The 69,132-nt window shown below is 62.5% G+C and overlaps 1 protein-coding gene across 1 annotated transcript; it reads right to left on the bottom strand.

The window, feature by feature from the left end:
• Positions 1-33,180: 33,180 nt before the first annotated feature.
• On the bottom strand, positions 33,181-58,098 carry RTN4R (reticulon 4 receptor). The gene is made up of 2 exons (XM_008536590.2): positions 57,812-58,098; positions 33,181-34,849 (listed from the first exon to the last, which is right to left on the bottom strand). The coding sequence occupies exons 1-2, from the start codon at positions 57,831-57,833 to the stop codon at positions 33,450-33,452; spliced, it is 1,422 nt and encodes a 473-aa protein (XP_008534812.2). The 5' UTR covers positions 57,834-58,098; the 3' UTR covers positions 33,181-33,449.
• Positions 58,099-69,132: the final 11,034 nt, after the last annotated feature.

The following is a 69,132-nucleotide window of genomic DNA, read 5'->3' as shown; positions in this document are numbered from 1 at the left end:
CGGAGTCAGGCTACAAAGTCCCACGAGTCTCCGATGTGGTTGGATGCTGGCACAGATACCAGCACTGGCCATATTAAGAGAGGTCAGGCCCAGAGGGAGGGAGGGGACAGGTCTGCTGGGTGAGGAGGGGCCTGAAGCTGCGGCAGAAGCAGGTACCAGGTGTTTGGTACCCAAAGCTCCACATGGGCCCCAGAGGCTGCCTGGGCCACGGGCAGAGGAAGAGGAGGAGGAGGGCTGTGCCTTTGGGTGGCCCATGTCAGGAGGCAGCCTCGGGAGGCGGAGCTTGAGGCAGAGTCACCTGGTCTGGGCGGCTGTGACACAGGACTGGGACAGTCCATAGGGGTACCAGCCACAGGGGTGCAGGCAGGCCAAGTCAGGAACAGCACCCTGGGACGGAGCCAGTGGGCAGGGCAGGGCGGCCATCTGGGGCTGGGGACCTGTGGGAGGCCCTGAGGCCCGGGCCTGTGTCTGGATGTCCCTCGTGGGCCCCGCCTCTCCCCTGCAGCAGCCTGAGGTTGTGGCCGGAATGCAGCCCGTTCGCTCCTGGGCGGCCAGGCGGTCGGGGAGGTGGCCGTGCCTCTCCCATTAACTTGTCGAGTTAATTATCAGCCTCAACGGGCGCGTGACCTGTGGCCTGCGCTGGACGCCTGTCAACTTATTACTGCTAATTGCAGGGACTGGGTGGCCCCTCTGGGCCTCGGTCTCCTGGGTCTCAGCCCCAGCCCTATGGAGGCAGCGGGAGTCGGGAGGGGAATGCAGATAGGGGCTGCAGGGGCTGGAGCCAGGCTGGGCCTTCTGTTGGGCCTCCAGCATGTGTTTTTGTTGGCTGGCCTGGAATCACCAGGATTCACAGAGCCTCTGCCTTGCCGCATGCCCGAGGGTTTGAGAGTGGAGCCGGACAGAGGGCCCAGGGGGTGGGCGTGGCCCTGAGAGTGCTTGCTGGCCTCACCTCTGTTCTGCCCCTCCCTCTGTTCTGCCCCTCGTCTGGCTGCCTTGTGACTGCCCCGCTTGGCCCACACTCCCCGTCCTGCAGGGGCCCCCAGGGCCTGTGGAGGCGGAAGGTCATGGACTCACTCAGTCACAGATTCTCCTGGCTATGCAGCGGGGCAGGGGCCTGACCTGCACCCTCCACGACGTCACCGTCCATTGTTTTCACCCGGACAAGTGCCTCGCTGCCCCCAGCCTCCGGAGCTCAGCACGGTGGCAGATGGCTCTGTTCTTCAAAGATGTGGCAAGGGCCGCTTCTTCCAGCAGGGGTGACCATGGTCACCTCCATGGTCATCTTGGGTGTAGCCAAGGCCATGCAGACCAGGTGCTGTGTGCCCCAGGTGTCCTAGCCCCTCGCTTGCCTCTGCAGGTCCTGCACCTGTGCCCCTGGACTACCTGGCCCCACAGAACCCGTGCTGTGCTCTCCCATGAGCAGGCGGCCTCCACCGTTCACCGTGCAGAGCCCGGGAACTTGCCACCGGCACAGATTTAAACACAGCTCCTGAAGCCTGATGGGGCCGGTGGAGGTGGGCCGGGTGCTGGGAGTCATACCAGGCGCGGTTGGGACTGGTGGGCGGACCTCTCCACGTCCCCAGAACCGAGGCACATGGAGCCGGCTTCATCTCTGATGAATTATGGGTTTAATAGCAGAGGAGCCCAGCAGGCTGCCTGGGATGCTCCGTGCTGGCTGGGGGCTAGGGGCTGGGTTGGGGCTGCCATCACTGGCGGCCGCCTGCTCCCTGTCAGCGGGTGGAAGCAAGCCGAGAGGAGATTTATTTCCCCCGACTTCACGAGGTGCTGTCAGAGACAAGGCTGAGAGGCAGCAGCTAAATAATTGATGGCCCTCGCTTGCTCGGGACCAGCCGAAGCAGCCGGGGCTGGGGTTCGAGGGGAGGGGCGGCCAAGTGCTGGCCGCCAACAGCTGGGAAAACAGCCAGAGGACTGGAGGACCCCGACTTGGGGCTCCAGGGGTGACAGATGCCTTAGGGTGAGTGTCCCCAATAGCAGAGCTTGGAGGACCCCAGGGCCGGCCCACCCCCACTCCCCACGGCCCAACACCCTCACAGTTCCTCAGCCCTGTCCAGCACCTTCCCCCAAACTGTGGGAGAGGAGTGGAGTGGGGTGTGGGGGTGGGCTGTGGCACCCCTCGGCACCCCCTTTCCTGGCATCCTCAGTCTCACTCCAGGGAGCACCCCCAGCTGCCGGGCCATCTGTCCTGGTCCCCCTTGTGCCCTCTTCCCTCCATCTCTTCCTGCCCCTCCATCTCCAGCAGCCCAGGGACACAGGGAGGCCAGGGGCAGGGGGAAGTGCCCCTGAGGAGACAGCCTGCTGGGCACTGGGAGGCTGAGCTTGGCTGCCAGGACCTGGGGGCAGCAGAGACACCGGCCAGGGCAAATAGACCTCCAAATTGGAGTGCAGACCACCACGAGGCCTGGCAGCCCCTCCCTGAGCCGGTCTCCTTATTGATGTGAGGGTCTGTCAGTGAACACACGCTTGGCACCCCAAGATGGCACTCCTCCAGGCAGGGGTGCTCAAAGCCCACCCTCCCTCCTTCTTACCCACTCTGCTCTCCCATGGCAGGCCAGGCTGTTTACCACAGAGGGATTTTATTTGTGTTTATTTGAAATAAAATTTTGCCATCCTCTCTCCTGGCTGCCCCAGGGTTGGGAGGGTCACACAGGTGGATTATTTCCTGTGGCACCCAGGGCAGGGGGCAGGAGTGGGGGTGGGGGGTAAAGTGGCCTCTCCCAAGAGCAGCCACATGGCTCCAGGGCCCACCCGCCAGGCGACAGGGTCAGGCCCTGCCTCGGTCCCCTCCAGGCCTAGGCTGTGTTCAGGGCCCCAGACCTGGGACCCTGGCCTCCGAGGCTTTCCCAGTTATTGGAATGGAAGTGGCAATAAAACACACATCACGCTTCCCACGTGCCCGGGCTTGGGCCCTCTGAGAGGGACACAGGCGTGCGACTGAGTCACAGGCACATGAAGCGACTTGAGCAGCTGACTCCTGGGCCACCACACTCTTCCCATCCGCAGTCCGGCCCCGCCCAGTGGCCTCGGGGCCTGGCGGCCCTGACCTGCCCTGGGTCTGCTCCCTGTGGTGCAAGCGCACACCAGGAAGGTGTTCAGCTGGCAGGGGAAGGCTGAGCTGAACCAGCGTCCCCTCCAGTGTGTTTTCGGTCAACACGTGTTTCGGGCGGTTTTCCTGTCCGTAATCTGCTGAGCCCTTGCTCAAATAGCAGCAGCTTTGCCGCTTTCTAAACACGACTAATCCAATTCGGGCTCTGGGGATTAGAGGCGCCCGGCCCTCGGGGACGCGGCTGGGGTGGAGCAGGCCTTGGCAAGGGTCCCCACCTCGGAAGCTTCCCTGTGGCGGCCCAGCCCCACCCTGTGCCAGTGGCTTGCGTCCTCCCTGCCCTCGCCCTGGATCCCCGTGGCATCTGGTTGCCCCACCGCCGGGAGACACCCAGCTGCCCCCTCTCCCGGAGGACTGCCGGGACCCCGGGTGGGGCGGGGCCTGCTGGGTACCAGGGCAGACCGCGCAGCCTGAGACCCCAGTGGCCACCGCCTCGCTGGCACTTCTGGGCTCTTACTGTGCCGGCTGCAGCCACTTCCCTGCCGGACGACCAGCAGCTCCTGGAGGCCCTGGCTCAGCGGCCTCTGGGGGGCCTTTCACTGGGCTTTTCCCACCCGCGGCAGAAACCACAAAGCTCACTGGAACACACACAGCTCCCAGTTGACAGATTCGATTCACCTCCGCAAATATTGACCGCCGTCTCATCCACTCGCCTCCAGCACACTGGCTTCTCTGAGGGGCCGAGTGCACAGCCACATCGACATGTTTCATCCGGGCCCCACCATGTCGCTGGGTCACCATGAGGGAGCTGAGGCTGGGCTGGGCCCCCAGCTGGTAGCCCCCAGCTGGGGTCTGTCCGCTAAACCCAGGTCAGCAGCCACAGCCACGGTGTATGCCTAGAAGGTGGATGGGGGCTCAGGCCAGTGGAGGGTCTGCCATGCCTGGTGGGCCGGGGCCACGCTGCAGAGGGGCCGAGGGCTCTGCCAGGGCCCCAGGGGAGCTTGGGGAGTCCGGTCTGCCCAGAGTCCAGGTCCGTGTGGGGCACCTGATCAGGGCCTGGTGACTGGACAGGGTCCGGGACAAAGCAGCTCATTGTGAGGCTCCCTTTCCCCTAGCAGGACAGGTGCAGTGCCCCGGGAACACGGCATGCCACATCTGGAGGCAGCTCCTCTCTGGTCTGGAGCCTCCCCTCCCTTTGTCCGGCCACTTGACTCTGCTTCTCAGATGTTTTGCCCAAGAGCCCTGGACCCTCTCTGTGGTTTCAACAGGGTGGAGTAGGGAGGGGTGAGAAGTGCAGGGTCCAGGGGTACTGTGCCTCTGCCGGGGCGTGTGTGAACCCCTTGAGCCTTTGGGGGCTTAGGGCCCACCCAGGCCAGGACCTCTGCAGGGTGCAATCTGAATTGGGTCTGCAGGGGCCTCAGAGTCTGCTTCCTGGTCTGCCATGGGACCTCCTGCCAACAGGAGGGACTGCCATGTCCTGCCTCAGTGGCCTCTGACTCAGTGCTCTGGAGGCCCCCCTGAGCGGCGGGCCCAAAACCCCTGAACAGAGGAAGGTGCAGCCACTTGTTCCTCAGGCTCCTGTCCTCCAGGCCCACCTGGCGATGCCTCCTACCTTCCCAACTGAGGCTGTGGCTAATCACTCACGCCTTAGAGAGAGAGAGTGGCTGGAGTGGGCCTGAGAGGCAGGGCCTGGACTTTGAGGTGTCCTTGCAGTGAGCCTGGACTGTACACGTGTAGGTGGAGCCGCGGTCCCAGGACAGCCTCTGTCACCTCAGCACTCCTGACCTGGCAGCTAATCTCTGCTGGGCACAGTGGCTTGATGGTGACCCTGGGCACCAGGAAGTTTATCAGAAATGGAACTAATGGACTAAAGTGGAACCAGGAGAGTTGATTTTTCTTCCTGGGGACTTAAATGCTGCTCTCAATCAGGCAGTCAACTCCTGGCCTGGGGCAGCACTGGGGACAGACATGGGTGTAAGAGGATGGCCCTGGGAACAAGACAAGGTCATGTTCCGGCCTAGCCTCTGGGGGAAACTTCTGTGAAGTCCCTTCTCCTCTGACCAGGTGGGGACCCGCCCTCCCCCACGGGCTGTGTGACACCAGGCCAGTTCCATCGTCCCCTCTGGGCCCCAGTGGCCTTGGTGTAACTCCAGGGGCAGCCAGTGACTCATCATTCATTCACTCATTCACACATTTGACAAGCCCTGTGGCAAAGGGAAGGCAATGAGCCTCCACAGGGTGCGCGGTGGCCTCTGTGACCGTCCTGACTGGGTGTGCAGATCCTCAGCATGTGAGGGACCCCAAGAAGAGACCTCCCTCGTCCACCGCTGGAGTCCCCCTGTGCCCTCCGCTCTGCATCCCTGCCCAAGCCTGCCCATCCCTCTTCTGCTGCTGGGCAGGCGAGGATCGAGGCGAGCAGGGCCATCACTCCCTGGTTCCAGCTACTTGAGCCTGAGAATGTGGCTGGGGACCCCACGGGCACTTCAGGCGGCCCTGGGCCTCGTGACGACCAGGGTTGGGACTCAGGACGGGCTCCTGAGCGGCCGGGATGTGTCTCTGCTGCGCTCTCCCCTCCACCCATGTGGCAGTGACAGGAGGTGTTGGCAGGCACTGGCTGAGGAAGGACAGGTGAGCCAGCGCTGGACCTGGTCTCGGGGCCACGGGCCCATGCCAGCCTGACCCTGCGGGGCTGTGAGGGGCCGAGGGGCCCAGAGTGACAGGCGAGTCTCCAGAGCAGCCTGGAGGGGCCGCCTTTCTCAGAGCCTGGGAGGGAGGCGGTCCAGCGCCCTGCGGCCCGGGGGCTGCTGGGTGGTGTCAACATGATTGGCCTTGGGGACTCTGAGGGTTGAATTCTTCATGGGATGTCCCCCAACACACATCGCCCCTCTCTGAAAAGAAGGCACAAACAAAGCCCTGGTGGTGGCGACTGCCCAGCCCAGGCAACAACTGGGATGTTCGGGTCCAGACCAGTATCCTCTGGGAAGGTCTGTGTTGCCCCCTCTCCTGGGGGTCTGGCCACAGATCCTGACGTTTGTCAGGTGTCTGCCCGAGCCTCCGTTTCCCCCTGCATTTGGCAAGCTGCCCAGCAGGGCTGGCATGGGGCTGTGATGAAGCAGCAAGGCCCCCACCCCCTGATGAAAGACCCTGATGCAGACCTGGCCCAGGATGAGGCAGGACCCCTGTGTACCACCTACCTGGTAGTCTTCAGCAGCCCCTCCCAGCTGTCAGCAGGGGCAGCCCAATCAGACTATGGCCCCTGACCTTTCCTAGTGGCCCCATGGACCCTGGAAGAAGTGCTGAGCCAGAAGAGCAGAGGGCAGGCTGAGGGCCGGACTCCCTGGGCGGCGGGGTGGGGACTGGGCACCAGGGTGGAGCAGCCCACTGCCCATCTAGGCCAGTGCCCAAGATGGGTGGGAGACTGGTTGCCCACGATGCCAGCCAGGTGCCAGCTGAGGCCCTGCCAGGCCGGCCATATCTTCACACCCGAGATCCCAGCAGCTCTGGTCTCTGAGCTCTGGGTGTCTGAGCCTTGGTGGGTGATGGGGCCAGGACGAGAAGGTCAGCCCCAGACCCAGCCCTGACCACGCTGCCCACTGGTGTGGTGGCCTCTGCCTGGGCCCTCCCCAGGCCAGTCCCTCCTCACAGGCACATAGGCTTGGGTGTCCTGTGACAATCAGAAAGTTTGAACAGGCGGGGACCCTCAGGCTGCCTCCTACTATGGTGGGGACCACAGCCGGCTGACATGCCATCCAGGCTTCTTCCCTCTCTCCCTGCAGCCCCGCACACCTCCGTCCACTGTGGTGAGCACCGCAGCCCCCCGTTCACTCCCTCAGCCAACTTTTGGGGGCCTGGGCTCTTCCAGGTGATGAGGGTGACTTGCTGTGACAGCTGGAAACTCCACCGTCCCCCAACCCTCGAGAGCTGCTCTGGGAGCACAGGCGTGGGTGGTCCTGGGGTGTGGTTCTGGGACCCCAGATCCTGCCTCTGGAAAGCTGGTGGTGGAAGGTCCTGCCGTGTCCTGGCTGTGAGAGTGCGCCTCGGCTGGGGCGGGCAGTCCCCGAGCGGCCGCGTTGGAACACTGCCCCACCAGTTGGGAGGGCCAGGGCCATGCTGGGCAGGGCTTGAAGCTTTAGGTGGGCTGCTGTGGGAGGCCCCGGACACTGAGCAGACTTGGCGCAAACTTGGTCAATAGGCCCGTTTGCTCAGGACCAAGTGCTCAGGGACTGCTCAGGTACAGACAGGGGCAGGGCAGGCGCCATGTGGTCGGGGGCTCAGGCCTGGGCAGCGGCTGCCCTCAGGTGGCCTGCGGTCAGTGTCTGATGAGTGTAGGGTATGCGAGCTGGCCCCTGGCCCAGGGCCAACCAACTCCAGCTGCCGCTCCTGCTCTGTGCTCTGTGGGACCAGGCTGGCCTTGGCCTTGCTGGATGCTCATCTCTGCTTGGTGTCTCTCCCCCGTGCAGCTTCCCTCACTCCCCACAGATCCTCCTGAGTGTCCCCCTCCATGCACAGTTTCTTTGGGGTACCCTGAACTGAGACAGCCAACCATCAGCACGTCCTCCAGCCTCCCTCCACTCCTCTGCCCTGCCCCCGCTCTCCCCTATCCTGCCTGCCCTGCAGGCTGGGCTGCCACTGGGCTCCTGCCTGGTGCATGGAGGGGCTGGGCTGCCCCTGGCTGAGGAGGAGACCCTCCTGGCTGGGCCTTAGCCCGTGGTCAGGTGTGGCCTGGGCCTCGGGTGAGCCGGCCTGCCAAGCCCATCCCTCCGTGACGGCATGCTGCCCCAAGACGTTCACAGCTGCCGTCACCCTCAAAGTCATGTCAGGCCAGCAGCCAAGGGTGCAGAGGGCCACATGGACTGTGGCTGCAGCTCTCACATTGCTGCTACGAGGGCATGGCCCACAGCCCACTCTCACTCCCCACCTCTGACCAGCCTCTCTCCAAACTCAGACCCTGAGCCCCTGGGCAGGGCCCTCCTGGCCCCCTAGACCTGCCAGTGAGGGCGCAAGGGTGGGCGGCTCCCTCTCCCCCTGGCTGGGTAGTCCCAGTGCCACCTTGTGACCTGAAGTGTGGCCCAGGCAGTGGGGTCTTCATGCAGCAACAACCCCGTGCTGTCCACCTGACAAGGGCCCTCTGTCTGGTTCCCAGTGCCTGAGCCCCCAGGGTCAACATTGACCCCTGCCCTGTCTTGGCCCAGGACCCCAACCCAGTGTCTCCTCCTGGCCTTTGCTGTCAGAGGCCAGTGAGGCCACTCCTCACGAGGTCACCTCTGGACCACGTGTCTCCTAGTCTTTGGTAATCTCAGGGATAAGTTTCATGTGGAGAGGCCCTTTGCCTCCATCTTGTTAGCCTTATTTCTGTCCCCCTAGTCCCACAGTGCAGAGCCCATGTCCTTGTCTGCCCCATGCCCACCATGTGCCTGCCCGGGGCCCCAGTTCCAGGGAGGCCTCCAGGATGCCCAGCCCTGTGGCGCCCGGTCTCCACAGCCACCAAGCAGGTGGGCAGCGGAGCTGATACGCTGGCCAGTGGCCAGCCCTCTGGAGTCACTCCCCACTTGCCTGCTCAGGTCAGCCCAGGGCCTCTCTGGGTGAGGAAGGCAGACCTGTTGTCATGGGTGCAGAGAGAAGGTCTGGAGCAGCCAGCGGGCCCACGGCTGCTCCCTCACACGAGCGAGGGGGCATTTGGCAGCAGCCGCAGGTGAAACACCCACCTCAGAATGTCAGCAATGGATCTGTGCAAAGGGCCTGAGTGAGAACCAAAAGACAAACTGTGCTCGTGTATGTGTGAATTAGTGTGAGAATGTGAGCGTGCAAGGGTGTGAGTGTGTCACTGCACACGTTTGGGTGTATGAGAATGTGAGCAAGTATGCAAGTGTGATATGCACGCATGTGAGTGAGCTTGCGGGTGTGCAAGTGTGTTTTGAGTGTGCGAGTGCCTGTGCACTGAGTGTGAGTGTGCACGTTTGTGACAAGTGTGCATGTGAGTCAGCCTGTGTTAAGAAATGTGTGTGAGCGAGTGTGCAAACACGTGTGAGTGCGTGGTGGTCCTGGTTTCACATCTGCATGGTTGGCTTCCTGGGAGTCAATTTTGACAGCTGGGTGCGCCTGAAGCAGTGGCCGAATGCCTGGTTTCTGGAACTGGGTGACAAGCCTTGGAGGCCAGGGCCCTCACAGAGCAGCCTGGGCCAGACGCGATTGACAGGGCGGTCGGCACCCACCTGGGAGCTGGGCACAGGCTCTGGGGCTGGAGGACACGCCCCGGCCCTCCTCTTGGCCTCAAGGTAACCAGCAACCCCTCAGGGAAAGTGCCCACTGGTTGGGCCTGCCCTGGGCACCCGGATTGCAACTGCAGAGGAGGCTGCCAGACTCCCCGGCCCCCAACAGGCAGCTGGAGGCTCTGGGCTCCACACTGGGTTGCCTTGGGGACCCGGCCCAGGGCCTGACCCTTTGGGGCAGCATCCACCTTCGGCGGGAGCACATGGGCGCTGTGCAGGCTTCCTGTGGATCTGCGGTGAGAGCACCGGCTGGGCGGGGGCGGGTCGCGTGCACACGCGGCTCCTCGTGCTGGCGGGCGTGTGCCGGCAGCGCTGGCTTAGTTAGCGCCGGGGCTTCAGCCCGAGGTACTGAGCCTGCGGCTGAGCAGTGCGGGGGTCAGAGGGGCTGGGAAGGAGAGGCCTGGCCAGGGAAGTGAGGTGACTCTGACTCCGACTCCGGGGCTGTGCTGTGGGTGGGGTCATCAGGGTGCCCCGTGCAGCCTGGGGGCCGCGAAGGTCCTGTGTGTGCTTCTGAAGCCCCGACTAGGACCCCCAGGCGCAGCTTGGGGCCTGGGCTTGCGGCACAGACACACCATCCTTGACCCCATACTCCCCCTGGCAGCAGAACTGTCGACACCCGGCCGCCTGCGCCTCTGGGCCTGGGGAGCTGCTCTCCCTGATTTGGATGGCCCCCGGACCGCGCATGCACGCCCACCTTCCTCACAGCTATTCCAGCAGCTCTGGGTGGTGCTGAAAGCCGGTGTGGTTGGCTCCGTTGGCGTTTTTGGAAAACGGCCTCTCAAGGCAGGGAGGGCCTTGCCGGTATTCCCAGCGGGGTTGCCTGGCTGGGGGTCTGCGCCTCGCCCCTGAACCCCCAGGCTCTTGGCTTCCCCCGCGCAGCCCTTCCTGCCTGGCGGCCCCGCCACCACCCGCCGCCTTGGGGCGCGAGATTTCACAGCGGCGTTCTCCTCACCAGCTTGTGTCTCACGTAAGGGATGTTTCCATTTTTACAGCAGAAAGCAGCAGATTCCAAGCGCCTCAGCCACAGCGGGAGCGCAGCGGCCCCCGGGGAGCTGCCGCCACGTCAGGTGCTTTGTGGGAAGCAGGCTGCTCTGCCAGCCACGGCCCTAATTGCTGTCACTCAGGGAGCCGGCTGTAGCCTGAGGCCTGAGGCTGGCGGAGTGATGGGGATGAACAGGCGGGCAGGAGCCACGGGGAAGGTCTCTTGGGCAGGCACTCGGCCCCGCCTCCGCTCTGCCAGCAGCACCACGCCCAGCAAGCCGCGGGGGTGCTGCGGCGGGGCTGTGCCTGAAGGACACATGTGTCAGGCCGGGTGTCCAATGGTCCCAGGCCCAGTGGACGTGATCCCAGGTGGGTTCGAATCCTGGCATGGCTCCTGCCAGCCCCGTGGCCCTGGCTTGGATCCTCACCATAGCGTCCTGTCCCACGGCTGCTGCAGGGACTGGTCGAGGTGGCTCGCAGTGGTTCTGCTGCCACAGCTGTTGCCTGACTCTATTCTGTTGCCAAATGGTACCTGCGGAATGGCAGCGTCCCCAGGGCTGGGAGGGACATGGTGTCCCCATCACCTGTCAGCGTAGCATGGGGCTGGTCTCCCAGGGTGCGTGAAATGTGGAAGCAGCTCAAGGACTGTTAGGAAGATTTCCTCAGAAAGAAATTGCTGCTGCTCAGGGCACAGCAGGCCCCATGAGCTTGACATCCAAAGGTCTCAGAAGCCAGTGTGAGCTCCACTCGCTCCTGAGGCTTCGAAGGGAAAGGACAGAAAGGGGCAAACAGCACATTCGGTGGTTTATAGACACGGGATGAGGACACTCAGGGACCAGGGGACAGACTCAGCTCTGCCATCATCAAAGTTGTGCCCCTGGAAGGAAGAGGGTGCTGTTTGGCTCATCACGTTGGTGGCTGGGGGGCATCACTGATCCCGCAGTCCTGGGGAAATGGGGAGCGGGAGCCAATGGCAAGGCCTGCAGTGGGTCCTGGCCCTGCGTAGGCAGGGTGGGTGCTGGCCTGTGCCTGCCCCGCGGGGATGCATCCACAGGCTCCAGACAAGGAAGACAGGGTAAACTGAGGCAAATAGGGCCCGGGGTGTGCGTGGGTTATGGGTCAGCATGAGGAGGAGTCTGACCTGGGTCCGGCGGCTGCCGTCTACCTGCCGGGCGTGAAGGGCTCAGGACCACTCGGCTTCGCTGGTCTCAGTGGCCCTGGCCCTGGGGTGTGACCAGCAGGCTACCGAGGTGGTGCTCAGTCCACAGAATCACAGTTAGCCGTGCCTTTGACTTGGAAGGCAAGAGGAGTGTTGAAGTGCTCACGGCAGTGCCCCTGAGCTCCCACACGTGATGAGGCAGGTGCCGAGGAGTCCACGCACAGAACCAGGGCCTGAGGGGCGGCGTTGGCCCCACATTCCCCCAGAGTCCCCAGTGGCCATGGAACCATCTGGGGGTAGCTGGCTGCGATCCTGCCTCCCCCTCAGAGCAGCCTGCTACTTGGGGCCACATCGCCCTCCCAGCTTCAGTTTCCTCCTGGCACCTGCTCCTCTGGGGCCCAGCCCTGGCGGGCAGCCATGCCCCCCCATGTCCACACTGCAGCCTCGGTGGGCGGCTCCAGTCCCCAGAACCCGGCTCTGTCCTAGGTGCAGCCTGCAGGCCTTGGCTGAGGCCATCACCTCCACCTAGGATGCCTCCCCAGCCCCCTCTACATAAGGACCCCATCTCACCTCTGACCCATGCCCGCCGAGAGGACACGCCCCTTTCACAGACAGCATTGGAGCCTCGTTATCTCTGGACAAACAAGGGACTGAGTGAGGGTCAAGGGGCTGGCAGCTGGCCCAGCCACATTGTGACCTGGGTTCTTCATTCACAAGCAGACAGCAAGAGGAGAGAAAGGAGGTGGAGCCAGATGAGATGAGCTCTCCCACACAGGGTGACTGTCTGGGGGTGTCACAGAAGAGGGCAGGGAGGGAAGCTGGGCAGTCTGGCCTGGGTCCCTGCCAGGGCCACATGCAGGCAATTTCTGGATATCCTGTTGTGGACCCACAACAACCACCCTGGTCTTCCTGGGGAGGGTGCCTGCCAGGGGTCACGGACCTCACCGGTGTCTCTGGCCCTCTGGGGGCTCTGAGAGTCGGGGGTGCCTCTCAGATCCCGTAGCAACAACTGTCTCCTTGCTCAGGGCCCACAACCCCGAGCCTGTTTCCCCTCATTAAAGGGTGTTGGGGAGAGGACCACACCCTGCCACCCTCTCCAGGCTTCTAGCCTCTGCCCATCTTTGTGTCACCGTCCCCTGCAGGCGAGTGGCTCATCTTGGGGTCCGGGACCTGCTTCACTATTGGGCAGGGCTGCTGTTCTCCAAGGTGGGGGCCTCCGGGGAGCGGCCTCCCTCAGCCGCAGGAGGGGCCTGTCCTTCCCCTGTGACAGAATTCATAATCGAGCTGCTTCAGAGGGTCTGGCTGCCTTTGCCAGGCTCTGATCCCTTGAGCTTGGACTTGGGGGTGTGGGATGGGGGCCCTGCCTGGCCTTCGTTCTCCTGCAGCCCTGGCATGGGTGCCTTGCCACTGTGGGGGCTACCTTGGCCTCTGTCCATTTAGGAATCTGTTCCCGTGATGCTCTGAGTATGTAAGGATACAAGGACACAGAGACAGAGCCCCTCCAGGAGCTGGTCCTCGGGGCTGCCACCATGGTTCTGATGTCTAGATACACACACACAAGCATGTACTAGTGTGCAGGCGCATGCACACACACGCGTGCATGCTCACACACACATAGGTGGGCTGGTAGAAGGAAAGCCAGATGGGAAACACTGGCCAGCGGGGTCCAGAGAAGTCAGGCCTAGTGGTGGGCTGGGGCTTGGGACCTCCCTGCACCAGAGGTGAAGTATCTGCGGAGGCAGGGAGCCCACGGGCCAGGATTTGGAATCTGAGTTGGATTCAAATCCCATCTCAGTTTCCCAGGGTGTTAGATAAACACTTCCACCTGGCACATCGAGGCACCCACCACCTGGGGTGCAGGAGGCACACGAGGCCTGTGGGGCGTTGGGTCCGGTGCCATGGACCACACCCTTCCACCACAGCAGTGCTGGATTGCTCCTGTGCCCAGCAATGGCGAGTCTGAGGCCCCTGGGTGCTGGTGGCTGCAGTGTGCCCTGGACCACAGACTCAAGGCTGCTCCGAGAGTCGGTGCCCGAGGCCCCTCAGGTGCTGCTCTGTCACGCCAGGCCCCTCTGGTTGTCTGCTCAGCCACCCTGTGGGTAACGAGGCTGGTCAGCGGGGCTTTGCCTGTGCCCACTGGGCCTGTGGACGTGCCCCACCTCCTGGAAAGCCATCCAGCAGCCTGTGGAGCCTGGGCGCCCCCCCGCCGCCCTCCCTGCACTGTGCTGGCTGTGGTCAGGAGCCTCTTCCACTGCCCCTGAGACCATGCACGGGCACTGACCCACAGGACTACGGCTGAGAGGTTCCCGGGGACGGGGTGGGGTGCCCTCTGCGAGGAGCAGTGGCTCGACTCTCGTTGTCCCCGGGCCTGTCCTGCCTACTCACACCCCTGACCCTCAGCTTGCACCCACTCTGCCGGCCGTCCCAGCTCTGGTTTGTGCAGGCCTGCCCCTACCCCCAGGCCCTGGGGGTCCCCCGCTTCATTCTCAGCCTGTGCAGGGTCCCCACTGCCAAACACGAGCTCCCTCCCACCAGCCTGGGGTGGAGGTCAGAGGGCAGACATGCGCCCTGCTCCTGCCCGCTTGCATGAAGACAGGCACACCCTTCACTACTCTCACCCTGCACTGCTCTGTGCCCACCTCACAGCCCCCGCCCTCAGCCCCTCCTGGCCTCATGTCCCCCAGAGGGCCCCCGGGCTGTGCATGCCCGAAATTCCAGTCAGCCCCTCGGCCTCTTTGACAACGACTTTCTGGTTGACACCTGCCAGCTCTCGCTCATCCCGCCTGTCCCATCGTGGAGATGGATTCTCTTGCCTGTCAGCCCAGGATGGGGAGGACCCCAGGGAAATCGAGGCTGCGCAGTATTCAGAACATTCCCTCAGTAGGTGACCCTGCATAGTGAACTGACAATGAAACAGAGACCTCTTTTTGTATTTTTAAAATTTAATCATATATAGACTTATAATTTGGTTTTATTTTTTGGTAGGGCTTTTTTTCTTTATTGTGGTAAAACACACATGACATAAAACTTACCATCTTAACCATTTCTAAGTGTACAGCTCAGTGGCATTGAGTACATTCACATTGTTGTGCAACCATCACCACCATCCACTTCCAGAACTTTCCATCTTCCCAAACTGAATCTCTGTCCTCGTTAAACAAGAACTCCCCATCCCCCTCCCCAACTCCTGGCAGCCACCATCCTGCTTCCTGCCTATGAATCTGACGACTCGGGGCCCCTCACGTATCTGGAATCCTGCAGGACTTGTCCTTTTGTGACTGGCCTGGTGCACCCTCTGTTGTACACCTCTTTGCTCCCGGCCTTTCGGCTTTCTGTGCTCAGCGGCAGTGGGTGGTCCTGTAGATCAGCATCCTGCTCTTGACTCTGAGGGCTCGAGTCTCACTCGTCAAAAGCACGCTTTCATCTCTGGGTCTCCAATTATCAGGGCTTTGTGATGAAGCGATGCTTGCTGCTTCCTGACGCGCAGGCGCTGGAAGACGCATCTTAGACGCGTCAGGACCGAGCCGGAACCCCGGGTTCTGCCCCTCACCCCGTGCCCTGCATCACTACAACATCAGCACTGACTCCGCGACCATGCTCTCTCAGGGGCCTGAGGCGCCAGGCTCTGACACAAACCCCGCAGGCCGCGGGCAGTTCTGGGACAGTGTGGGTGGGGACTCCGTGGCTCCCAGGTGGCCTCAGGACTGCAGGGATGAGCTGGTCCCAGGACATGGGAACCCTGGATGCAGAGTACTCGGGAGGCCCTTCCCTCCACAGTTAGCCTTCCCGACTGGCTGGTCCCAGGCAGGACCTGTGGCCCTGGCAGTGCCAGGCTGGTGCCTCTAGACCCCCTCCAGGGAGAAAGGGGCACTACCTCCTGCTTCTGTGTGAAAAATTCCAGGAAAGCATCTTGATGGCCTGGCTCAGGTCACATGACTCACTCTGCCCAATCACCGTTGATAAGGCCAGGAGGAGGAGCTGTGATTGGCCTAGCCTGGACCATGAGCCCACCCTTGATGCCTGGGGCAGCGTCTGCCTCTGGCAGAAAGGGGTTCAGTCACCCCCATGTTGTCTCCCGCAGAGCCCTTATCCCCGCTTTGCAGAGGAGTTGGACATCAGGAAGGGAGTGGCTAGCCCGGCCCTGTGGCCAACATACAGCCTCATGGGGACTTAAGCTGGACTTTGTGAGTCCTGGTGGAGAAACTGAGGCCCAGGGCAGGGGCACGCTGCCTCTGCAGGGCAGAGCCCCCGTCAGGGTCACACAGTGAGCTGGTGGTGTGACTGGGTGCCTCAGCCCACACCGTACCAGCTCTTCCAAGAAGCCTTCCTGGCTTGGCCTAGCCCAACCCGATGTGGTCCCCAACAGATGTCACACTCCGATGGGGAGACAGGGCTCCCCTTATGCACCTGTCCCCAGCGTCCGGGATAGGACAGGTGCTTGACGCACTTAATGGATTCAGTTGGCTTCCCTGGGTGAGCTCTGAGCCCTGTGCCCAGGAGGTTTGTGGAATTAACGGTTGTGGGTCCTGGCTCCACTCTCCCCTGTCTGTCATTCTCCCCTTGGCCCTCACCCCACCATGTGCCGGCCCTTCTGTGTCCCCTAGGTCTCTTGGCACAATGAGCCCGCTCTGCCTTCCTCCCCAAGTCTCTGGGCCACATAAGCGCGGCGCCCAGACCTGCTTCTGCTGCTGCGGCCTGCTCATGTGTGGGACGGACCGCCCTTGCCTATCTCTGTCAGGGACCAGGCTGGGTGGCCGAACCACCGCACAGAGCTGGGGCCGCGGGACAGGGCCACCGGGCGGGGCCACGTGCTGCGGTTCCCGCCAACAGCCCAGAGCAGCCTCCTTACGGCCCCCGCAGTGTCTGTTTTATAAATTAGAAACACTTGTAAGTGTTTCTAGAGCCCTGGCACGATCCTGGGGCGAGGTTGATGATTCGTGGGCCATGTGGAAATGGCAAGCCTTATAAATGGGAGCCCGCCAGGAGGCCCGTTATGGAGATTCACGCCGATCCTTAAATATTGGTGATTAATTTTTTGAAAACATCTATAAAAATAAGAGATTTATGCCTAAAACAATACCATATACCATGACAGGAAGGGATTAGAGTCAATTTATTCATGTATTAGTCAAAAATTCAATTTCATATATTGTACAGGAAAATTAAAACCCTTTCTGCATTTTATTACAAATTATGCATTCTCCATATATGGAGATAAATAATTGATAGTGTTACAAATACTTAATCTAGAAAATATTTATTGGGAACAGACAACTCATTTTTCATGTTTTGTTGAGGACAATATTGCACACTTTAAAAAATTAATGATGATTTTTTGCAAGGAAAAAACATCTAGGGGCCAGCCCAGAGGCATAGCGGTTAAGTTCGTACGGTCTGCTTCTGTGGCCCGGGCTTCGCCGGTTCAAATCCTGGGTGCAAACCCATGCACCACTTGTCAAGCCATGCTGTGGCAGGCATCCCACATATAAAACAGAGGAAGATGGGCACGGATGTTAGCTCAGGACCAGTCTTCCTCACCAAAAAGAGAAGGATTGGCGGCAGATGTTAGCTCAGGGCTAATCTTCCTCAAAAAAAAAAAGAAGTCTACATCCCAATTCTTTTGTTTAGCATCACATCCTAGCCAAGGAAATGCAGCTGGGTGGCAGGACCAGGACGCAGGGCCGGGATGTCCACTCCCTGAACCTCGCTGTGGACTGGCAGAGGGTTTCCAGCGTCCTGTCATTTGGCCAGCCCTGAGCCTCAAGCCTAGGAAGATGCATTTGGAGAGTGTTAACATATTGTTTTCCTTCTGCTGCCCACACTCTCCTTGGCTTGTAATTTAAAAATAAGTGTTTCTGACATAATCTCTGAGAAAGCACCAAGTAGTGGCATTTGAGGATGGACTCACAGAGCCAAGAAATCAACATTCGCCAATTTTCAGCCCAGAGAATCACAGAGCTGAATTCTGCAGGCTCCCAGCTCAGGTCCTAGGCTTGGCGCATGAAGGAAGGCAGGCCTTGTGGGTGGCGTGAAGCAGGCGCTGGCCCTGGGGCAAGTGGCCTCGCATCCCATGGCCTGCTCGGCCTGCTCGGCCTGCTCTTCCAGGACTGTGACCCCCAGGGCCTCCCCATCAAGTGCTGTCCCTGTGAGGGGAGCTCCCAGCCTCCACCTGGATATTTGCCTGGGGCCCATCTTGCCCCGGGCTCCACCCCATCCCATCTCAGAGCTGGCACCACCCATCCATCACCCCATCCCAGGCCTGGTAGGGGATGAGAGGAACCAGGTGGGGTGCTGGGGCACTGAGGACCCTTGCTCATGACCTCTGCCCTCTGCCCCCGCCGCGCACTTGGGGGCTTGGCGGGTGTGGGGTGGTGGCCGATGGCGGTGCCCCTGTAGGTCCTTGACGCCCCTGTGCTTGTCCACCCCAGGGAGCACTAGGGATTGAATAAACAGCTGCCATGTTTATTAAAAAAGAAATTTGGTGCCTAACAGAAGTGTTGGTTCTATACATAGAAAAAAAGGTTTGAAATAAAAACCAAAACAGTTTCAAAGCACCATGACATTAATTATCCATCTCTTGCTGATGGAAACATGGCTTTGCAAGGCAACATGGTCTCCCCACACACAATGGGGCTCTCGGGGCTCCCGATGAGCCTGGCCCGAGAGTGGGGTGCAGGGCGCCTGGGGCAACGGGCCTCTGTATGGCAGGTCCCACGGGCCAGGGCATGTGGCTCTGAGCCTCAGCGTCCCCTTGTGTAAAACGGGGTGGCCATGGTATGCCCTCATAGTAATTTATTGAACACCTACTGTGTGCCAGGCACAGGCTGCTCTAGGACTCGGGACCCTGTGGGAGACAGAGGCGATGGCCTGGCCTGGAGGAATGGACAGTGGGTGCTGGTCACCAGAGAGACAGTGGAGGCCAGTCCACATGCATCCCTGGGGAGCAAGGTGGTGTCTGACCTGGAGGAGGGAGAAGGGAGAGGAGGGGTGGGCTGGTGGCAGAGCATGAAGGAGGGAGATGGGGATGAAGGCCAGGAGCTTTACCCTGACAAGATAATTCAGCCCTGGGGACATCTGGGTAGACACGTTAGTGAGCCAGCCTGGCTGGGCCAAGGGGCAGTGGCTCCCCACGGAGGGACCAACCTCACTGTGGCCCGTAGCCCAAGGCTCTTCTCTGTCCTGCAGAGCCACTCACTGCCCACCCTGGCAAGGCCCGGGGACCGTGGCTACGTGCCTATCCTGCTGGCCTACCGCAGTCAAGTCCCCTCTCTCGGGCTCACTTTCATGGGCTTCAAGTCTGCAGGGGTTGGCTGGCCTGCCAGCCCAGACATTTGCTGGGAGGGCGCTTTCCATCCACGCTGCCTCTGGGCAGCCTCAGACCCGGCTGTCGCCCCATTTCTGTGTCCAGTGGCGGTCCCCTGTATCAGTCAGGATGGGCGAGCTGTGCTGACCTAACAAACAGAGCAAGGCTTAAAGCAACAGAAGAGGATTTCCTGCTCACAGTAAATGCTGCTGTGGGCTGGTGGGGGGCCCAGTTCTAAGTCATTTGTTGACCCAGGCTGATGGGCAGCCACCATCTGGGATGTCACTGGATTCTGGGCCGAGGGAGAGGGGGAACTTGCAGGCCTCGCACCCCACTCCTGCCCATGGCCCTTTGGCTACAACCAGCCACACAGCTACCACGCCAGAAGGGCCGGCCTCCTGGGTGGGAAGGGGCCGATGGGAAACGCTTGGGGAGGAACGCCAAGAGCTTCCGCCCCCAGCCTCCAGCCCCCCACAGGCCCCACTGTGCCCCCAGCCCGCCGTGTGCAGTGGGGGAATGGCCCCCCGAGTCCCCATGTCCTGCAGGGGCCAGAGGGCACCGAGGGAACCTCACACAAAGCTAGGTTCAAGGCCCTAAATGCAACCCGGGGCCCAATGGGAGCCTGGAGCCCCTGGCCCTGCTGTCCTCGGGCAATCCCCAGTGAGGCCCGAGGCACTGCTCTTTTTCATGCCTCCCTTTGTGAAACAGCGCGAAGGAAACCTTGTTTCAAATGAGGTCGGGAGGTCAGCAGGGGAGCCCTCACAGGCTTCTCCTCTTCTGTGGTTACAGACCCCGCCAGGGAGGGTCCTCAGCCACCGCCCGGCGGATGAAGGAAGGTTTCCTCCTGCCCAGCAACTCAGCGACGACGAGAAATGCCACCAACCAGAACCTTGCTTTCCACCAACGGATTTTCATTCAAAACAGCCGCGCCCGACTCCCCCCTTTTCTCCGTAAAGTAGCTCCTTTCCCTTGCATGCTGGACTTGCCTGGGGCCTTCGCTTACTTGTCCCCAATGGCAATTCCTGAAAAAAGCTCATTTACTGGTAAAATAGCTGGCTGTTCTATTTGTTTAGGTCAACACATTCACTCATTCATTCATTCATTTGCTCATTCATTCATTCACAAACAGCCCGACCCCCCAGGCAACTTGAGCTCACACTCAGCAGGCAGGTCTCCTGGGGGCCAGAGGACACTGATCCCGTTAGACACCCCCCTACTGCCCCGGCCAAGGGATGTGGGGGCCCAGAGGAGCATCGCCAAGCTGCACCAACAGCCGCAGGCGGGCAGGCGGGCGCAGGTGGTATCCAGGGCGATGGCTCCCTGTGGGGACGAGCTGTGCCCTCAGGCAGCAGTGGAGGAATGAGGCAGGGCCTTTGAAGCTTTGCCAACCCTGGAGTGGGCAGGAGAGGGGGAGGGGGCTGTGGAGAGGGGCCACACGCACTCTGTCCCGGTGAGCAAGGCTGTCCCTGTCCTGGCTGCCCCCTGTGCTGGGGCAGGCAGTGGCATGGTGCCCGTGACCCTGCCGCCTGCGTGCGAGGACCTGGCCCCACAGTTCATGTGCTGGGCGTCCCCCAAGGGTGACAGAACCTGGCGGGGCCTGGCCCAGCTCTGCTCACAGAAGGCGTGTGAGGAGCTGGCCCAGACACCTTGGCCTGTCTTCAGCCTGGGAGTGGGTGATGATGGGCAGCCTGGCCTACTCCCTCCCACCTGCCTCCGCCCCCCGCCAACAGGCCCAGCCTTACTGGAGCGCCGCTCGGCCCAGTATGGATTCCTATCTTCGCCAAGGTGGGAGCCATGCAGTGGCCAGCCCAGGGCGCTTTTCTGTTGTGGGGGACACCCAGCAGGCCTGAGCTGCCTCTTCCTCCTGCCTATGGCTTGAGGCTTCTCACCCAGTGTGGGCACTGGGCCCTGCCCTGCCGTGTGTGTAGCTGTCCAGCCCAGGACCCTCCTTGGCTGAGACCCTCTGCCTAGCCCCCTGGACACCACCCCAGGGCCCTTTCCAGAGCTGGGGTGACTGGGACACAATCCCCGAGCTCAGTGTGCATGTGATCTCACCTAGTGGACAGCAAGGTGGTGGCCGGCCCAGAGGGATCATCCGTCGCCTGGCATCACACAGCCATGCCCCTGGGAGAAGCGCATACTCGGTCCTCGCTCCCCTCACTGCATGGGGTGGGCCTCAAGGCCAGGGTGCCTGTGTTGGGACCCCTGGCTGCGTCGCCAGGCAGAGACCAAGGCAGGTGTGCAAGCTCTGGAGGGCAGAAGCCACGACCTCACACGCAGACATGAGCGTGCACGCACAGGCACGCCCACTCATGCAGCATGTTTACAGATATATGTGTCCACATGCACACATGTACCCTCGCACCATCACGTTCACAGATGCACACTCAGAATTTGCTCTGGGGCCTGCGACGAGTACAGCAGGGACCCCAGGCAGGCAGGGTTAGCTGCTGCAGCAATGCCTGGTCCCTGGTGTCGGGGCCTGGCTCTGGCCTGCGAGGGTCTCAGGACTCCAGGCCTGGGCGGGACCCATCTCTCCCTGGACAGACTAACCCAAGGTCCCGAGGCCCACTGGGCCACCACGCTGTCCGGTGCTGGTCCAAGGTGAGGGCCCGCTAGCGGGGCATGGAACTCCCAAGGCCCTCACCCCCGAGCTGCACAGAGAAGAACTGCTCTGCTGTTAAAATAATTTGTTCTGCTCGCCAAGAAACTAACAGCTGCTCACAGTCGCCATGTTGGGGCCACCCCCTGGGGCAGCGATTCTGCTGGATCCAGCGTCCTCTTAGCTTCCTGTGTGGGGATGGACCACCCAGGCCGAGGGTCAGGATGGGCAGAGAACGCCCCTGGGAACCGGGCCACGTCCTCCCCACCACTTCCAGGTCTCTGAGGCGTCTCTGAAGCCCCAGGTCCACATCCCGTTGGCCACCGTCATGGGTGGTTACTGAGGCCTCGGCATCGTCCTGGGAGGGGCAGCAGAGATCGGGATGGGACAGCACGCTGTGGGGCTGAGGCTGGGTGCACACAATGAACTCGAGAGGGTCAGAGGCGGGCCGTGTGACAGGGAGCATGGGGTGCAGCTGAGACGTGAAGGAGGTCTCCTGAGAAGGTGGCCTGTGAGCACAGGCCCGGAAGAAGAGGGAGGGTGAACCTGGAGAGAGTGCACCATAAGGGGTCGGGGTGGGGAACCAGCAAGTGCAAAGGTCCGGGGGTGGGCACCAGCAGCAACTCTGCAGACGTGTGCCTCACGAGGCATGTGAGCCTCAGAGCATGGCTGCTCCCTAAGGGGCCGGAAGGAGCATGGTAGTGTCCTCTGTGGCCATGCCCACCAGGCACCTGGGGGATGTTCCCAGTGACTGCAGCTGGGCCTTTGGCTCCTTGGCCACGTCACTGGACGGCCCCTAGGACCCAGGCAGAACCTGTCTGTGTCTGGGCACCGCAGTCCCACAGCCCTGGATCAGGTCCTGGGGCCGGGTTAGGGGCTTTGTCACCTTCCTGTGGGGCCAGCACGGCCCCCTGCCCCCGCCCCCCATGCCCATCTCCAGGGAGGCCCTTGAGCTCTTGGGCGCTTCTGGGCTGGGACTGGGCTGAGTGTGGACGTCGGCAGCAGGACACCCACCCCAAGCCAAGCCGGCCCCTCCCGCCGCATCCCACACTCACTAAAGAGGCTGCCCTTTGGGCTAGGGTTTGCCAGAGCTTCAGCAGCAGCTTCCAGTTTTAACGTTGAGTAAACTGTCAATGCCCCACACAGTAATGAAGGGCCCGCATGAGCACGCAGAGCAGGGCTGGGGCTGCTGGGCCACGGCTTCTGGAGCCTTCAGGGAGCAGGCCCCTCCAAGCCCTCCACAGCCACAGGGGCAGTGCCAAGCGAAAAAGAGGTCAACACTGTAAACCCCAGTCCAGCCTAAGGGCGGCCTTCCTGGCTGAGCTCCCTTCCTGCTTGGGATCAGCCCACGGCCGAGGGGCGGCTACGAGATGAGGCCCTCCTGCCCACCTCTGTGCTTCAGCGCTGAGCACCAGTGAGTGCCTGGAGGTGACAGCACGTCTGGGGTGGGCATGAGTGGTGCTTCCCAGGGCTGGCTGGTCAGAAAACCCACTCAGGGGCAGCTCAGTGCCTGTGGCAGGAGTGCACATCCCAGGAGCTGGAGTCCCTCCATGGAGGTCTGCACTGGGGCCCCCAGCACCCAGGTGAGGATCCCTGGGCTGACAATGCATCTGGGGCCAGCACTGCTGTGGGCTGCCTGGTGACGGGAGGAGGTCTTAGGTAAAGGGACATACGCTGGGCGAGGGGAGCCACAGACACATGAAACCCAGAGGAGAATGAACCCACCGAAACCCCAGCCGGAGAGTTGGCAGGCTGAGGGACGCGTGGTGCCGGGCTAGACCACCCTCCGCACCCACACATTGCACACGCGTGTGTGTGCACGAGAGTCTGTGTGCACGCGAATTTGTGAGCCTGCGGTCAGCCCCTCCCCAGCACAGCCCACAGTGCTGGGCTTCTCGGCAAGTGTGCGTGGCTGCGCTGGGAGGGTGGGGAGTCCTTGAAGGCATTGCTGTGAGTCTCAACATTGCCCCATTTTGCAGACGAGGAAACCGAGGCCTGGGGAGGGAAAGTGACCCTCAGTGTCCCCCGGCAGCAGGCAGCCAGCCCGACAGCCCTGCCTAATCTCCTCGCTGGCCCTCTGTGCTCCTTTCAGACATTTTATCTGCGGTTTCCCTGGTTACGAAGTTTATTCTTGATTGTTCTTAATTCTCTCCATTTGAGGGGGCAGCACTTTGGGGTCTATGTCCCAAATGTGCCCAATTCGGAGTCGCCCAGGGCACTTGCTCAGCCCCAGACCCCCGGACTTGCTGATCCACGTTCCAGTGAGAGGCCTGGCCCCACATCATTAACAAGAATCGGGGGATTCTGCTGTCAGGCGGGGACGGAGGAGGGGGCTTGCGGAGGGAGATGCGCTCCGGAGTCCGGCGCAGGCTCCACGTCAGCCTTCACCGAGGAGACGGGGCAGCAGCGGATCCTGTGTCTCCTTGTGTCCTGCTGCCCAGGCTGGGTCCTCAAAGCTAACTGTGCACGTTTGCCTGGCCCAGTGCTGACCTGCCCTGACTGGGTGCAGGCCCTCCCAGAGTCTCATGCAGGCCAAGCCCTGGCCTGAGCAGGGGAGGTCCTGGCAGCCCGGGTGGCCCCAGGCTGTCCCCACCACAGCTGGAGTCCGTGCCCCTCCCTGCTCTTGCTGCACTCTCCCCGGGGCCTGGAGCTATTTCGGCTGCAACGGCCTCTCCACTCCACCAGGCTTCAGTGAGCAAAGATTGTGCCGACGTTGACAGAATGGGCACCGACCGCGATGCCTGCGTGACACTCTGTCAGGGAGAAGGCCCAATTAGGAGGGGCAGTGTGGGGGCTGGGCAGGCCAGGTAGAGTGCAGGGAGCCCTTGAGCCCCACCTGCCTGGGGTGGCCACATGCAGCCTCTGGTCACTAGTGCCAGCAGGTGGACTGCACGACTCTGCAGTGACAATGCCGGGTGCTGGAGAGGGAGCCACTTGGTGCCACGCCTGCCAGACCCTTAAGCCTGTGTGTCCCCGTGCAGTTTGCATGCCGCACTCCAGTGCACAGACTCCAGCCAGGTGCACAGTGGGGTGGAGGGTGGGCACAGTGCCCTTGGGCAGGACACAGGAGGACAAGGAGCTACTGTGGGCAGCCAGGGCTGGGGGCCAGGGACCTATATGGCCAGGCCCACAGGTCTCTGGGAAAGCACCTGGTGTGCACAGAGCTCTCTCTGGTGCCATGTACCTCCTCAGGGCGCTCTCTGCTGCGGGTCAGCTCCCCTTCCAGAGACGGCCACACACAGACAGCACAGCAGCCCGCCTCAGCTGCAGAGCTGTGACCGAGGAATTTCCTGGCTCAGTGAACAGCTGGCCACAGTGCACAGCCAGGACTATGCCTCCCTGGCGCCAAGGGCAGGCACATGGCACCGTGTGGCCAGCGGTGTGGCATGGATGTTTTGGGAGGGGAAGAAGAGAAGGTTGCTGAGACCCAGGGCTCAGCAATGTCCCTGGCCAACCCCTCCGCTCTGCCCTCCATCCTCCTCCCACAGGCCCAGGCCCCCACCCCAGCACAGACCTCACACGCTGGAGGGGTCCACCAAGGCTTCCTCATGGTCTTTGGACCCCTAACATGTCTGTCTCACCCTGCACAGGGCTTGGGGGAGGTGCTCACCCCTGACCCCAGCCACATGGCCATGGCCTCTCCCATGGAGGCACTCCACCCCCATGCAGCACCTTATCCCACATGTCACCCTCAGGCCACCCATCCATGTGCCCATCTCAGCCCCTGCTGAGGGCACTCAGCTCCCTGTTCCCTGTCTAGCCCACCTTGCCAACCCCTGAGGCCTAGTAGGGGATCCAGGAGCTGCTGTTGTCAGGGCTGAGGACCGCCCATATTTGGAACCAGAGCAGTGGGGGGCCCAGCTGGGACAGAAGGGGTGTGTGCGACCCCTGGAGCCAAGACTGCTGGGGGCCACCAGACAAGCCTCTCCGCAGCCCCTGTCCATAAGGGCTCAGGGAGGAAGGGGGCACCACACGCCGTGGGCTGTGTACCCCGACCCTGGGCCCAACGGCTGTGCCTGCTCAAAGCTCTGGGACTGGCGGTAGGGGGCAGTGTCCCCCCATTTGGGCTTCCTGCCTGCACACAGCCCTCCATGTCCTTGTGATCTGAGTGGGGCATGGGCCAGGGTCACAGGCCCAGGGGCCCCTGAGACCCTCTCCCCTCTGGCCAGACCCTGGGTGTCCTCCTGCCTCGAAGCCTGGATTTCAGTCCCCCCCAACCCCCAGGGAAGCACATCCGCTTATTAGTGCTACTTTGCACGGAGTTTGCAAGTCAAATGCTGCATTGTTGAGAGCCTGCTGAGTCTCCGCAAGATGCAGCCCGCTGAGCTGGAGGCCAGCTGGGAGTGAGGAGGCTCAGGGACCCAAGAAGCAGGTGGGGCAAAGCCTACAGCCTCGTCCTTCCACAAATGTCCAATCATCTCCCTCCCCACCCTCAGCCTTGCTCTGGCCCGGCCCGGCACCCCTCACTGGGTTTCCCCGGGAGAATCAGCCTGTGTCATGCAACAGGTAAGGCCAACAGGTGAGCTGGTGCACCTGTGTTGGGTCCCCATCCTGCCACCACCCCATCAAGGCTCCCCAGGCTCAGGCTAGGTCGTCCTCTCCTGCCTCAGGGCCCCTCACAGGCTGTTCCTTCTGCCAGGATGGCCTTCGTGACACCTGCTTGAGCAGGTGGGGTGGGGAGGCATGAGTACCTCCTTCCACAGGGCCCTCAGGGACTGAGCACAGGCTGGCTCTCCATGGGACCAGGTGTATGTTCAGCCTCTCCAGGAAAGCCCTTTGTCGGGAAAGCCCGCTGCTCCGCGCTTCCGGCAGTGTTTTGGGTGGAAGACGGAGCTACGGGCTCCGGGTCCCGGGTGTGGCTCTCTACCATCCAGGCTGCACTGGCCCCCTCTGCTCTCTCTAGCTTTCCCTTGTCTGAAGTCCCAGGTGCCTCTTTGTACCCCTGGGTGACAGTGGGGCTCGTCCCCCCCCATACCCCGGGGCAGCAGGAGGCAGACCATGGGCAGTGCAGTGTTGCGCCTCAGGCTCCAGGAGGAGGAGTTGGCTCAGGCCTGCCCGAGGCCAGGAACCCCCGAGCTGTGCCAGCCACCGGGGCACCGGCTGTGGTTTGTGCTGGTCCCGTGGTTCCAGGATGGTGGACATTTTCCTAGGTGTCATATCGTTCCCACTTACCCTCTCCAGACCAAGGAAGCCTTTCCAGGAGAGACCAGCATGTGCCTGATGCTTGCCTGTCACAGGCAGGAGCCGGGTCACCCTGGGCCCCGTTCTGAGGGGTGGAGACACTAACATAATTCGGGCCCTGTCAGCAGGGCAAAAGGGACTCTGGATGAGGGCTCGGACTCCAGGGCTGAGTGAGTGCCGTCAGGGTCGCCTTCCAGGGGGAGGTGGTCCCAGAGCCAGGCCTTGGAGCATCCATGGAACTCATCAGGGTGGAGTATGCTGGGTGCTGGACACTGTGCTTGCTGCCTGGAATGCCCGTGACAGCTGGCAAGGACACTGAGGCGGCCCTGATGCCACCGTAGGGGCGAGGGATGCTGGGCCCCCTCGCTTCGCTGCACAGCCGTTCTCACCCCGGTGCACACCCTGTTTCTGGAGTGCAGCTCTGGGGGCTTCTGTTTGGTTGTGCCGGTTGGGGTGGGTTTTCACAGTATGTGCTTAACGCTGTGGGAAAATCTGCAAAAGTCTTTGTGCTCCACCAGGCCTGCATGTGGGGAGCAGGTCTGGGGGGCGTTCTTGCTGCTTGGGCACATCTGTCCCCAACAGACCAGGGACCATGCAGGCAAGGCTGGGCGGAAGCCGTCCATGACCCCTGCCCGGGCCCCTGCACAGACCAGACCCGACCCAAGAGCGGGAGTGAAGGGCCACAGGCTCCCCTGGGCGTGGCAGGGATGGGGGCAACAGCACCACTGCCCTGGCCTGCATGGTCACCCCGAGTCAGGCTTGGCCTGGGATGTGGCCTTGTGGCCAGTTTGTCCCTTTGCAGGTCTGGCGGGGGTCTGTGCCTGGAGTAGGGGTGTGTGTCCTGGATGATATTGACCCCAGGACAGGAGAGCTGTGGTTCCCCCCCGCCCTGGATCTGATGGAGAGAGTGGGGCCTGTTGAGGGGGAGACCGGGAAAGGTGTTACTGGAAGACCGAGAGGTGGGTCGATGGATGGACAGGTGGACAGGATGCACAGACAGGGCACTTAGCACTGAGGGGGAATTGGGTTCTGACTGGGGGGTCTTGGGGGGAGGGGGCTGGGAGGGGAGCCAGGGAGGGCTGGCGGGTGAGAGCCCCGAGGCCCGCAGTTCTGGCAGCTGCTGCTCCCCATGGCAGAGGGGTCTCGGGAGGGCTGGGCCACAGAGCCCTGCTTTCTCTCAGGGGCTGCAGTGGTCCTCAGCTGAGCCCCTTGAGCTCCCTAGGCCTTGAGAGACCCTGCTCCCTGCACTTGACGCAGTGAGTGCCTCCCAGAAGTCCCGCACCCCTGCAGCACCCTCCCTCCTACACCCCTGCTTCTGCTCTCTCTCTGCTCCATCATTTCTCAAAAATAATTGTGCGGCACCAGGCGGCATCTGTGCTGCTCTCCGTCAGGCTACGCTCATGCCCAGGTCACCATCTCGGCATCCCCGAGACCCGCCCAGGCTCGCCTGGCCACCCTGTGTGTGTCAAGGTGTTTTCACCCGCAAGGTCTTCATCTTTCCCTAAATGTTCACATTAATTTTTCTCCCTCCTTGGTGAGCTTCCCGTGAAGCCTTGGCTCCCTTTGTGAGCCTTGGAAGGTGGCTGCCGTGCTGGTTGGGACAGGGCTACCCTTGGTCCCCGCCTGCTGCCGCTACTCTGCCCACCCCAAGACAGAGCCCCTTTATCGCCGAAAGTCTCTGTACAGCCCCTTGTGAAGACAGTTCAGAGACCTCCTGATCCCGGTGTCTTCTGGCAGCGGTGGGTTTAATCAGCTCTCCCCGGAGCAGGGCGGGCTGGGCACAGGCTGGCGCCTTGCCGAGTCTGGGGAGTGGTCCTGAGGGGCCCGCCTGCTTGGTCTAGGGGGACTGGGGCGGGGCATGTGCAGGGACAACAGATGGCTTCTCTCGCATGCATCTATCTGCGTGGATTCAACACGCCAGACCTATAACTGGCCTCCCTACGCCCAGTCCCAGGCAGCCCCTTTCTCTTCCAGGGGGTCCAGGGCAGGTGCCCTGGAGCCCCAGAGGCATGGCTGCTGGTCCCAGGAAGGGGTCCGTCGTTCTACCCAGCACACAGCAGGCGCCTGTTAATTCGCATGGTGAACTGCTGAGTGCCAGGAGGAGTGTGTCCCGCCCTCCCCTCCCTGGGCAATAGCGGGAAGACCCCCTCCACTGAGCCCAGCCATGAGGCCTGGGGAGAAGGTGCCCACAAAGAGGGCAGGACACCCTTGGAGCTGGACATCCCTGCCAATGGCCATGGGCACTGGCCCTGAGTCCTGTCCTCCCCTTGTGGTCAGCAGGCCCCCGCTGGCCCTGCCATGCGATCAGCTGCAGGAAGGAAGGGAACACTGTGTGTGCAGAGCTCAGGACGGCAGGGGCCTGGGCACTCAGCCGGCATCCGGGTAAGGGGCTCCTCGGCCAGCTCCAGCGCCCCGCAGGGGTGAGATGTGCTCAGGTGGCCCAGCCTGGCCCCACGACCTACTGCATGGCCTCCGGGGACTCCCTTGGTCTGTTCGGCCTGGGAATCCAAGTGCATGCTCTGTACCAAGGTCTGAGGGCCAAGAAGACAGGCCTGCTGGATGGGGTCGAGTGGAGGGAGGGACAGCCCTGGGATGATGCAGTGGGACACCCCATCCAGGCCCCTGCCGGGGGCCTTGGCTGTCTTGCAGTCTGTGAGTCCCAAGCTGGGCCCTTTCACAACGGTTTCATGAGCCACACGGCCTTCCATGAGCGCTTACATCCTTCTCGAAAGGCAGGAAAACTGAGGGCCAGTCAGTGGTGGGGCCCTGCCTTGGACCAGGCCTCAGTTCTGGACCTCTGTGAGCCCAGGCTGTGCAGGGTGTGAGCTCTGTGGATCCACTCTGTGACCATCTGGCTGGGCGGGGATCAGCCTGGCGGGACCATGGAGGGCTTCCTGGAAGACGAGTCGTGTTGGAGCTGAGTGTTGAAAAGGGCCCTGAGGGATTCTGTGGCTGGGAGCTGGGGTGGGCACTACTGTGGGGAGATGGGCAGGACCCCCAGATCTCCTCAGGCTTCCAGCCTGGCCACATGGACAAGGATGCATCCAGAACGCTGTTGTCCCCCTGGGGCTGCCCAGGCCTTGAGTGGGGAGCCCTGCCAACCCTTAGGCTGGGATGTGCACCAGGGCTGGGCCTGGCTTCCAGGGCTCCAGGGCAGCCTCAGCCCAGCGCAGGGTGGGAAAGGAGAGAGGGGTGGGGGCGAGGCAGGACCAAGGCAAGGCCGTTGGCGACGGGTGTGTTTGAACAAGTGTGGCCTCAGATGGGTGCAATCCTGCGCACACACGTCACTTCACACCTCTGGCCCTCAGTATCCTCATCGGCACACTGAGGGCATCAGCAGCCTCTTCCTGTGAGGACACAAAGGAGATGAGGTGTGTGAGGCGGCTGCCCCACACCTGGGAGGCCTAGAGCGGGGACACGTGTCCCGGCTGCCCCAGGCCCCAGCTCATCCAGCAAATAAACACTCACTTCCCTGTAAACATGTTTCAGGCATGTTCTCTGTCTCACTGGACATCACGCTACCATCAGCTGCTGAACATTCTGCTGCTTCTATTATTTCAGAACTAATTTAAGGATTAAAAAATAATTCTTCCAATTACTGTGCAAAGCCTGGGGCAGCCAGAGAAATGGGGGCAGGTGCTCCTGTCTGAGGACACGGGCCAACCCTGCAGCCCAGATGGATAGCAGCACAGGGTGGCCCGGGACCCCTTGGCCCCAAGAGGGCCCCAAGTCATGCCTCACTGCCATCCCAGGGCCCCAGGGTCAGGGCTGGCAGAGAAGCGACCCTCGGGAGCAGCCCAAGCCTGAGCCCAGCACCCGCCCCATTCAGCCACTGTAAGCCCTGGCCAGGGGTGTCCCCTATATCAATGGTGCATGGTGGGGCTGACGTCACCAGGGCCTGGGACACAAGGATGGGCTTGAGAAATGTGAAGAATTCTGTCCACAGGTTGCCCTGTGGCTGGCCTGGCATCCTGGGACAGGGCTGGGAGCGTCCAGGGTAAACCAGCAGCTGGTGTCGGGGGAGGTCGACATGCTCAACGCCACTTCTCACAGCTTTAATTAGCTTCCTGCTTGGGTCTCTGGTTTTGGGAGACCAAGGTTGGACATCAGCTGCCTGCCTGCCTGCATCCAGTGGGCCCAACCTCAGGGAAGCAGCAGGGCCGGGATGAGGGGCTGGGGTCCTGGCAGGGGCAGGCGGGAGCTCAGCCTGCTGCCCCGTCCCAGCACGCCCCGCCCCTCCCGGCCCCTCGCCAGCACAGGCCGGTGATCTCATCTCTTCCTGGTCTGTAAATATCACCCGAATGCTCACGACTCCCAAATTGTCCTCCAGCCCGGGCCCCTCTCCTGAGCTCAGCCTGCACAGCCCACGCGACACCCCCGCCCAGATGGCTCCTGGGCTTCGACAGTGCTGGCCGCTCCCCACAGCGCCCCCACTTCAGGGATGGGCGCCCCGTGCCAGCTGCTCAGGGCGGACACCAAGAGCCCTGCCTGCTGCATGTGCCTTCTGCCGGGTCCAACTCAGAACGTGGCCACGTCCCTCCTGGTCCCCCCCACTCCACCGTCGTTTGCCCTGCCCCCACCACTGCACAAGCCCCCACTTCTCAGGAAGTCAGCTCCCACCTCTGCCCTCCTCGGGACAAAGTCCCCAAGGCCTGTGGCCTCCCCCAAAATGCCCCAAGTCCACCCCCTTCGCCCTCAGACTCTTCTCCCCACTCCCCACCCTGGCCTCAGCTTTTCTCTCCTGGGAGAGGGGAGGGTGCACCCCCAGGGTGGGCTGGGGCTCTGGCAGGGGTAGGAGGAGCATGTGGCTGTGAAGGCAGGGCTCACCAAGTGTACTTGGGGAGGTCAGCCAAGTCACAGCTCAGTGTAGGCCTCCTGAGGGCCAGCCGGTGGCAACAGGCACAGTCAGCCTTGACAATGCCCTGAGGGCAGACAGGTACCTCTCAATGAGAAGCAGACTCAACAGAGGGAGTGAGAACCCTGTCCTGGGAGGTGTGCAAGCTGAGGAGCTCAGGCAGGCCCCAAAACTCTGCAAAGGGGTGTCTGTAGTTTCCTGGCTGCCAGGAAGGTGGTGGGAGCCCAGGGGCTGCCGTGCTGTGCAAGAACCCCACAGCCTCAGCTTGGAGCCCTGCCTCCTCCCCAGATCTAGCGGTCTGGCTGCATCTCCTTGGGCATGGCAGGGGTTGCTCAGGAGAAAACTCGGCAAAGAAACCCACGCTCCCTCTGCCCACTAAAGCCCAGCGCAGGCTGGTAGGCTCCGGGGCCTGGCAGCGCAGAGACTGGGTGCCAGGGAGCACTGATGGCCGGCCTTCCGGCACAGGGCAGTGGCTGCCTGACACCTTGCCACCAGACTCCACAGACCTACCTCTGCTGAGGCTGTCCAGGGGGAGCACTGGGGTCTCCTGGGCCCAGGGGCAGGGGCATGAGCCGCGTGGTCCCCTGTCTGAGGAGCCTGCTCTGAGCCAGGGGGCAGGGCTGCCAGGCCCTGGAGCTCAGATACTCTGGCGTCCAGTGCACAGAGGAGGAAACTGTCAGTGCCCACGAGGGGAGTGGGCAGCGCCAGTGGGCCAGGCCCAAGGGTCTCCTGGAGGAGAGGGAGTGTGTGGGAGAGTGGCTGGAGGAGGGGCGGAGGCCAGTCTGGAGAGCCGGGACACGCCCCGCAGCACCCTGACTCTGCCCTCCCCAACCGGCACAGAGGAGCCAGTAGGGGAGCCGGGGGTGGGCGCCCGGCTGCTGAGCATGTCCCCGCTCCCCCTCCTGGCTCCCCTGGGCTCTGGAGCCCGGGCCTCCCCCATGGCCATCTGGCTCCACCAGCAATGCTCCCCACTCCCTCCCCCAACCCCCTCTGTTCTCCTCCCTCTCCCTGTTCCCCCAGGCCCTGCCCTGAGAGGGACGGGGAGTCTTGGCCACGTGGCCTCTCTCCTCTTTGTTCTGAGTCCTCACAGGCCCAGGCCTTGAGAAAACGTGTGTGTGCATATTTCTGCCTGTGCTGCATGTGCTCTGCGTTTGTGAGCACACATGTGCATGCACGTGTGCGCATGTGGTCCCTGCCCCGCCTGTGTGTTGTGTGTGCACACGTGTTGCAGGGGCATAGAGACCCATGTGGCCTTGCATCGGGGTTGGGCTTGGTATAAGTGCAGGGCGCCCTGGACACGTGCCTGCACAGGTGTGGCTGCAGCTCTGGTATGTGCGCGCTGGCAAGTCACATGGGAGTGGGAGGGCAGCCGGGGCTGGGCTGGCTGGGGTGGAAGGCTGAGCCCTCCAGAGACCCTGTGTAGCACCAGAGCAGATATCTCCACAAAGGCAGCCCCATCTGGCTCTCACAGGCTGAGAGCGTGGTCTGCACTGGATACATGCCTCTCCCCGGACGCCACTGTCAGTCCAGCTGCAGGGGACGCTTGCTGACATCAGTGTCCGTGGCAGGGCCGGCTGGGTCACTGCGCATCTCTGGTGGCCGCCATGGTGCTGGGTGGAGATGGTCCAAGCTGCCCGGGCCGCACGGCCTGTGTGGCTGGCAACCCCCTTCCCTCTCGAGGCCTCCGTGTGCCTGTGACTGGGGCAGCCGTGCCTGCAGGGCACCCTGCCTCTCATTGCCCCTAGCACCCCAGCCCGAGAGGCCACGGCTTAAGAAAAGAGCGCTTTATTCCACGTCGTCGGCATTTTTACACAAGTAAAATAAAACGCGTATCTCTATATACCGCAATCCGGGTGGGAGGCGGCGTTCTGGAACAAACGCTGCCACCGTACCCTGTAAACATGATGGGGTGGAGATGGGGCGGGGGCAGGAGTGTCCGTCCGGGAGGGCCTGCCGCCCCGTGCTGGCTGGCCGCGTGGAGGGACCCCGTATGTACACACACCTGGCTGCCGAGAGAAGCATCCCAATCGGGGGCCAGTCAGCAGGACCCGAACACTGTCCAGAGCACCAGTGCAAAGCCCAGGGGTGCGAGGCTGCAGGCGAGGCTGGGCAGAGCGCCCGAGCCCTCTGAGTCACCGGCCCCACCAACTCCACTGCCTGCCTGGCCCAGACGGCACTGGCTGCGTGTGCGGTTCTTGCGGGAGCAGCCTGGTCTCCGGCGAGGGCCCGTGGTGGGGGGGCCAGGGGGCTCGGAGCCCTCAGGCCTCAGCACTGTCAGCGGGGGCTTGGCTGAGCCAGGCAGGGTCCCGAAGGGGGAGTCATTGATGTGCCGTGGGCCGGAGCCGTTGCCGGGTGGGCTGTCGCCGGACGGTGCACGTCCCTTGAGTGCATTGCCAGCCGAGGCTGGACTCCCGGCCTCCAGCACCGAGGCCTTGTCTGCGGCGTCTGGCTGGCAGCACTTGGGCAGCCCCAGGGGTTCCTCGTTGGCAGGCCCGCCGGTCCAGACAGGATGGGAGGGCCTGGAGGCCACGGCGCAGCCCTCCAGGTCGGTGGCAGCCAGGCGCTTGAGGTCACGGCCGGCCAGGCGTGGGGGCAGGCTGCAGAGCAGCTCAGACGAGGAGCCTCGGAACTGCCGCAGCCACACCCAGAGCGGGCGCGCCCGGCAGTCACATACCCAGGGGTTGTCGTTGAGCCGCAGGTACTGCAGCGCTCGAAGGGGCGCCAGGGCCTCCGCGGGCAGCGCCGAGAGGTTGTTGGCAAACAGGTAGAGGGTCATGAGGCGGCCCAGGTCGCGGAAGGCGTGCGGGTGCACGCGGGCCACGCGGTTCTGGTGCAGCAAGAGGCGGTCAAGGCTGTGCAGGCCACGGAAGGCGCGCTCGGGCACGCTGGGGATGCGGTTGCCGTGCAGGAAGAGGTGCGTGAGGTTGCCCAGGTCGCGGAAGGCATCGTCAGGCAGTGCCTGTAGCCCGTTGTCCTGCAGGTAGAGGTACTGCAGGGCGACCAGGCCACGGAAGAGGCCAGGGCCCAGCTCCTGCAGGCCACAGCGGTCCAGGTGCAGCGTGTGCAGGCGGCCCAGGCCATGGAACGTGGCGGGGTCCACAGAGCGTAGCTGTGAGTTGTCACTGAGGTCCAGCTGCTCTAGGAGGGCCAGGCCGGCAAAGGCGGTGGCATCGATGCGGGCCAGTGCATTCGAGTGCAGCCACAGGATGGTGAGGTTGCGACAGGCGCGGAAGCCAGCGGCCGGCACGTGCACAATGCGGTTACCGTGCAGGAAGACGCGCTGGCTGGCAGCGGGGATGTCAGCCGGCACGGCTTGGAGACCCTGCTGTGGGCAGCTCGTCGTCACCTTGGGCTCGTTGTAGCACACACAGGCGCCTGGGCACGGTGCCGCCACCCGCCATGCCTGTAGCCACAGCACCCAGGCCAGCAGCCGGCTCCCTGTGGGCAGAGGAGGGGGCAGTTAGCAGGCTGGGGGTTGTGCTAGAGCCTCAGGATTGGGCATCAGGACGGGCTGGGGTGGGGCTCAGGGTGTGCTGCCCCCCACTGCCCCCCAGGGATCTCACATGCTGTGATTCCTGCTCCATCCGCCACCTGGAAGCTGCTGCAGGGGAGTCACATGCTCCACACCTGGAACCTCGCCCACAGACGCCCACGTTGCCGCCCGGCACTCATACACACGAGCTAATGTGCCCACATGCCCCTCTACCACTTGGTCAGAGCAGGGTCAGCGCGGGGACCCCACTTGAAGGCCTCCTGGGATGGGTACTCACCCACAGAAACCTTCTCGGGACTGCAGCGAACACAGAGGTCTCTGGACCTGTCTGCCATCCCTACTGGTCCCAGTGTGATCCCTGGCCTGTCCTCTGCCCCCAGCCCACAGGCCAGGCTGGGAGAGAGGCCCTCGGCAAACACCTGAGCACCAGACCGGCTGAGCTCACGCAGAGGAGCCCTGAGCCAAGGCTCAGGCCCAGGCCTGCCTAGCAGTCAGCTGCTGGGCTCTCTACAGCTTCCGCAGCAGCCCCTCCCCAGGGCCATCTCGGGCTGCAGGAGGGGTGGGGCTGTGGTTCAGACCCCCTGTCCTGCCCAGGCCCCAGAGCCCCTGAGGCCCCAGGGCTGCCCAGATTCTGAGGCCTCACCACCGTGGGGAGCTGCGCTTAAAGGAGGAAACGGCAGGGGCCTTGGTGGAGCCCGGAGCCACAGCCCCCAGCGGCATCCTGCAGGGGTCTGGGTCCCAAGGAAACACTGCTGGGAGCCCCAGGCTCTGCAGCAACTCTACTATCACAGGATCAGGAGCATGGACAACACCGAGTGCAGGCGGCTGGCTCCGAAAGGGAAGGGCGAGCGCAGCCCCCTCCAGGCAGGCTGCTCCCTCCTCCACATATCCTCCTTGGAGCTGCTTCTGTGCTTCCTGACTTGGCAGGGAACCTCCTGCAGCCTCCTCCCCTCGGCCTCATTCTCTGCTTGATCTCCTCCCGGGGCGAGGAGCTTACTCCTTCCCAGCCCATCACTCCCTGTGCAATCACAGCTGCCCTCAACCCTCCCACCCAGACACACTCCCCATGCTTCCTGCCCCAGTCCCCGGGCGCTGCAGTCCCCTCTCCCCCATCTCGGGGCCAGATACATTTGGGGCCTCACCAACGACCTGGACAGGGCAGGAGACCCCTCATGGGGCTCTGTGTCCAGCCTGGTCTTACCAGCAGGGCCACACGCCCCTATACTAAGATCACTGCCTGTCATTCCACCGTTAGAGCCAAGGTTCTTCCCGCCTCCAGGAGTGAGTCTATTAAAATGTGAATCCCCCAGGGAGGGTTATGGCTTATCAGCTAACACTTGAGTTATCAGCTAACACCTGCGTTGACAGCTAACACCTTCCTTGGCAGCTAGCTAAGAGCAGGATTCTGCAGACATGAGGCCGGCTGAGACCTGGGGCAAGAGCCAGGAGGGAGGAAGGAGACGACCATGGGCCATCTTCCCTTACCCAGAACCGCTACTTGGAGCCCGCCCCCCCCATGCTGTGGCCCCCACCACACTGGGTCTTCTCTGCTTGGGCCAGTGCAGATGCCCACCCCAAGCCTAGTGCAGTGGCCAAGAGGACTGGGCCCCCCTGGACTCCAGTCCCCAGGTCCTGGAGCCCCCTCCCACAGCTTGAGGACCTCCTCTGTGCTCTGCCTGCCGCTGGGGCTGGGCCATTTGTTGGCTGCCAGGGACATGGCAGCCCCAGGATGGAGGTCCAGAGAGGCAGCCCACCCCAGGACCCCCCAAGCCCTAGTGCCCCTCTCTGGGCCGGCCTTACACAGGAGGCTGTGAAGGGGCACCTCAGCCTGCTATTCTATTTAAACTGCTGACACCCTCTCCCGGCTCTCTCCTTATGGGGCCTCCTTGGGAAAGTCAGGCCCGATCATGCCAGCTCTCACCAGCATCTCACTTGCTGTCACAGGATGTAACTGTGCTACAAAAACAGCATGTCCCATCCCCGAGACCTGGTGGCGGAGGACCTAAGACAGGGTGCGGTGAGCCCAGGTACTCTCTGGCCAGGCTCTGGGCCACACCATGTTACGACTGTGCCATGTCACCAACCACACCATGCCACAGTCCTGTCCACACCACTGACTGGGCTATGTCAGCAGCCACCCATCACGACCACACCTGCCACATCACTGACTGAGCTGTTACTGTCGCACGCTGTCCCGTCGCTCCCAGGCCTGAAGCTGTGGTCCGTGAGATGGGCTGGTGTTGGGTTCAGTTGACTTTACCAGACCAGGCTGGCTTCACCTGCCCTCCCCAATCTGGGCCCCCAGGAGGCTGTGAGCCACATGCTCGGGGCTACGCCCACTCTGAGAACGCCCCAAATGAGGCTCTGGGGCTGAGCCATGCTGTGGCGGCGAGTGGCTGAGCGGCCGCATGGCTCAGCCTTGCCAGGAAGCGGGCACTGGGCACAAAGACACCGCTCTGTTCCCGCCGAGCCAACTGCTTTTTGGAAACCAACTTCTGAGGGCCTGTCCCTCCACACCAGCCCTGCTGTCAGCACCACGGCTGGCGGTGGACTTTCTCCTTGCTGCGGCCACAGTAATTGGCTCCAACCTGGCCCCCTTGGGGCCTGCCCGCTGGTCTCCATGGCAACCCCTCTGCTGAGCAAGCAGAGGGGGCGTCCTTTTACGAGATAATCAAACCCGACGTTGCGGCGTGGCTTCTTAGTCACAGCGGGGCCCCAGGGACACGGGCGACCCCACCAGGTAGTGGGAGGGTGTCCCCTGACCAGACTCCATGGACCTGACCCCTCCCAACCCTAAAAGTCCTCCCCATCCTGTCCTCTCGTGCCATCCCCCCATCGGTCCTCCTGGCCTCTGCAGCACCCTGAGCCAGAAGGCCTCTCTGGCCTCCAGATCTGCTCCCTCCCGGGTCCTGCCCACCCATCGGAGGCCCCTGCCCGCCTGCCTCTCCTTCCTCTCAGCCCAGCCTGCCCACTGGCTCCAGCCGGTGGCCTGCCTCCCTTCGGCCCACCTCCCACTGCGCCAGCCTCACTGGGTCCCAGTTTGTAGTGAGCACCCGGGGCCAGCTCGCCTCCAGGCTCATGTGGCAAGAAAACAGCCCTGCCACAGCCTAGGATCTCACTCTCGGAAGCCACGGTCCCACACCAGGCCACCAGGCTACAGGACCATTGCACAAACCCAAACCAGTCCCTTTCTTGTCATCCCCCAGGCTGATACTCACCCCTTCTGTCCTCAGGTCTCAGCACAGAATGGCTGAGGTCTCCTCCGGTACTCTCCCCACAGAGGGGCCACTGGGGCTTGGCGACGAGCTCTGGCCTCAGCCCAGGTCTGGCTCAGGCGCCATGGCGGGGGCATGAGGACAGAGGGTAGCAGATCGGCCACTCCTGCCTTGGGGGGGGTGGAGGGAGACAGTGACTGGATTCGACTCAGGGCCTCTCCTGCTGGGGCAGCAGACGGGCAGGAACGACAGCTGACAAGGCCACGGAGCCAAAGACCCAGGAGGCTGGGGGATGTCAGGCCTGGGCTGGCCTTGAAGGGCACGTGCATTCTCACGCTGCCCCTGCTCCTGGGCAGCAAAGGGCCCAGGTCCCCCTTTGCGGTCACTGCAAGGGGGGAGGAAGGTGGAGGTAGGAGAAGCCAGAGGAGAAGGGAGGGCAGTGGGGAGGGCCGGGAGGCTCCTGGGGGCTCCCAGTAGTCGCAGGAGGCAGTGGGCGGCAGGTAGGCAGCCGCTGAGGTCAGCAGCTCAGGAGCAGGGACGGCCGCAGGCTGCAGGCCAGAGGAGGTCTCTGGTGTGCTCCCTGGCCTCCGCTGCTCCCGGGGCCCCCAGCCTGGGCTTGAGGTAAGCAGGGTGTAGCTCCCTAAAGTCCCATGGGGACACCTCTGCCCCCACAACGTGAGGCCATAGAGACAGCACAGAGCTGGAAGCCTGAGAGGCCCAGAGCACATGCTCCATGCCCTCGGGCCCTGATGCTCCCTGCTGCAATGGGGCAGCAGGAACACCCACTTTGGGAGTTGTTAAGCGGGTCCACCAGCTGGTATGAACATGCAGGAGTCAGAGCTGCATAAGAATCAATTGTCTTCTCAGTATCTTGAGCCCATTTTACAGACTAGGAAACTGAGACAGTGAGCGGCTAAGCCCTGGCTGGCTCCCACCCAGGGTGGTCCAGGAGGAAGGGTGGGAGAGGGAAGGAGGCACCTCCAGCCCAAGCCTTAAGAGTGGCCACTGTGCAGCCCTTCTGCGGAGGGGCGGGGCCAGAGGCACACGGCTCCCTTCTGTGCCATCGGTGGCTGGGAGGGGACCTCTCCAGGGAGGCTCTGTCTGAGCTGTTGCCCACCCCTCAGGAGGCTGGGGTCAGGAGGCTGGGGAAGGTCTGGGCAGCTACAGCACAGCCAGCACCCGGGTCGGCTCAGGACCCTCTTTAGCACCAAAACTGTCCCGTGAAGGGTCACGTCACAGACCGCAATTACAAGGCAGAACAGGAGGCCACAGCTCAGCACACCAAGGCCAGAAATAGCTCTGGGTGGGGGTGGGGGGCTGGTGTCGTCCGCATGCCGCAGAGGGTCAGGGCACTCTGGCAGCGCTGTGCTCACACCCGCCCCTCTGCCAGCGACCAGCTCACCCGCCCACCCTCTGTCGTCCATCTGTCCCCCTCGGTCTTCACTCGCTTCTCACACTCCCCGCCCACCTTCCGTCCGTCCTCCGGGCCACAGACACGCGCAGAGGCAGTGTGCACATCCGTGGCATTTCCGGGCCCCCTCCCTAGCTCCAGGTGCAGGAAGAGGAGGGTGACGGCAGCTCCTGTGGGGCAGCCCACCCTCGGGACCCTGCATCTCCTGGGGGCATGGTCGCCAACCCCTCGAGGCCCCGCTCCTTATTGATCTTCTTGGGGCTGTGGCTTCACGGGCCAGCTGGGCTGGCCAGGTTGATAATGGGCAAGGTCACCTGCCATGGCAGGAGGGTGCTGGGCCCAGGCTGAGCAGTTCCAGGACAAGCTATGTGTAGTGGGGGAAACTGAGGCCCAGCATGGGCAGAGCCAACAAGACCAACTGTTCTGTGCTGCCTGGGCCCCTCCCTGTCTGCTGAACTCTCCTAGTGGTCTAGTTTGTTGGTGCATTTTACAGGTGAGGAATATGAAGTTCGGTGGGGAAAGCCACTGGCTCACAGCCCAGGCCTAGTAGGATTCCCATCCCGATGGCACATGGTCACTGAAAAGCCTTGCAGGGCAGTGAGGGTTAAAGCTTCCCCACCCCAACCTTGCCCATCACCCTCACTTCCCAGGGGGTGGGCTGTGGTAGGGGCCGCGCTCACTCACCCAACCCTCACACACTCACTCAACAAACATGCAGGAGGTCTCTGGGCCAGGCGCTGCGCTGGGCACTGCAGGGCCGAGACCAAGATGCGGACCTCGGCTCGTGACACTTGTGATCCAGGAGGGGGCGGACCACAGCGGTCACCCCGCCACACGGCATGCACCACATGGGGGACTTAGGGGTCATGGAGCCTTCAGATGGCCCCAGAGGCAGGGGGCCATCAGGGGAGGAGTCCCAGAGCCCACCACCAGGGTGAGGGTCCAGGCAGGCCCTCTGATGGGCAGGATCCTCGGCCTGGCACCAGGCCTCGGGAATTACCCTCGGCCAAGGCTGGGCTATGGCCTGGAGGCTCTGGAACCTGCCTTCTCCAGCTCACGTCTCCACCCCAGGGAACCCGCACCAGGGGCCGAGGATGCCAGCATCTGGCAGCTCTGTCCGGCGAAGCCCCGTCCAGCCCCAGGACACCGCTGGTGCAGGCTGCCTCCCACCCCAAGGCTCCAGGGCCTCAGCCCGTGCCCCCTCCCCAACAGGAGGCTGCCACCTGCCATCAGGCCAATAAACACCCTCTGCCTAATTACCTGGAGAATTCTGTCCCCACAACCAGCTCATCACAGTCCCTCTGCTAATTCCACCTGGCGGCCAGCATGCGCTGAAGTTCCCAGAGGACACTAACGAGGAAGTGGCCGAGGGCTGACACACCCCTGCCCTGGGGTGCTCAGGAAGGGGGTATTTCTGGTGTTGGAGCCTGGGCCCTGCAACACCACACCCCTGACACCATGCCCATCTGTCTGGCCTGACCCCTTCCCACCACCAGCTTCTGTCCAGGAGGGGTGCCCAGCCTGACAGGGCCAACAGTGCTGGGTCCTGCACTCCCCGCAAATCCACGCCAGCTCCTCCTGGGACCCTGCTTCTGCTGCCCGCATGAAGCTGACCATTCCTGCAAGGTCCAGAGCATCAGACTCCAACAGGGCAAAGTACACACTCGAGGAGCAAGCCCTAGGAACACACACGTGGGGCGCACACCCTAGCCATGCACACCTGGGGAGCACTCTCGGCCCTTCGGCTGCCAGGACCAGGGTGGATCAGGGCACAGGGGTTGCTGTGATGGGCCAGACAGACATGGAAGCCCTCCCAGGCACCAGGGCTGGAGAACAACTTCTCTCTTCCGCTGTGGGACAAGACGAGAGGGCACACCCCGACATGCTCTCGAGCCCACGGCACTTGTCAAACATCAGCCGACAAGGCAGCCGGGCGGCCTCTGCCCGAGCAGGATGGATTACGCTGTGAAGAGACGAGCGCAGGTCTTAGCAGGCCCTTGCTGCTCGCTCTCTGGGACCAGCCTGTGCCACCTCTCAGCCACCTGGATCAGCCCCAGTGCAGAAGGAGCGGCTGAACTGCAGCCACCTAAGCTGTCCCAGGACAGCGAGCTCTGGCGAACACTCTTCACCAGGGTGGCCTGGGCCTCCGCAAGGGCTTTAACGTCTGCAGGGTGCCTGGGGGCTTTGAAACGGAGGTGGGGGGGCAGCGCCTGCCCAGACAGTGGAGAAGCTCAGCGTGGCCCGGCAAGCACCCTGCACTAGACAAGTAGGAAAGGCTGGTGCCTCCCAGGGGACAAGGGTTTCAAGAGGCAGCAAATGACCCTCCCAGCCCCAGACGCTCCCACTTTGGTCACCACCAGCTGAGGCCAGGGTACTGTGTCCAGGGGCCAGAGTGAACTCTTGTCAGAGCCGATGGGCCCAGTGTTCCCGTTCTCCCGGCACCCGGCAAACTAGCCCGCTGGCCGCTGCCTGTTTTTGAAACAATGTGTTGTTGACGTCCAGCCACGCCTGTGTGTTTGCTGTGGCTGCTTCCGCTCTACCACGGCAGGGCAGAGTAGTCATGAGTTACGGTGTGGCTCTCAGAGCCGGGATGATTTGCTATCTGGTCCTTTAAAGAAACAGTTTGCCGACATGGCTTATGATGGGAACACAGTGAGTGCCTGCTGCGTGTGGGTGTTGCCATCTTCACCCTCACAAAGGCCCCACAGAGGTCACCTGAACCCCCACCTAATGAAAAGGAAACCAAGGGTCAGAGAGGGCCACTGTCCTGCCGAGGCCACACTGCTAGGGTGGACAGCCCAGTGGCCACTCACGGGGCTGGTGAGGAGAGATGGTGACTCTGCAATGCCCTGCAGGTCAAAAGAAAAACAATTATTTTGCTAAAGAGGCTGTGGGGAGGCTGGCAGTCAAACATGCATAAAAGAGGGCAACTTAAACCACGGGTTGGTTGTGAGGAGGAGAGGGCAGAGGGCCCAGGCACAGGGAGGAGGCACCGAGCACAGTCTGTGCTCGGAGGACGACGGTGACACTTCAGGGAGACAGATGTGGGGGAGATGGTTTTGGGGTGGGCAGGGGGTTCTCTGGGCCAATCTGGCTGCCCCAGGACACTGTGCCCTCCCCCAGGGCTCTGTGGCCAGTTCACACCAAGGGCAGCTCACTGGCCCGCCAGCATCACACTGCCTGCCTGGGCTGGGAGGAGGGGGCGTGGCAAGTCAGTTCTCATGAACTTCCCAGGACATGGGGATTCAGGCCGGAATCTTGAACAGAAAGTGGGCTGTGAAGGCCTGCACTCCTTCTCACCATCATCATCGTTGCACCGGTCATGTGCAAGGCCCTCAGAGGACAGCTGGCCAGGAGCTGGCCTGGAGCCCACCCGGAGCACAGCCAGCCTCATGCAAGGGCAGGGAGCCCCAGAGGCCAGTGAGCGGTGGCCACTGCTGGGTGGCCATGTCCCGAAACACCCCATTCCAGCATTGGTGCCTTGAAGCTGCCCAGGGGCTTCTTGGATGAGCGTGTCTCCCTGTCAGTCCACCGTTACTCCCCAGCCTCACCCAGCACAAGAGGAAGGAAAGGAGCAGGTGGCAGAGACGGGACCCTTGGCCTCCCTGGGATGGCCTAAGGCACAGACTTCTCTTGTTCCTGGAGGTTTCACCACATCCCACAGCACAGTGAGGGGGAGACCGTGCACCTCCACTCCTCGGACAAGGGCACTGAGGTTTAGTGAGGTGCGGTGACCACATGGCGTCAGGGAGGCCCTGAGTCCCAGAAACTCACACAGCAGAGAGGGGCACCATTTCCCCACAGTGGGTCGGCTCTTGAGCCTCCCACGCTCTGGGCTCCCTGACTTCCCCCAGTGCTTTGTCCTTAGCCTAAGCCTCTGTCCCCTGGGCTCAGATATGGGCTCTGCACTCCCTCATCAAGTGGCTGAGGAAGCTGCTGGCCCTCTCAGAGTCAGTCTCCACACCAGTGACATGAAGACAATAAGCCGACACCCGCCTCCAGCCTGGAAACCCCACGGAGCGCCCCTCCCAGGTGCTGGCTCTGTGGCCTGCGTCCTGCCTCCCCAGGGGCCGGAGTGGGGCCTCTGCCCGTCTGACCTTGGTCAACCCCATTTCAGGTGAGGAGCCCAGGGAGGGGGGGCCCACTGCTCAGGGGTGGCATCCCGGAGCCACGCCGATTGCTCTGCTTCCAGCGATCTTGAGGCCACTGCCACCTGGCCTGACAGCCCTGCTTTGTCCAGGAGAGGCTGTGTCTGGGCTGGAGGAGGGCAGACCTCACTGCAAGTGCGCCTAGAGCCACCTGCCCACCTGCCAAGCTCAGCCCTGCGGAAAGAGGAGGCCGGAGACAGGCCTGAGCCCGCACAGCTGGCCCACCTCCTGAGCTGCCCGCCCCACCCCCATCAGCAGCACTGGCACACTCAGCGGCCCCCTCCCACCCACCCACGCTGGAGACAGATTCTCCCCCATTCTTGAGACCCAAGACGATGGTGATGGAGGGCACACTGAGTGGGGTGGAGAGCAAGACGAGGGAGCCGCTCCCTGGGAGAAACACCCACAGAAAGGGTCCCCACCACTTGCCTCCAGGGGCGCCCATGTGGCTCCTGCCTGATCACTCAGAACCTGCCAGTCGACAAGCCCCTCTCTCAACAGAGCATCTGAGCACCTTGAGTGCTTCCTTCGTGAATGGGACCAGAAAAGCAAGCATCCGGCAAACGCGCCAATGCAGGCAAGAGAGAATGTGACTCTGGAGGAGGAGGGGACAGTGCAGAGAAGGAAGTCAAAATTAGGACAAAATCCAATCAGTGTCCTCGTAGGGAGAGAAGAGGATTTGCAACAAGAACAGGGCGCTATGAACAAGGAGCCATCAGAAAACGAGAAGAGTGCCTGGAAGTGAAAAATAGAACTGCTAAAATTACAAAAAATCAATGGAAGGGTTGGAAAACAAGGTCAAGGAAGTCTTCCAGAAAGAAAAACAAAAAGAGGAAGAGAAAAAGTGATGAGATTCAGGAGACATACAGCCCAACGCCTGCCTCACGGGAGTTCCAGAAGGAGAAAACAGATGAGAAAAAAGTGATCAAAGAAATAATACTGGACAAGCTCCCAGAGCCGAAGAGCTGGTCCCCCACTGGGCGACAGCCCCCAGGGCAGACGACACTCCCAGTTCGGCTTTGGGCCTCGGGGGCCAAGAAAGGCCTGGACTTCCGGGGGGGAAGGCAACGCGGCGGCAGACTCCACAGCACACTGGCCGCCAGAAGACAACAGAACTGCAATGGCTTCAAAACTCCGAGGAGAAACACTTCTCAGCATGGAATTTTGGACTGGGCTAATCCAGCTTGAATAGATGCTCAGAGAAGAGGACTCACAGATCACTTCTTCACGGTGCCTTCCTCAGAGAGCCAGCTGGGGATGTGCTCCAGCTGAAACAAGGACATCAACCCAAAAGGAGGAAAACATGAGACCCAGCAAGCACTGGTGATGGAAAGAAGTCCCGGGTGGCTGTGAAAGGGCCACAGCACACTCAGCCCAGGCGGGGACAGCAGGACAAAGGCCTGGGGAGGAGGCCTCCGCCAGGAAGATGAGAGACCCAGCAGAACGCAGAGGCAGAGAAGAGCAAGCACAGGAGGGTGGCGGATGGGACAAGAGGGGAAAGACAAAGTCAAATGCAAACTCTAGGAAAAACCAAAGGCCACACGAGAGCAGAAAGGCCACCACAGTCCCCTCCCCAGAGCCTCGGCAGCGGGTGAAGAGCACTGACGTGACCTGGGTTGGGATTTACCCGACCGGAGCGAGTCAGCACGCTGGGGAGTGTGCTGGGGAAGAGGGGCCTGGCGTCAGAACCACAGAAATGTGAAGGTAACTGCTTGGAAAACAGGGAGCAGGGCAATGGCAGCTGCCTCAAGGAGGATGGGGGCCGGGGGCAGAACAAGCCAGTTCTCCAGACCAGCCTCCAAGGGTGGGTGCAGGTTTTAACTTTGAGCAAGATATGGTTGACCGCAATGTTATCTTTGAAAAACGACTGCATATCTGTCACTGAAATCTCAAAAATAGAGAGAAATAATGAGAAAATAAAGTGTATCCGCCAGAAGGTGGGGACGAACATGGGTTAGAAGTGGGCATCTCCAAGACAGGAGGAGGAAGTGGGACTGTGCTGCCGAGAGGCATTCTCTGTGGCCTCGAACGAGGCCTTCCAGCACCCTGCTCAGCTGAGGGTGGCCGCGGTCACCCCTGATCTCCAGCAACTCTCTGGGCTTTTGGCTCCGAAGGCCACTGCAGCCCAGACACTTGAAGGGACAGCTCCCGGACCGAAGATCCAGCTACGTGCTCAGATCTTCCATAGCCCCTCACCTGGATGAGGCCCCACCCAGCCCCTCCTCATCCCCACCCTGCTCCCCGTTCACAGATCCAAGCCCCCTACACCAGCCTGAGGACCCCTGGGAGCGAGGGCCCAGCGGATAAACCTGTCAGGAGGCCACCTGCACATGGGGCCTCGAAAACAGGGGTCTATGGCCCTGGGGAGGGCTCGCCTGGCCTCAGCTGAGCACAGACAGGCTCCCCTGGCCTCTGCAAAGGCCCCAGTCACGGCTCTGCAACCGGACATGGGGCATGCAGGCAGGGGCGACGAGAATAAGTAATTGCTCTTTTATTAACGAGTGATAAATTATTCCTATATGATTGTGTGATGACTCTTTCTTATTTGAAATCAATTTGGGATGGAAATTGTTGGCGGCTTCTCACCAGTGAGGGTGGGAGGACCAGGCGCCGCTGCCTCCTGGAAAAGCAGGTCAGTGTATTTCGGCTCCTTCCTGAGGCTGATGCGCCAGGCACTCCTGGCATGCGGAGGGGGGTGGGCTGCCCTGGGGGCGGGAGCCAGGGAGACTGGCCTCATTTCCTCAGCCCTGTCCCCCCGACGGGTGAGGGGTCAGAGCTGAGGCTGCAGCACTGCCTCTCCCCACCCCCAACACCTGCTGGAAGCTTGGAAAAAGTCCCAGCCCCCCAACCCATCAGACGCAGGGCACAGATGCCCCTGCCCCAGGCAGAGGAAGGGTCAGGTTGGGGGAGCAGCCCTTGAAAGCCCAAGACCTTGTGGGTACCACCCCAGGCACCGGGGCCGTGGCAGGCCGCCAGGGGCCAGGGGGCTTTCTGCAGGCCACATTCCACTCACGCGCCCATGTAACCCTGAGGACCTGGACAACCTGACCTTCTGCCCCACAGAGGATGTAGCCAGCGCCGGCCAGTGTCCCCTGCCTCCCTGCCCAGGCTGACCACGGCTCAGCTTTCTCAAGCCTGAACAAGCATTTGCCTTTTGCCTAAAGACGTTCCTAATGATTTCACAACGCCCCCACCCCCACCCCTCTTCCCTCCTCCCCCAGCCCAACATGGAGGGTCCCCAGCAGGAGCCCAGGCCTGAGTCAGACAGAGCTGGTCGCCGACCCAGTGCCCCTGGCAGGCGCCTGATGCCGGGGCCTCAGCCTGCCTGTGTTAGGGGCTGCACACAGTAGATGCTCAATAACTGCTGAGCAAAGGAGAGCAGGAGTGCACCCCCGAAGACCCCCCTCACATTGGCCCTGCAGCCTTGGTGGCCCCTTGGGGCCAGGGCAGCCCCGTGCAGAGGAGGAAGCAGGCGCTTGGGAATGAGGGGCCTTCAGCGCGTGCTCCCAGCCTTGTGGGCCCAGCCAGCTCCTGGCAGAGCCCACGGCCCAGGCCTCAGCACCTCCTCTGGCTAATGAGTCCTTAAAACCCTACCCTCGGGAGGGCAGCTGGGGGCCTCCCCCCAAGGCCAGGCCGGTGACCGGCACACAGTAGGTGCTCCATAAACGTCTGCCACGTGAACGCAAGACACGTTCCTCACTAAGCGGAGGCTGCAGGCTCTGCGAGGCTATGGAGATGGCCTTCCCGCGGGTGTCCAGGCCCAGGAGCACCCACAGGGCACAGCATCCCTGTGGGGGATGTCCCCCCCATGTTCACGTGTGGAGCCCTAACCCCCGGTGTGAAGGTGTTGGACGCGGGGCCTTGGGAGGTGGCTGGTTTAGACAAGGCCATGGGGGTGGCCACTATGGGAGTGGTGCGGTTCTAAGAAGATTCCAGAGAGCTCGTTTCTGTTCTTTCCACGTGGTGAAGTGGCGAGAAGGGGCCGCCTGCGAGCCAGGAAGAGGCCCTCACCAGAAGCTGAACCCGCCGGCGCCTGAGCCCAGAGCCCAGAGCCCAGAGCCCAGCCCGGGACGGGGAGAGGCCCACGTCTGCTGGTGAGGCCACCCAGCCTGAGCTGACTGAGGCAACTTCTTTCCTAAAACGCTGGTCTATTTTTCCAGATTCTCTATGCACACGAACTGGTGAAATCAGAAGTGTTTGAGTCTGTTCTGTCTGGTCTCGTGTGCCGACTGGACGGGCGGCTCTGCTCCAGGGAGGGTTGGGGAGGCTGTCCTTGGGCAACGGGAGGGCTGCCAAGAGCCCCGTGTCGTGGGGCCCCTGCCCACCTGCTCAGGCCTGCAGGGAACGGGAGAGGGCCAGGGCCTCGGGCGCTGGCTCCGCCTTGGTGGGCGTCAGGCAGGTCTCCCAACCTCTTGGGACCATTCCCTCACCTGGAAAATGAAGACACTGAGACCCCCCACAGGGTGTGGAGAGGCCACACGGCTGCCACAGGGCTGTACACAGTGGGTGCACGGGAAGTGCCTGGCCACTCGCCCTTCAGGAGCATCCCAGAAGTGCCTCACATTGCTCCCAGTAGGGACCACCGCCCCCATTAGACAAAGGAGAGATCTCATCACAGCCAGAAAGTACATGCTGGGACCTGACCGGGCTGGTCCCAGACGCTGACCCCAGCACCTGCGCTGGGTCATGTGGCCCCCATGAGCCTTTGCTCAGACAGCACCCCCCATGGACTGCCCGCCCTCTTCGCAGACACACCCCCTTGGAAGGACTCTTCTCCCAGAGCCCCACCACACCACCCTGTGGAGGCTGGACCATTCCCAACTGGTCCCCCTCCAACACCACAGCCTTGCTGGGGTGTCCATCCTCAGACCCACACGGAACTTAGCCCTGATGGGGCCACTGAGGGAGCAGGTTCTCAGGCAGAGCCTGTGGAGCTTGGCCAGGGTCACGGCCAGCGGCTCCCACCATGGGGCATCCCCTAGGCCCAAAGGGTCCTGTGTGAATGACATGCTGGGCGGGTCTTGACCTCGCCTGGGCCTCAGGGCAACGTCGGGAGAGTGAACACACTGATTGTTTTCATTCTCCCCACGTGAGGACACAGCGAGAAGGCGGCCACCTGCGAGCCGCCTGGCAGGAAATGAGCCACAGGGGCTGGAGCGTGAAGGCCTGCAGCCCCTCCCTCCCCAACTACCTCCCACCGCCCGCCCAAGGAGCATACTGCCCCCTCTCCCATTGCCCCTTGTCACTGATGAGGACAGTCATGCTCATATCACGCTTCCTGTCATGTCGGGGTGGGGGGGGACAGGCAGCCACGGCGTCGGGGAGGGCTTCGCAGGGGCACTGACACATCCATCCATCCCCTTGCCCCACCCGCCTGCCTTGGGCCACCCGGGGGCCAGGCCCCGGCCCCAGCAGCAGGTGAAGAATGGAGTCCATTAGGGCCACCATCTGTCTCGGCAGTGACGGGTCCTCTCGGTGACATCCAGGAGGTATGTAGATGGAATATCTTTATGGGGAGAGTTTTTCTTTTGCCAATTTTTGAACAGGAAGCCAGACACTTGTCACACCTGTCCCCGTGTCAGCCTCTACCTGACATAAATTGGGGCTGAGGCAGGGAGATGAAAGACAGCCTGGACACGGCCGGTGTGCAGGGGCCACGTGTCACATGGCTGGGAGCACAAAGAGCGGCAAGCTGGCCTCCCACTGGGGCTAGGCAGGGGGGGCGTGCGGCTGTCCACTCCATGGCCTCCACCCTGTCCTCCAGCCTGAGACCCCCAGCCCTCTCTCTCTTCCCCGCTTGACCCTACAAGCTCCTCATCTGACCCCCATCTCCCTCCCCCCTGCCCAAAGCAGGCCTGGGACCATCCCAATGGCCCCAGCCACCCCCACATGCAGTGGGCTGTCCCAGAGTCTCCGGGCTTCTGCTCCAGCCAAGTGCCCCCTCCCCCTCGGCCGGCAGCTCCTGCACCTCTTTAAGACCAAAGGCCGGTGTGGCCTTGGTGGGGACCCAGTGGAGGCACTCAGGCCTCAGGAGCCTCACCACCCTGCTGGCACCCAACCAGTGCTGCTCCCTCCCAGCACCTCATGGGCTTTGTGGTGTCTACCTGGGACGTGGGGGGCCTTGAAGGCAGAACGTGTCACAGGAACCTAGGGATCCCTGCTGCCCAGCTCAGGGATGGCCTGGAAATAATGCTAGAAAGCATTTGCCGAGAGAATGGAGAGAAAAGCCAGTGGCCCTTGGGGAGCTGTCCAGGGCTGCCTCCAACCCCCATCCTGGAGGTGCACCTTGGGGCCTGGCTACCTAACCCCAGCAAGGGTAGGGAGGGCCTCCCCAGGGGACACTCAGGAACCACAGCCCCAGGGCCCCCCTAGTCCCCCATCAGCCCCTGTCATGTGGGGAAGGCCACTCATGTGCTGGGTGGGGGACAGTGACAGGACTGCTGCTTCCTCAGATGGCCCTGGGGATCTTGGACCCCCGTCAAAGAGACCTAAGAGAGCCAGGGGGTGGCTGGGCAGGGGTGTGACTGGTGAGGTCTGTGCTCTCTGAGGAGGAGAGAGGGGGCTGGCTGCATCCTGCGAGAGCAAGGGGCTCAAGCAGCATAGGCAGAGGGAAGCGGACAGTGGAGAGCACATGGGAGGGACCTCGGCAGGGCTCGGGGGGCGGGGGCAGGCAACATGGGGCCGCTCCCAGGTTCCTGGCCGGGTGCGTGATGGAGGCAGGAGGGAGAGCTGGGGTGGAGCGTCCTGTGTGACCTTGGGCCCCCAGCCTTCCTGAGGCCGCTGTAACGTGGCGCCCAGAGCGTCCTGGTGGCAGTCCAGGTCTGGTCTTTTTCTGGAATTCTGCTTCTAGCCACTTCTTTGGGGAAGGGAGGTTCTTCTGAGCTGGAGGCCACACTCAGGGGCCAGGTGGCCCACCTGCTCCTGCCTGGACCCCGCCCTGCCCAAGCAGAGCCCCACCACACCGCAGGCTGGTGCAAAGTCGATGGTGGGTGGAGCCTCCAAGTGGTGAGGTGGGCGTCCACTTCCTTCCGGGTCAGCTCAACACCCACCCACCCCGGGCCCCTGCTGGGCCTTGGGCTCCTCGCAGAGACGTGGAGACCCCCACAAGGGCCCCCTCCAGACTCCCCAGCCGCCGGCCCTGCCTGGACCCTCATTGCAGAAGACCCCATGGAGGAGGTGCCGGCCAGGCAGGGCTTATTCTCTGTGCTCCCGCAGCTCAGCAGGGGCACCTGCTCCCAAGGGCACTGTGGCCCACCCTCTTCCCCGCCACCTGCCTGAGCTCCACCATGGACCCCTCAGGGAAGGGCAGCTGGGAAGGACTGGGAATCTGTGGGGGCCCCACTGCCCACTGAGGGCCCTGGGAGCCCCATCACCAGCCTCTATTTCCGCAGCCAGTTCCAGGAGCCAGGGCAGGAGGGTCCCCCCTGAATGGGAAGGGGCCCCAGGAGCTGGGACGGTCAAGGTCCCATGAAGGGCTGGACCCTGTGGGCAGCATTCACCACCGACTCCTCCTTTACAACATCCCATGTGACATGGAGGCTCAGATAGGAGCGATCCCCCCAGGCCACAGCTGGCTCTGGGCTAAAGCCTAGGGGCTCCCAGTGCCAGGCAGCGTCTGCCCCGCCCTTGCCTGGAGGACACCCCCCACAGGTCGGCCCCTCTGGTCTCTCTCTAGACCCGCACCTTTGCTCATCAGCCGGGGTAGGGCTGCCATCTTGCAGCCACCCAGATGACTGGCCTGCACCTGGCGGCCAGTGGCCATCCCCAAGGGCAGGGCTTCCAGCTGCTGTGTCTCCTGGGAGCTGACTCAGGGCACTGCCTGTCGGGCCACCCCTCTGTTCACGGCTCCCTGTACCCTGGCCCCAGGCCTGGGCTGGACACGGAGTCATGGAGATGGAGAGGCAGGTGCAGTTCCTGCTAGGCTCTGGGACCAGGGAGCCATGGCCTCCCCCAGCAGGGGTGGAAGAGAAAGTTCCCAAATGAGGCCCCCTGGCCCAGGGCCAGGACACAAAGGGGCCTCGCCCGAGGGTAGATGTGGGTGAGTTTAGGCAGAGGGGCCTGGCTGGCAGCACGCTTTAGGAGAGCGTCTCACTGCCCGAACGGAGGACTAGGAGGCAGGCAGGGAGCTGTGGAGTTCATGGCAGGCGGGCTGGGAGGGGCCGGTTGGAGGCAGGCCCTTGGTGAGGGATCAAAGGGGATGGACAGGAAGCAGGTCACGTTTGACACTGGACTTGCCTTTGGGGACAGGTAGACGGAGGCAGCCAGGTCTCTGAGCCTTGAGCCGGGATGTGGGGGCTAGAGGAGCAGGTGGTATAGAGGTGATCACCACTGGACAGGCTGAATCTGGAGGACCTGGGATAGCCAGTGGAGTGGAGCAGGAGGGCCTGCTGGGAGTGGGGCAGCCCAGGGGCCTGAGACTGTCGTCCCCCCACCAGCCATGGCTGGCACACAGCAGGGAGGCAATAAACGTTCGCTAATCAACCACTGGGACTGAGGACCCGGGCAGAACTCAGGGTGCGCAGGGAGGCAAACAAATCTGGGGGCTGCGGGTTCCCAGCTGGCCTTGAGACCTCCCCCGCCTTCCACGCCCACTCACTGCCCCTTGCTCTTTACTGAGCACCTACTATGTGGCTGGAGCTGCCACATGATGCCATGAGCCAGTGACCCACCCTCACTGGCCCTGCATGCCATCCCCACCCACTCCCTCAGAGCCCAGCACCCCACATGCCTCAGACTTGGAGCGCTTTCCCACCCACAGAGGCACTGAGCAAGGAACACCACCTCTGGTCAACAGCCACGGATCACGGATGAGGCTTCTGGTGACTAGAAACGGGTGGTGCTGCCCAAGGTCACACTGCAAGCCGGTGCGCACAGGCTGATCCGATGGCTGCCCAGACTCGGTTGGGGGGGGTGGGGCGGGGACTTCTGGCAGGTCCCGGAGCCCGCCCCATCTGGACTCTGGCAGGAGGCGAATAAAGGCAACATCTCAACAAGGTCATGAGGCTGGGACAGACCGAGGACATGGTGCTGGGCCCAGGCAAGACAAGGGCAATCCAAGAGGGCTCCCAGGAGGAGGTGAGGGGCCTGGGGCTCTGCCCTGGCCTGAGCCCTCGGCACTCCACTCCCTTCCTCAATAGGCCCCTCACCCAGCTTCAAGCTCAGCCTGACATTTCCCGTGACATTTGCTGCAAAGAAATAGAGTCATAAACCCAAAGGTTACATTTGCACATTGCCTCCCACTGCCAGGAGAACCACGGTCCCACCACCCATCCAGGGCCGTGCCCGCAGAGCCTGTGTGGGATGGCCCACCCATCCCTGGGGCCCTTGCTGGGGGCCCAAAGGTCCACCTCCCAGGCCCTCTGAGGGACCTCAGCCGCTGTTACCCAAAATGTGTTCCTGGGCACACCTGGCCCTGAGGCGCATCACGGAGGAGTGCGTCAGGGAGGCCCTGCCACTTGCCCGCAAACCGGAGGTCGGGCTGCCTGCTGGCAAGGAGCTCCGTCAGCACCACTCCCCAGCTGGATCCACACGCCCGACCACAGAGCCCTCGTTCAGTCTCACAGACACTCCGTGGGGCTCCAACTCCACCGGGCGTGAGCAGGACGGCCAGCCAGAGACTCGGTGCTGACCAGCGCTGGGGCTGCCCACACTCCAGGCCCTGTACCAGGCTCTGCCTCACTGTCGGCCACGCCACACGCCAGGGGCCTGAGTGGCGCTCACCTCCTGCTAGGCCCCCTGGGCCGACTGGGGACCCTGGTCTCTGCCCTCTGGGAGGCCTGCCCACAGCCCCGTCCTTTCGCTTGGCTCCTGGGCCTGGCTGCCCTGTCCTGGGGGGGCTGCATCGCCCATCCTCCACCCTCTCCCAACAGGGCACGGAGGCCCGCCCCCGGGGACAGGACTGTCAGGATGTGGAGGGCGAGGGCAGAAGCTGTGAGAAGGGGCAGGAAGGAGGTGACCTGAAGCGCCGGCTGCACGAGTGGCTATTCCCAGAGCCGGTTCCACTCGGACCAGTGAGAAATTCGACCTCGGGGACCAGGGACAGAGAAGCTCTCAAGCTCAGCCCCAAAATGTTGGGAGGGGGCATGCGGCCACATCCCCAGGGGACCTGGCAGGGCCTCCACGGAGGACACGTGGGGGCATGTGCATCTCCCAGAGTCCAGCTACACAACTGCTGGGCAGTGTGAGAGGCCAAGGTGGGTTTGGATAAATAAACTATGGCTCACCCTCAGGAAGTGCTTCCACACTCACCAGTGAATCTATGATGCACAAGAATAGTTCGCGACGTGCAAAATGTTTAAAATACAGTGACAAAAGAAGAAACTGCAGCACAAAGCTCCCGGTGTGGCGGACCCAGCCGGGCCCACGCGCTCCAGTAACGATGCAGGGAGACGCAGAGGTGTGGATGGCGCACCCTTCTGGCTAGGCTTCCACGTGTGGTTCTGTGACCTCCTGTCATTTAAAGCATTTAGTCCTACTCACTCAGGAGGTCACAGTTCACATCCCTTTATTTGTCTGGCTGAGGACAGGGTCCGACAGGCTGGGAATAAGTGACTGACTGAGTGAATGAATGAGTGAGTGAATGAATGGGTCTCTTAGTGAACGGGTTGTCAGGAGCAAATGCAGGCTAGGATCGGGCTGCTGGAGGGAGTCGGAGTGGCCAGGCGACTGGGTAGGGGACACTGAGGGCTGCAGAGGCTGGGCCTTGATTGGGCATGTGGGGGGCCAGCCCTGGCACTGCGGCACGACTGCGGGGTGGGGTTGGGGGTGGCCAGGCCAGTTCCTATGGACCTTGAGGCCCAGGCTCAGTGGCCACAGAGGGTCAAAGGTCAGGGCCCACCAGGCTGGGGGCGGGAGGCATGAACTTCATTGACCAGGCACAGCTTAGAGCCAGGAGCCCTCGGGACCCCCACGACGACGTCTGGGGGTGGAGGGGTCACTCACACACTCACACATTCACTCACAGTCTCCCTCCTTCCCAGTCACTGACACACTTATTCCCTCACACACTCGTTCTCTCACTCAATTCGCTTCACTCATTCACTGAGGAACTCCTTGCTCACGCTCTGTTCTCCTGACCCTTCTGGATGCACAGGCTGAGACTCCGTTGAGATTTCCTGGCTGCAGGCCCGGGAGAGCAGGAAAGGCGGCCCTGGGGGGTGGGCTCCCTCTCCCGCACCGGCCGGCCCCTCCTGGTGCTGCACCGCCTGCCGCAGGCGTCCATGCCACAAGACCATGGACTCAGGCCCGGCAGGGGCTGCGCTGGCTATGGGTGAGCACAGGTCCCCTAACCTGCGGGCAGCAGAGGAAGGAGGTGGCCAGGGTCCCGACAACGTCCGGGAGGTTCAGCCACACATGCCCAGCCCCTCATGGTCTGTTACTTGAAACAAACCACAGCAAACAAACCTGGGCCCCGCCAAGGGCCTGGGGCAGTTCTCAGCCTGCCAGGACAGCAGGACTTTGCCCCTCGCCTTCCAGAGCCCCAGCTCACCCTGTGGTCAGGGTCTTCTAGAGACATCCACAGCAACTCCTCTTGCTTGTTCAGACCCATCTTCCTCAGCCCTGTCCCCTCCCTCTCATCCATGACCACAGGGAGAGGGCCAGTCCCGACAGAAGGACCCCTGGCAGGCCGTTAATCTTCACAGAGGGCGAGAGAGGCTCAGGGACTCTGCCGTCTCCCGGCTGGTGAGGGCAGAGCACAGAGGCCATCCCGCTTGGCCACCTCCCACCTCCTTCGGGCCCTCTCTCCCTCCCACCTCCGCCTGCCCGGCCCCTCACTCTAACCCGCCTTTGGCCTCCATGGGCCTTCATTTCCCCATGTGCAGATGGGCAGGAGGGAGGGGTCCGGCTAGCAGTGCCAGGGCTCCAGGAGGATCTGCCTGCATGGGAAGCGCTGACGGCTGGGGTGGGGTCTGGAGTATTTTGAAGGCAGAAGCACTTAGGTCAGACCTCACGAGACCCTCAGCCTTGAGGGAGGGAGGCCTGATTACTGGTCCGCGTCACAGGTGAGGAGACTGAGGCATAGAGAAGTGAGCTGTTGTTACACCCAAGGTCACACACAGACAGGCGGCTGAGCCAGGACGCAAATCCAGGCCGTTCTTGTCCTGCCATCCCACACCCTGCAGCCAGGGTCTGGGTGCTAACTACCGCCTGGGTCTGTCCCTTGCATGGGAGCTAGCTCTTCCTTACCTCAGCTGGAGCAGCAGTGGGAACAGCACCCACTTTACAGACGGAAAGACTGAGGCTTAGGAAAGGGGAGTGGCCAGCCCCACTGGCTGCCCTGTCATGGGGCCCACCTTCCAGCCCCCTCCCTGTCCCCACCTCACACATTCTATAAGGATGGCCCACTTGTCCCCATTCTATAGACAAGGAGACTAATGGCAGCTGGGGGAGCAGGCAGTGTGGCTGGCCTCTCTGAGCCCTGGCCTGGGTCAGGGGCCTCCCCACAGCGAGAGTGGGTCACCAATGCCCTTACCCCAGTGCCCCACACAGCACCCGAGGCAAGTGACACAGCATGGAACCCCTTACCAAGAAGGCTCCCACCATGGAGAACCCACAGCAGCGGGGGCAGGGCCCTCCTGGGGCAGCTGCAGAGTGCCCACACATCCCCACCGGGCCCAGTGGCAGCGGCTGCTGAGCACACGGGGGAGTCTGGACTGTTTGTCACGGTGTTGACCTCGAGGTTTGGAAAGGGCCTTCCCTGCCCAGAGGGACCCAGCCCCCACTGGCCACCGCTGCCCCAGCATGGGAAGTGAGGAGGAGCGGCCAGGAACCCTTTTGCCTCACACCCTGTACTGGACGCACTGAACTAGCCCCCAACACACACCCCCAGGGCCTCTGCTCCAGAGTCAGGCAGAACCCAAAGAGAACCCACCTGGGCACACCGGGGCACCCACACCTGGAAACAAAGAAACACATGCCAACGTGTCCATAGGCACACACGGTCACAGGAGCAGAGACTCACACGTGCGGATGCACACCACGTTACACACACACACATACACACAGGCCCAAGGGGCTGCACAGGGGAAACACCCAGCACATGAGGGCAGGTAGACAGAGGTGGGGCCAGGCTCCGGTAGCTGGTTTCTGGCCCCTCTCGCTGTGAGCGCCGGCGGCTCAGAGCCTCCCCCTCCTCACGTGTGCATGGAGGCACAGGCGGGGTCCCGCTGAGGGCCCCTGGCATGTGCCAAGCATGGAGACCACAGCAGGCATGCTATGTGCATGCATGTGTGGCCGTGGGCGTGCAAGTGGGGGCGAGGACACAGATGTGTACCCTCAGTGTGTGTGCGAGTGCACACTGGGACAACCTGGCATGCGTGTGCACATGCGGTGTGCAAGCATGCAGCCCTTGTAGACGTGCACGTGCAAGGAAACGTGTGTGCAGCCTGCGGCACCCTGGGTATCAGCAGAGCAGCCCAAGTGGCACCTGGGGACCACTCTCTAGGCAGGGCATGCCCAACTCTCCCACAGGAGGTCACCCCCCAGCCCCCACTGTCAGGACCTCACAGCAGGTCGAGGGAGGGGTCCCACAAAGGCTGCCAGGGAGGGGGTATTCCGAGCCCCACTACCTCTGCCCCCTCGCGCCGCCCCGCAGGGGCCCTCAGGCTGCGGATGGTGGGTGCTTCGCTGCCTCCTCCTGGCCAGCCCCGACCCCCACGCCCTCTACTGTTGCCAACGCCCCCATTCATGCCGCTGCGGCTTGACCCCAGCGAAATGAGAGGTCCTGAGCCGAGTCCGCCGGGCAAGGTGGAGGCGGCCCGATACCCCGACACCTGCTCGGTACCCACGTTTCTGCAAGCCTGATCATTAACCCCTTCGCGGTCAGGGCGCTCCGAAGCCGGACCCCGCCCTTCCCACCGGCAGCCCTCACCCCAAAGCCGGACGAGCGTCGGGGGCTACCCCGACCCGCCGCCCCAGGCCCTGCCGCCGCCAACTTTCCCGGGAAGCGGCAACTTTTCCTGCTGCCGCGGGCTCCGCCCTCCCGGGGCCAGGGCGCCCGCGGCCCTAGCCAGCGGGGCACTGCGGTGGCCCTCACGGAACCCGGCGACCCTTGTGCCTGCTCGCCCCAGCCCCGGACGCGCCCTGCGGCTCGGGGACTGCCGCCCCTGCCCGCCCCCGCCGCCCGGCACTCACCTCCGGCGGACGCCCTCTTCATCTTAGGGGTCGGGTGGGGCGCGTCGGGGACCGAAAGTCGCGTCGGGGCCGGCGCCCGTCTCCCCGCGGCCGGGTCCGCATCCAGGCGTCGCCGCTCCGGCCCGGCCCGGCCCGGCCGCGGGACAGGGCTGGGCGCGCTCCGCGCTCCGCCGGGCGGCTGGGCAGCGGGGCCGCGGCGCGCGGGGCAGGGCGGCGGCGCGGACTGGAGGGGCGCTCGCGGCACGGGCCGGGGCGGATGAATGTTTTATGGGATCATGTGGTTTGACGCGCGAGGAATCCGCCCGGTCCCCCCGCCGGCCGGGCGGGGCGGGGCGGAGGCGGGGCGGGGCGGAGGCGGGGCGGGGCGGGGCCTCGCGGCGGGCGGGGCGCTCACCTGGGCGCGGGCCGGGCGGGGCGGGGCCGGGCGGGGCCGGGCGGGGCGGCGCGGGCCGGGGTCGCAGGCCTGGCCGCAGGAGCGCTCAGCCGGCCAGGGTCCCGGCGCGCGGCCCAGCCCAGACAAAGGCGGCGCATTTCTGAAGAGGCGGCGGCCCCTGCAGGCGGCCGCGAGGATGGCGGCCGGGCCGGAGAGGGCTGAGGGCGCGCGCCCCAGGGCGTGGCGGCCGGGCTGGCCCGGGGTGGGGGGTCACAGAGGCGGCCAGACACCGGTAGGGGCTTTGTCCAGAGGCCCGAGGATCGCGGGGGTGGGGGTGGGGGTGGGGATGGGCGTGGGGGCTGCTCCTCTGCCTGGCTCGCTCCTTTCCGGCCTCGGTAAATCCTGCCCAGCGACCTTTCGCTGAAGTAGGATGGCTCCATTTTTCAGTTAGAAAATTGAGAGCCAAGCTCAAGGGACTTATGAGGGCCCCCACCCGTCTTTGTGGCCCTTCTCCTCCCCCCCCCGGGGGAAGGGATGCAGACACAGTCCTGCCCCTACCCCTGCAGGGGTCCCCCACCTGTTCCCTCCTGTAGAATGGGGGCTGCAAGCCCGGGAGACTCCCTCCAGCCCTCCTCTTAGTACTCCCCACCCTCCACAGAGCCAGCCCAGGCTCTAGGGCCAGAGAACCCATGCAGCCCAGCACAGGCGTCCCACTTCTCTCTCCTGCTCAGGGATCTACCTTGCCTCACAGAGAAGCTCCTGGTGCATCCCAGGGTCTTCAGCCAGTGCCAGGCCAGTGTGCCTGCGGGCTGCCCTACACGTGGAGGCGTGCTGGGAGGTGATCAGCTGGGCCTGGGCCTCTTCAAGCCTGCCCTGCAGGTGAGAGGACCACCTGGATGGGGGACTGGCTGACAGAGTTGGTTCCTGTCTGCAGGATCCTGTGACCAGGGCAGGCCCTGGGTCCTGCCCTGTGGCTGGAGCATCCTGGCTGAGGGTGTGCTGGTCCCCCTGGAGCCCTAGGCGGTATTAGCCGGCGAATGAAGCCAAGAGACCTGTGACTGGGCAGGCCGGGGTGCTCTGCCTCCCCGCCAGACTGGGCCTCCCACCTGCTCACGTGCCCACAGGTCTGTGTAATGGGAGCAGGGCCGAGGCCTGCAAGTGGGCCGCCATGGGCTCGGGACAGGTTTCCTGTGCCTCTCCGGTGAGCAACTTGGCCAGCACCCTTGTCTCCAGAAGCCCAGTCTGTGGGATGACTTCTGGGTGTTGGCTGGGGTGGGTAGGCGTGGGCTGGCCCTGAGGGGGCTCGTGGCAGGCAGAAGGGGAGCTGAGCAGCGCTGGGTAGCGAGTTGGTCTGCCTCCAGCAGGATACAGCTCACTCCTTGGGCTGGAGATGTGGGGAGGGTTTGGTGTGGCACATTGGTCAGGGTGCGGGCAGGTGCAGGACAGCATGAGGGACAGTGCACTTCCCAGGAAGGCGGCTGTGGAGCCAGCACCATCCCGGGCCTGGAGGAAAAAGGAGGGAGGGCAGATGACAGTTGGTGAGGGGCCAGTGCGGAAGGCTTGACAGGGGCTGCAGCTTCTGGTCAAGGGGCACAGCCAGCCCTAGGGGTCTGCCCTGTGGGAGGAGTCAGAGACCCCATGGGAAGAGTGTGGCTGCACACCCTCCCTGTAATGCAGTCTACACCAATCAGTTCCTGGAAGGCCTGGCAGGAGTGCAGAGGTGACAAGCCGTTGGGGCTGCACAGATCTGAGACACACTGCCCTCGGGAGCAGGAGAGGGCCTGGACTGGAGACTGCAGACAGCTCGGCTCTCAGGGATGAACAGACTGTCACACCCTGCCTGGGCTGGGCTTCGGCCTGAATTACCCCCTCAGACCCGCCACACATGGGCCATGGCCTTCTGCCAGTTCACCCAGCCCACCTCTCCCGTCCAAGGAGGCCTGGTGCTGACATGGGGCTGCCTCACCCTTCAGTCCTGAGGACCAGCTTCCATGATCAGCATGGTGGGCATGAGAGGGCTCTCCTGGCTGTGTGCCTGGGCCCAGCCCCTGGCCTCTCTGCGCTCAGTGCAGCCTGTGGATGAGGCAGGCACTAATGCCTCCTGGGCTGGGTCAGCTGCTCACCGTCCCTCCGTCCACCTCTCCTGTCTCCTGAGAGGGCTGTGCAGGGCCCTAACCAGGCAGTGTGGTTTTCACTCAAACCACCAGGTCCGCTTGTGGAATCCAGCCTGGATGAGGGTGCCCTTCCACTGCGTCCGGTCCTGGGCTGACAGGGTCATGGCTCGACTTCCTTAGAAGGCCACTTCTTCCATGGGCTCCTGGGGCTTCCATGCTGGAGAGTTGGGTCTGTGGTGGCTCTGCTCAGCAGTCTGGTGGGGCACCCATGCGTCCAGCCCCTCGACGCCCTCCCGGGGAGGGCTGGGGAAGCGAGGTACACAGTCTCTGCTGCACACGTTCTGGGCCACCCCAGGGCGGTACAAGGAGAGCTGGAAGGCAGCTCGAGGGCCATGCAGCAGAATCCGAGGGCTGCCCCAGTGTGGCCCTTCCCGGCACTCCAAACGGGCAGCTGGGGACGTGGTCCCAGTCCCGGGGGTGGGGGGCAGCCCACATCGGCTCTCACCGCAGAACGCACCTGCTTGCCCAAGGCCCGAGACGACTCTGTGCCAGCCCTGCTAAGTACTTTGTCCCGTCCTATCCTGTGGTATAGACACCACCACCACTACCCATTTTACAGACAGGAAGTCAGAGGTCATGGAGTTTAGATAGACCCACATCCTGGCAGCCACTCCCAGGACCACCTTTGCCCACAACACTGCTTCCTCCAGAAACCCCCCCACCACACCCCCACGGGGCTACAGAGGGTGTCTTGGCATTCTGTCATCAGCCCTGCACCCCTGAGGAGTCCCTCTGCCTACCTTTGGTGCATATTAAACCGTAATTAATCTCCTTCCTCATTTCTTATTCATCAAAGCTGCACACAGCAGCAACCAGGGTGAGCACAGGGAAGGGGCTGACAGACTAACCCCCAGCAGTGTCCCCAAGAATCCCACTGGCCCTGCCTGTCTCGAAATGCCTCCGACCTCCACACCGAACAGGGGTCCCCTCCCACAGGATGGTGTCCTGTCTTCTGCCATGCTGGGTGTGCCCCCGCCAGACCATGTGCATCTCCTACCTCGGGAGGCTGCCGGGGACTGTCAGGGAGGCATGTGCATGGGGCATGTGCATTGCATGGCAGTGGCCCTCCCTGCCACACCCCACCCCCCAGGTCTCTAGGAGAAGAGCCTGAGCCTAGAGAGGGGAGACTGGCTGAGTGAACGTGTGGTGCTGGCACCTGGCCCCCAGGCTGGGTCTGCCCCTTCTGCTTCCAGAGGGAGAGGGGAATCCCAAGGGCTCCCTAGTGGTCACTCGGGGGTGGGCTCAGGGTCCTCTCCCAGCGAGTGCAGCCAGGTTGGTGGCCTCTGTCTGGACCCAGCCTGAGCCAGGGCTAGGGGTAAGTAGGATGCTTCTAGTCTTTGAGGGCCAGAGTCTGGTGCAGGGGCAGAGCTCCAGGAGGCAGGGTCCCCAGGCTGTGCCTGAGGTGTCAGTGCCTGATCCATGCCCCTCCCTGACCCCTACAGCAAAGGTGGAGTCTTCTGGAGCGACCTACCCAGCTAAACTGGGAGCTGCTTTTCACACCAGGAACCCAGCAAGTGCTCAAAACTGGGTTAGAGGGTCGCTTGGGGAGGGGACCCAAGAGTACTCAGTGGAGTGGGGAAGGCAGGCCTGGGCATGGCCATGGCTGCCAGCTGGAGTGGATAGGAGTGGAGGGTAGGGCAGGCATTGTGGCCCCATTCTGGGGCCACAATGCGGGGCTCTTGCTGGGCCAACTCAGTACCCAGTCTTGCTCCTCCTAGGGCTCCCCAGGCCCCTGAGCCCTTGAGCACCCTCTCTGGGCTGCCATGATCCAAAGGACATGCAGATCTGCTCCATATCTCAGATGGAGAGGCTGAGGGCAGAGAAAGACCAGCCCAATCTGGTGCTCAGAGCTCCCACCCAAAGGGCACCATGGAGGGCTCCCTTGCTTTCCCCCCTCAATGCTTTCATCTGCTCTCTTGCTCAGTCATTTAGTCGTTCAACAAATACTCTGGGAGGCCAATTCCAGATACCCTCATACCTCTGCTGGACTCCCACTCCTCTCACCCTCACAGGGTACAGGTGGGGAAACTGATCCCCAGGGAGGACAGCCTGGTCCTGGGTCACTCAGCTAATGAGCCTAAAACAAAGGGTGTGTCCATGCCATGTGGTCACCCAGAATCCCACAGGGACTGATACACCAATGAGGCAGGCAATTGAGACAGAGCCTGCCTGGCACTCACCTGGCGCCCCACATTCTGCTGGAGTGACTCAGCCCAAGCTTTCAGGGCTTTGCCCCCCGCCCCCCCTGCACCCCAGCAACTGGCTCTGCATCCCAGGAGTCGAGGGACAGAGAGCCGTGCAGGGTCGGGCAGGCAGAGCCTTCACCCCATGCCCGACCTTATCCTGGACTGAGCCTCACCCTGACCCCTGCTCAGGTGAGACAGAGGTCTCTGTGCCAGGTCCCGGAGACGGGGCCCTGGGCTAGGACTCACTGGGTGCAGGGCCTGAGTCTTCTCATTTGCTCACTGCGCCCTGTTGCTGGCCTCTCGCCTGAGGGTTGAAGGCATGTCTGAGGCACCTGAGTGGGGGACTCTGAGGCAGCTGCAGCAGCAGGCTGGCCTCTGAGACGTGTATTTTTAGCCAGGATTCCTGCTGACAGTTCAAGCTTGTCCAGGTTTGCTGCCAGCCACAGAGGCGCTTCTCCCAGCTTGCCTCAGGACAGCCGGGGTCTGCCATCCTGGCCCAGGCCCTGCTCAGCAGTCCATCTGGCCACAGCCCTTCCCGGCCAGGAGGCTGGCTCCTCCCAGGCCGGCCGCTGTAGAAACTGAGCCTGGGCCCTAGGGGTGCAGCTGAGAACAGGCGAAGGGAGACCTGGGTGCAGAGCAGTGGGCCGCCCGCGTCCTGGGTCCCGGGCTCCCAGCTGCCACTCTTGACCTGCCTGAGGGTCAGGTTTCTGGAAGGCTTGGATCGATGCCTAGGCTCCAGGCTGAGCACGCACAAGTTCATCCTGAGGGCCGACTGGCTGCGGCCTCCTACCTGCCTGCAGCCTGCTCTGGAATGAGTGGTCAGCAGAGTGGCCATGGCCCCTTGCCCCAGGCCAGGCTCCTCTCCTGGACATCCCTGCCCAGTGCTGCCCACCTGTGCTGGCTACCAGGCCTCCAGCCTATCCTACAGGGCCAGGCCGCCTCTACCCAGGGGCACGTGAGCTGAAGGGCCCACGTCTTCCCATGGGCAAGTGAGGACACCCCGAGAGAAGGTCCTCCGCCTCCGTCTCTCCCTTCGGGCAGCCCACTTCCTAGGCCAGGGGCAGAACCACAGCCCAGCACCTTGGACAGCACTGCGCCTGCGCAGTCCGCCCGCGGGGGCGTGGCCCGGCTGCAGAGCTGGCGAGAGGAGCCCAGCGCTGGGAGCCGTCACGTCCGGCGGCCTCGCTGCGTTCTGCCTGCTTGTTCTCTGAATAAATCAGGAGGCCTTGCCTAGCAATTCTAAAGTTCACGTGAAAGAATCAGCAAGCAAAGAAACCCCGGAAAATGTTTTAACATGAGCCTACCGAGGGAGACCGGCCACGTGGGACCCTAAAATATATTCCAGAACCGCAATAATTAACACTGCCTGTGGACAGTCAGATGATGGGAAAAACCCAGAGACTCCAATGCAAATATGAGAAGGGAGCAAGTGAAATCCAGGAGAAGAAATGGAATCATCTAGTAAGTAATTCAGAATGTATACTAAATACAGGTTTCAGGATAAGTAAACAGACATTTGGGGGGAACTTTTGGTTCCCTACCTCACTCCTTGATGCTAAAATCAGTTCCAAATGGACCAAAGCTTTAAAAGTAGAAACAAAACCATGAAACTACTAGAAGAATAGAAAAATCTAAGACCTTGAATCATTCTAAAAATTATACAAAATCCAGAAACCATAAAACAAAAGATGGATATATTCAACCTCATAAAAATAAAAGACAGATGCATGGGGGAGGCGGGGAACCAAAAAGATAAACAACAACGTGGGCATATCAGCAACTGGTCTCACAGAGGGCCACTTTTTGTTACATGGAATGAATTCTTACAGAGCAGATGCAAATTTAAATTACAGTGAGATGCAGTCCCCCACCCTCTGGCAGGGCGGCAGAATTCTTCAAGGTGGGGAGCTTGCTCTAGCAAAGGGGCGGCCACCCACAGGTATAGCCAGGGTGAGGAGGGGGCCATTGCAGGTATAGCCAGGGGTGTCAGGTGGCTGGCGATGGGGCAGGACAGAGATGCTTCCTTGTGCCCCTTTTATTCCACATCACAGGCCAGGGGATCCAGTCAAAATAGGAAAAAAAGAATTATTTTAAATGAGACGAATGACACTGTGCCCTCCTGGCTGCCACCACTGACGAGGCAGCAGGGGCTCTCCTGGTCATGCAAGTGCCCGCTCCCCTTTTGTCTTCATCGGCACTGCGCTAGCAGAGGCCTGCTTTGAGGAGTCTCGTGTCCTGCTTCTCTGAGCAGTGCCAGCGTCGGCAGGGGCATGTGAGGCCCTGCTCCACCCCAGGCCCTCGCTGCAGCCTCTGACCCTGAGCTCCGCTGCCCTTCCTCATCCGGTCCAGTCAGCTTTGCCCACATCGCTTTATCACACCCCAGCTGACCCCACGTGTCACAGGCGGCCAGCGCATCCCAGCCTCCCACGGATTGGCCATATGTCCCTGAGCAGTCCCTTCCCCTCCCAGCCTTAGTTTCCCTGATGGTGAAATGGAGTGAGACCTACTTTGTAGGAGAGAGAACAAGCAGGAATGGGGAAGGCAGGAGGAGTGGAATGTGAGGGATCACTGTCTCTGAGGGGTTCCCAGAGCAGAGTTTGCCAGGCCTGCCTGAGGACATCCATCTGGGAAGTACAGGGATTCCAATTGGTTGGAAAAGAGGTGGGTAATCCAGGAGGGCTGCATGGAGGAGCCAGATCACTGGTCCCTGAGTGCCGGGCCACGGTGGCCAAGGCTGACTGTCCACTCTTCAGGGACACCTGCCTAGCTCTGCCTGTCCACCTCTCGTCTACTCACATCCAAGGAGGGGGTGCCTGACAAGCCTGAGCTCTGGGAATCCACCCCACCCCCCTGGGGGCTGAGCTTCAGGGACCTGAGTGAGGTGGGAGCTGCTGTCACCGAAGCAGAGCACGTGGGGCTCCCCTGTCCCATAAGTCACCGGCTTGTCTTGTCCTGGCAGACCTTTCTGGGGAAAAGGTCACCTTTTCAGCTGAGGCTGAGCTGCAGCTGGGACGATGGGGGCAGAAGGAAGAAGGGGGTTGAGAACTGAGGGGATGAGACCTGGAGGAGGCCCCTCCAGAAGCCACTCCACTCGGGGAGCAGGCTGTGCCCACTGCCCCCATTCCATCCAGGCCTCGGAATGGGGAGACCCTGTCTGGGAGACCCAGGCTCCTGGGAGAGGGGAGTCCAGGCCCAAGAGCATCTGGCCACAGCCAAGGGCAGGTGCCTGTCAGGTGCCAAGCACGGTGTGGATGTGGCAGCAGCCTGCCCCCGTGGCACACATGAGGAAACTGAGGCCCAGAGGGTCTCCGTGGTTCACAGGGAGTAAGGAGTGAGAAAGGGTGACAACCGATTATGTGGTGGGTCACTGTCTCCACCTTGTCCAGGACTGACTCCCGGGAAGCCCGCGAATGCCTGGGGCCCAGGGGGGCCGGAGGAGGTAGCAGCTGGCGGCCCAACTGGCGAACCACATTTCTGTGTCCCCTTGTTCTTGGGGAGTTTCAGTGACTAAAAGTCAGGCAAATCCTGGAACGGGAAAAGGACATCAGGTAAAACCTAAGGAAACAGGGATAGAGTCTGGCTTCAGCTGGTAATGGAGCATGAGCAGTGGCCCGTCAGTCAGGACACACTGCTGTGAGCTGTTCATCGGGGCACCACGGGGGAGGGAGAGAGGACTCCCTTACTATCTGCTCAACGGTTCTGTAAGTATAAGACTGTTCTAAAATAAAAAAGTTTATTAAAAAAAAAAGATGGGTTTGTTATTGAAAATCCGGGAAGTACAGAACCCAGGAGTAGGACGGCCCTCCCTGCGGGGCCCTCCTGGGCCGTCGCTCGGGCAGTTTGTTCGCACCTGTTTTTTTTCACCTGGTCAGACCAGTCCTGGACCAGCGTCCTCTGCCGGCCTCTTGGACACATGCCCCCGCTCGGAAGCTCCTCTGAACTGCTCTTCCTGGTGTTGGAGGCCCAGCGGTGTGATCCATCCCCTCGTCCTGCACTGTTGCATGTGGGGAGGTTCTGAATCAGGCTGGCTCTTGCTCTGCAGAGGGCACCCCTGCACCCAGAACCTGGCCCAGCCCCCTTTCCCCGTGGGCTTGGGTCAACCCAACCCCCATGGGCGACCCCATGTGCCGACAGCAGATGAGGGCATGTGGCCCCATCTGAGCTCCCGGGATGTGGGAGGTAGTGGGCTCAGGCAGGAGTCCTCAGATGCAGCTGGCCCTCTCCTGTGGGGCTGTGGCTGAGTCTCTGGCCTCCTTCCGTTTCTTCTGTAGAAAGCAGAGTGTGATGGGGATGCCCAGGCCTGAGGGTCACACAGGCTGGGTTCAAACCCTGCACTGTAGCCTAGCCCTTCCTGGCTGAGTGGCCTTGTTGCCGTGGGCCAGGTGCCCCCTTGACGGAACAGGTAACTTCAGCTTCCTCGGAGCATGGGTGGTGGCATTCGGCCCACTGTGCCCACCCTAGGAGGGGCCGAGCGGGGCTGTGCCTCTTGTAGGGTTTCTTCTACTGGGCGGGGAGCACACATCAGCACCAGTGATGTCCCTGAGCTCAGCAGGGGTGGGGCTGGGGAGGCCCGGGGACCCAGCACACCAGAGGCTCTCAGAGTTAGTCCCTCTTCCCTTCTAGACACATCCTGGGCCCGGATCAGGCCCGGTGGAGGCTCACGCGGTGGAGAAGGGGCACCGAGCCTGAATTAGTCTCTTCAGGCTGCTACAACAGAACAGCTCAGGCTGGTGGCCTATGAACGGCCCGCAGTTCTGGAGGCTGGAAGTCTAAATAGGTGCCAGCATGGTCAGGTAAGGGTCGTCTTCCGGGTCAGACTTCTCCCGTGTCCTCACATGGCGGAAGGGGTGAGGGAGCTCTCTGTGGCCTCTGTTATAAGGCGCTCCTCCCACTCACGGGGGCTCCATGCCCTTGTTTAAGCATCTCCCGAAGGCCTCACTTCCTAATGCCACCATCTTTGGAGGTTAGGATTTCAACATACGAATTTTGGGGGGATACATTCAGATCGTAGCAGAACTCGCTCCAAGCAAGGGAGCTCATTGGCCTCATGCTGGGGAGCAGGCAGCCGACAGGCACAGCCTGGGGGACCCGCCGGGGCTGGCCTGGGAGCCTGGAGCCCTGACGCAGTCCCAAGGCAATGTGTCCACTAAAAGCTCCTGTTTTGGGACCCGAGACACTAGTGGGCAGTGTCTAGAGGTGGCTGTCCCCTCTGCTGGGGCTGGGCCCAGCGGCATCCTCGGACACCTCAAACTTTCACCCTAGAGCTTCTCATGGGGTGTGGTGACACTGCCTGGTCATGGGGCAGCCACTCTATTGCAAAGGGATATCAGGCCATCCCCAGCATCCTTCCAGAAGGGAGAACCTGCTTCCAGGAGGTTCATGTAAAGCGCTGAGGGTCGCCTAGATGCTGTGCTGGGGCACCACCTTGGGGAGCTGCCTGGCTCCTGCTGTGCCCGTCTATCCCATGGCCCTGGCCTGCACAACCTTTTTTGTGTCCGTGTCCCTTCCTTGCCCCTGGGGCCAGGACCATGGTACATCTGTGCAGCCTATGAGGATGAGGGCTGCCCTGGGCTGAGCTGCTCATATGGGCTGAGGGGTCAGGCGGGGAAGGCTGAGGCTAAGGCTGGGCCTGTGGAGCTAGCCTGGGCTGCAGCCAGCTCTGCTGCCTCTCCCTGGCTTCCTTCCTCCCTCTGCCATCTCCCAGGGAAGTTCCTGATTGGCCCAGCCTGCCCTGGGAGCGGGGTGGGAAACAGTCTGCGATCGGAGGGAGGGGGCAGTAACTGAGGTGTCTCATTCCTGGGCCGAGCCCGGACCCCAGCCCCCAGGCATCTGTGGATGTTTGCTAAAGGGTGGAGGGCTGCTTCCAGTATGCAGGAGAGGGAACTGGGGCTCGATGCGGTCCCAGACCTGCCCAAGTGCCACAGCGAGCGAGCACTTCATCCCAAGTGGCCACCTATCCCTCTGCCGCTCCAGGGAGGGTGCGAGGGGGCAGCTGCAGCCAGAAAATCCTGCCGTGGACTTTTCCAGCTGCGTGAGTCTGAAGAGGTGATCAGGGTGGGTCACAGGGTGATGAAAAGCGTGAGTGGTACAGAGGACGCAGGCCCCCCGCCACGCTCTGGACAGGTGACTCAGAGGCAGGGGACACGCAGGGCATGTAGAGGTGTGGTGGGACAGGTGAAGTCCTGCATCAGGAGCCTGGGCCGGCCCACCCCGCCTTCCTGCCCCAGGCTCTCCGGTGTGGGGGTCATGGAGGAAGGGGCAGCATCTCCCCAGGCCCATGTCCAGAGTCTCAGGGACCCTGCAGGCACCCAGGCAGGGAGCAGCCCACTGCGCAGATGGCGGATTGGGCTGGGGGCAGGGAGGACTTGTCCAGAGTCACAAGGCTGCCATGCTGCACACTGCAACCTTTGTGTTCTAAGCACCATGCCGGGCTGCAGAGAGCCCCCAGGAACCAGTGTGCCTCAGTTTCCCTCATTGTATCCCACTTTGAGTACAGTCCCTGTAGAAGCACCCTTGTTCCTGTGGTGGGGCCCAGAGCCAGCCGCAGCACCAGAGTGGAAGGTAGTGGGTGTGCTAGTCCGGGCAGGG

Source organism: Equus przewalskii, chromosome 7 (assembly GCF_037783145.1).
Source record: "Equus przewalskii isolate Varuska chromosome 7, EquPr2, whole genome shotgun sequence".
Taxonomy (NCBI): Eukaryota; Metazoa; Chordata; class Mammalia; order Perissodactyla; family Equidae; genus Equus; species Equus przewalskii.
Note: the sequence above shows the minus strand (reverse complement) of the source record. Positions and strands in the feature narration are given on the sequence as shown.

Bases quoted from the DNA above. Each gene is read 5' to 3' on its own strand.
- RTN4R (XM_008536590.2), bottom strand. From the start codon at position 57,833: ATGAAGAGGGCGTCCGCCGGAG. The intron at 34,850-57,811 runs GTGAGTGCCGGG...CTCTGCCCACAG, and splicing joins GAAGAGGGCGTCCGCCGGAG to GGAGCCGGCTGCTGGCCTGG.